Source organism: Silene latifolia, chromosome X (genome assembly GCF_048544455.1).
Source record: "Silene latifolia isolate original U9 population chromosome X, ASM4854445v1, whole genome shotgun sequence".
In the NCBI taxonomy this organism is placed as follows: Eukaryota; Viridiplantae; Streptophyta; class Magnoliopsida; order Caryophyllales; family Caryophyllaceae; genus Silene; species Silene latifolia.
The window spans coordinates 18,597,387-18,669,475 of NC_133537.1; the positions used below are offsets into that span (position 1 = coordinate 18,597,387).

At 39.9% G+C, this 72,089-nt stretch overlaps 3 protein-coding genes across 4 annotated transcripts; 2 read left to right on the forward strand and 1 right to left on the reverse strand.

Moving 5' to 3' along the window:
• Positions 1 to 28,977: 28,977 nt before the first annotated feature.
• Positions 28,978 to 34,184, forward strand: LOC141616979 (momilactone A synthase-like). The gene is made up of 2 exons (XM_074434147.1): positions 28,978 to 29,069; positions 33,401 to 34,184. The coding sequence occupies exons 1-2, from the start codon at positions 28,978 to 28,980 to the stop codon at positions 34,182 to 34,184; spliced, it is 876 nt and encodes a 291-aa protein (XP_074290248.1).
• Positions 34,185 to 38,603: 4,419 nt separating this feature from the next.
• On the forward strand, positions 38,604 to 40,463 carry LOC141623076 (borneol dehydrogenase, mitochondrial-like). The gene is made up of 2 exons (XM_074439118.1): positions 38,604 to 38,790; positions 39,442 to 40,463. The coding sequence occupies exons 1-2, from the start codon at positions 38,705 to 38,707 to the stop codon at positions 40,217 to 40,219; spliced, it is 864 nt and encodes a 287-aa protein (XP_074295219.1). The 5' UTR covers positions 38,604 to 38,704; the 3' UTR covers positions 40,220 to 40,463.
• LOC141623077 (uncharacterized protein At4g14100-like) lies at positions 39,262 to 41,329 on the reverse strand. 2 transcript variants are annotated; one of them, XM_074439120.1, is made up of 3 exons: positions 40,737 to 41,329; positions 40,430 to 40,637; positions 39,262 to 39,658 (listed from the first exon to the last, which is right to left on the reverse strand). In XM_074439120.1, the coding sequence occupies exons 1-2, from the start codon at positions 41,239 to 41,241 to the stop codon at positions 40,465 to 40,467; spliced, it is 678 nt and encodes a 225-aa protein (XP_074295221.1). In that variant the 5' UTR covers positions 41,242 to 41,329; the 3' UTR covers positions 39,262 to 39,658; positions 40,430 to 40,464. The 2 variants fall into 2 exon arrangements, with proteins under 2 accessions (XP_074295221.1, XP_074295220.1); XM_074439119.1 differs by having other exon boundaries at positions 39,262 to 40,637.
• Between the last annotated feature and the right edge of the window lie 30,760 nt (positions 41,330 to 72,089).

Below are 72,089 nucleotides of genomic sequence, written 5' to 3' on the forward strand. Positions count from 1 at the left end.
ACTCCTTTCTTAATTGAGACACTAGCAAAGAATTGAACCACCTCAACTGGGTAAACAAGACCCAAAAACTGACTAATGTGACTCCACACTTGAAAATCAAGAAAATTAACAAAGAAAGCAAGAGCGGGAACACTAACCAACCAAGATTTCGGATAGTACCTACCACCATGAATGGAATACCTCAAAACTCGATTAACTAGGATGCTTTCATCATGAGTAAGCCGAACACGATTTAACCCTTCCTTGGTCGCGGCTTTTGATACATCCCTAAGCAAGGTACGAGCAACACCATTCCGAACTATCACCTCGGGTTCCTCCACAGCTTCACTATCACCAACAACTACTTTATTTTTACCCTTGAAAAGACGACGTCTTTTGCCTTCGGACACCGATTCGTCCGGACTACGAAACAGGGGCGAATTTTGGTTTGGTTGTGGTGAAGGACAATTAATGGAATGAGGATCATGTGGTGGTAGAGGTGATGTTTGGTTAGGAAAGGGGCGGTTTTGGTGGTGACGGGTTGAGGATCGGTTATTTTTTGCATGAGATGAATTCATTATGATGGTGATTGTTGAAAAAGGAGGTGATGGTGATGGTTTGTGTAAAGGAGATGAATTGTGATGATGGTAAAAATTGAGAGAAGGAAAAGTATGCAAGTGGGGTTGGGTGGACGGTTAACACGCAAGGGGTAGATATAGGTGTAGGCTAGGGTTAACAAGTGGAGAGTAAATATGGTAAGTATATAATTAGGAGTATGAATTATGGTAGGTATAGGAATTTAAGGGATAGATTTGATAGGGAAAGGATAAGTATAAGAAATTTGTATTTGTATAGGAAATTTATTGTGTGAGCCGTGTACATGAATTTGCAAAAGGAAAGATTTTTTGTGATTTGAAAAAAAGAAGAATTGGTGTGTTATATTTATTGTAATAAGGAATTAGTTTGTATAACAATTAAATTCTAAATAACAAATAGAATCTTATGATAAAAGTATTCCTACAACGAAATTATTCATGCAACGCAATATACGGACACAGTCATACAATCTTAACTTAACTAGTCAGTCATAAAAAGATCGAACAAATATAGAAGCTTAGGTACCACTGATTAAACCAATTTCCAACCGTAAAGTCTCAAATCGTTCTCTAGCTAATGATTTTGTCAAAATGTCTGCCCATTGTTTTTCAGTACTACAAAATTCAAGTTTTATATTCCCCTTCTCAACATGGTCTCGTATAAAATGGTGTCTTATTTCAATATGTTTGGTACGTGAATGTTGTGCGGGGTTTTTAGAAATTATTATCGCACTAGTATTATCACATAAAATAGGTATACATCCTACGTCAACACCATAATCACGTAATTGTTGCTTAAGCCATAAAAGCTGAGTAACATACCAGTCCTGCGGCAATATATTCGGCTTCAGCAGTTGAGAGAGCGACCGAATTTTGTTTCTTCGAACCCCACGTAATGATACACGGTCCGACAAAGGTGGCGACACCCGACGTGCTTTTTCTGTCTAGAGAACATCCTGCGTAGTCGGCATCGGAATAACCGACTATATCAAAATTGCACTCCATTGGATACCATAGGTATAAGTTGGCCGTTTCAATCAAGTAACGTAAAATTCGTTTTACGGCCGTCATATGCGATTCTTTGGGAGACGATTGATATCTCGCACAAACGCATACGCTAAACATAATATCGGGTCTACTTGCGGTCAAATATAACAGTGACCCAATCATCCCACGGTAAGTAGTTTCATCAACTGATTTATCATTTTCATCCAATGTCAATTTCTTGTTCTCGACCATTGGAGTAGGCATAGCGTGTGAATTTTCCATTCCAAATTTCCGAATCAATTCTTTGACATATTTCTGTTGATGGATTTTAATGCCTTCATCAGTTTGTTGTATTTGCAGACCTAGGAAGAATTTCAATTCTCCCATCATACTCATTTCGAACTCGGAAGTCATTAGCTCAGAAAAATATTTGCATAGGCTTCGGTTGGTCGATCCAAAGATAATATCATCGACGTATATTTGAACAACCAAAAGGTCAGAACCCTCAGTTTTTAGAAATAGGGTTTTGTCGACGGATCCTCTACTGAATCCACTGTCAAGTAGAAACTTAGATAATCGATCGTACCAAGCCCTAGGTGCTTGCTTTAATCCGTATAGGGCTTTATCCAATTTGAACACGTGATCCTCAAATTTGATGTTCTTAAAACCAGGGGGTTGTTCAACGAAGACTTCCTCTTGTAAATAACCATTCAAGAATGCTGTCTTGACATCCATCTGGAAGAGTTTCATTCCCTTGTGTGCGGCGAATGCTATCAGAAGTCTAATAGCTTCAAGACGAGCAACAGGTGCGAAAGTTTCGTCATAATCTATTCCTTCTTGTTGATTATATCCTTGGACCACCAATTTTGCTTTTTTTGTGACAATGACTCCGACATCATCTAATTTGTTCCTGAAGATCCACCTAGTTCTAATGACTGAACGATCTTTTGGTCTAGGAACTAAATGCCAAACCTTGTTTCTTTCGAACTGTTGAAGCTCTTCTTGCATAGCTATAATCCAACTCGATTCGAGAGCTTCATTGATATTCTTTGGATCGATCATGGATAGAAAAGAGTAGAAGGAACAGAAGTTGTTTAAGGAACGTCTTGTTTGAACACCCTTCTTAATATTTCCAAGAATATTATCCATGGGGTGTGAATTCTTGTAATTCCATTTAGTTGTAGTACTTGGTTCTTCATCGTTATTTGAGCTTGACCCGACTTCATTTGGTTCGAAATTAGAGGAAGTTCCCCCTGAATCCAATCCGGGTGTTGTGTTTGAGTCGATTATAATCTCGGACTCTACACCTTGATTTGGATTCAATGTTATAGTACCATCATCTATAACATTGGTTTGGGAGTTCTTGTCTTGAGTCAATGTTATAGTATCATCAACTATAACTTTGCCTTTCTCCTCTTTATCTTTTGAGGAACGATTAATTTCATCATTCGTTCCCTCAATTTCTTTGTTCTCCAATTCCAATTCCGGGGGATCGTCTCTCGAAAGACGAAAGTCGGGTTCATCCAAGTCTTCTTCCTCATCCTGTAAAAGCTTATCGAACACGTTATCTTCATCAAAAATAACGTGGACACTTTCTTCAATACAAAGAGTTCTCTTATTGAAGACCTTGTAAGCCTTGCTATGATCTGAATATCCTATATAAATCGCCTCATCACTCCTAGGGTCGAATTTACTTAAACGGTTTTTACCGTTATTATGTACAAAACATTTACTCCCAAAACAGCGAAGATGGGAGATATTAGGTTTTCGACCTCTGAGGAGTTCATAGAGGGTTTTCTTAAGGATAGGTCGGATCATAGCACGATTATGGATGTAGCAAGAAGTACTAATGGCTTCAGCCCAAAAGTTACGAGGTAAACCACTACACAAGAGCATTGTACGTGCCATATCTTCTAAGGTTCTATTCATATGTTCAACGACACCGTTTTGTTGATGAGTTCTTGGTGTAGAAAAGTTCTGCCCTACACCATTAACTCTACAATATTCTATAAAAGTTTGGTTGTCAAATTCGGTGCCATGATCCGTACGGATAGATACGAGATTAGTCTTATATTTGTTTTGAACACGTTTCATAAGACAATCAAATTCTTCAAAAGTTTCATCTTTTGAGTGAAGAAAGATAGGCCATACATACCTTGAGTAGTCGTCTACAAGAACAAAGACGTACCTGGATCCTCCTCTACTCCTTACCTTCATAGGTCCACATAAATCCATGTGTACTAATTCCAAGGCTTGATTTGTGCTTACTACTCTTTTCGGTTTAAACGATGATCTAACTTGTTTGCACCTTGCATACGTGTCACACATCTTTTCTTGGTCGAACTTGATTTTAGGTAACCCTTCCACCAAGTCCCACTTCTTGAGTTTATTCAAGGTTAGTGAGCTAATTTGACCAAAGCGTTTATGCCAAAGACAAGGATCATCAAGTGTAACTTTCATGCACGAAAAGGAGTTAGTAGGCACAACATTTAAATCTACCATGTAAACATTCCTTTTTCTGTGGCCTTCAAGAATAACATTGCTAGTTCCTTCAATAATAATGCGACAACTATCAGTATGAAAAACTACTTTGTTACCTTTGTCACATAGTTGAGATATGCTTAGCAGGTTATGTTTTAGTCCATCCACGAGATAAACATCACTGATTGCGTGAGACTTAGAGATTCCGATTTTGCCAACTCCGATTACTTTACCCTTTTTATTGTCCCCGAACGTTACTTTTCCTCCGTTGAAGGGCTTGAGTGAAAGAAACAGATTCTTATCTCCGGTCATGTGTCTTGAACATCCACTATCAAGATACCATTGATTGTTTTCTTTCACTTCTTCCTGCATAAAAGATTAGATACAGTTTTTAGGTACCCAAGCTAAGTTGGGTCCCTTATGATTAGTTACTCTATAAACTAGATCCTTTCGAATCCAGACTTGTCTAATGACCGTTTTTCTAACCCTTGGTTTATTTGACTCGGGAGGAGTTCTAGGGTTAGGGTTTTCTCTAGGTCTTTCGTGACTATTTCCCTTGTAAGTAGGTTTACTAGGTTGAGATTGACAAGGGTTTTGTGAGGTGCTAGGTTTCTTAGAGTAGTCAAAGGCCATGTCATAGAACCAACGAAATTTATTGTTCCTTTCTTTGTTAGGTTCGTTAGTGGGGGTATCCTTATCCTCGTCAAATGTGTCAGCAGTTTTGACATGGTCGGCATTTTTCCGTAAATCTTGAGCCTTTTTGACACAATTGATTTGGATGTGACCCCTATGACCACAATAATTGCAAATCAAATATTCAGGAAGATCAGCATACTTCCTTTTTCTAAAATCAAAATCCGAAGGTGTTGATTTGCATTTAGAGTGATCTCTACGGCTGTAGCACTCATGTCCTAACCCCATCTTCATATTATTATCAGATTGTTCGGTTAGGAAGTTTAGGACTTTTGTGCTACCTTCCCATTTGTCATGGACCTTTCTAGCGTGTAGAAGAAGGTCTTTTAGGGTTTTAATTTCCTCTTGACATTTCGTGTGATCTACATCATTGTCCTTTTTAAAGTTGTCACGAAAGTCTTGGAATCGTTTGTTAAGGATAAACACAACATTGGTGTGTTGTTTCTTAACATTGATCATATCAGTTTTAGATTCCTTTAATTGCATTAAAAGAGAATCTATCTCTTTCTTCTGGTCTAAGATCACTTCTTCATTAGATGTGACCTTAGTTTCCAGAAGTTCCTTGACTTTTCTAAGTTCTAAGGTTATAGCTTCATTAGCTATAACTTTGGCTTGAAGGTGCTTGATGTTAAGCTTTAGGTCGGAAGTTATAGCTTCATTAGCTATAACTTTGGACTCTAATTCCTTCTTTTCAGCCATAGTAGAATCTAATGTTGTAGCTTTCTCAGCTATAACTTTAGATTTCAACTTCTTAGCTTTAGTCTTGAGAGTATGATTCTCTTCCGCGATTTCAAGAATCTGTTCCTTTAGATCTTTCAATTCCAAATCCTGTTCGTGACACTTATCAAGAGATTGTTCAAAGAAGTCAATTAAGGCACTTTTAGATAATTTCCTAACACGTTTTTTAAGTTCAAGATAACTTACCTCTTCATCGTCGTCTTCGTCTGATTCTCCGAGAAAGCAATAGTTTGAATGAGAAGTTGTGCTTTCATCATCACTGTCGGAGATTAGGTCAAGACTAACACTGCTGAGACACAGGTTTGCTACTTCGTCGTCTTCAGATTCCTCGTCATCTTCTGAGTCAAGGTCTCCCCAACACGAATCCATCATAACTTGCTTGAATTCTCTCTTTGTCTTCTCACGTTTCGTCTTGTCCTTTATCTTCTCCCATGTTGGACAATCTTTGATCATATGACCAGATTCTCCACACTTGAAGCAACCTCTATTTGCGAAAGACGATTTTGAGTCATTAACCTTTTTGTTGAATGACTTGTTGTTATAGGATGATTTTGTTTGTTTATTTCGAAATATCTTATTTTTAAAGCGTCGTGCAAACAAGACAGTTTCATCCTCTAGTTCAGAGTCAACTTCTTCGCTCTTTAAGGCCATACTCTTATTGCGACTTGGTTCAGCGTCATCTTTGTTAAGAGTAATTTCATGGGCCATGAGAGCACCAATGAGTTCTTGATAGAAAAGGGTTTCAAGATCTCGTGATTCCTCTATTGCAGTGACCTTAGCACGCCACTTCTTAGTAAGGCTCCTAAGAACCTTTCTAGCAATGTCCTCGGTACAGAATTTCCTACCTAGGTTTTTTAATTCATTTATTATACTTGAAAACCTTGCGGACATACTATCTAAGGACTCATTAGGCTCCATGATGAATAGCTCATATTTTTGCATAAGCAAATCAATTCGGTGCTTCCTAACAATGGAAGTACCTTCATAAGCTAATTCGAGCCCATCCCATATCTCCTTGGCCGTGGAACAAGAAGAAAACCGATCAAACTCGGTTGAAGTCATTCCATTTTGCAGAAGACTTATTGCTTTGGAGTTCTTTTCGGCCTTCTTGTAGTCGGCCTCGACATAGTCCTCTTCTTTCTTTTCATAGGTAGTGCCTTCCTCGGATGCCACAAGAATTTTGTGCGGTCCGTTTTGAATAATCCTCCAGCACTCCCAATCGTGTCCTTTCACATAGTGAGTCATCATGTTTTTCCACAATCCGTAATTCTTCCCATCAAAGACGGGACACTTGAGATAGTTGGAATCCATTTATCACGTGATAAGCAGCGGAATATAAAACGATAAGATAAATGAAAAACAAGATAGATCAGCCTCTTTGCGGTTAGGCAATCAAGAGCACGAGGCTCTGATACCAATTGAAGAGTCTATTGATCCAAAATAATCAAGAGGGGGAGGGGGGGGGGGGTTGAATCTATATAATACTATTAAAAGCCTAATCTAAAATGAATCATAAAGGCCACATAGACAAATCCATGTAGGCTTAAGAAAAGCCACGTATGAATTAAGACAGCCACATCTGCCCAAATATTGCCACGTCTGCCCACATAGTACCACCTCCATCATTTGACAATAATCTCATTTATCCCACCCTAATTATCAGGCCTATGCACCCCGTATTATTCCTACGATTTTCCTTCCCGCCGTTCGTATGGCCGTATACCAACTGCCAAATATCATTTCCACCAGTTTATCCTTCGCACTGTTGCCGAGATGACCAGTTCGGAGAACCCATGGGTGCCGCTGGATTAGGATTTTATTCAGACCATGATCTCCGTCTTCGGACGCCAGGTGCCTTCTGTGCGGAATTGGTGGCGGTTCCGGCTAATCGAAGGTGTGTTAAATTTATCCTGCCTTTTCAATCTCCCCTTCTCACGGTTACTAACTCCTGTATTGATGACACTTAATTATCGTCTGTGTGTCTCCCTAAATTGATTACTCCATACAATATGATTACATATAAACCTCCCGACTTCACACACAAAATCGTCATTCATCCCTCTCATCGCCGTCGAAATCAACAATCATCCTTTCTAGTATGCTTTACTCAATTATTTCGCATTTTGGTGAGCTCATTTGTTTTGCCTACTTCTTCTCTACCATTACATTTGCCGACTTATTATTCAATTTATAGCTATCGATTGTTTAATTGAAATATTTATAAATTGTGAACGATAATTTTATTTATTTCTGAATTTTGTGTGAAATTTGATTGGGAGATGATCTGGTTGATTTGGATTTCAGTTTTTAATTCGAAAACGGGTGTCATACTTCTGTGCAATAGTTTGATAAATTAACTGACATAATGCTTCTATTTATCGACTGATTGAAAAATTGAAAATTGTTTTGAGGATTGGTATTGCTACAATCTGGTGGGTGCAATAGTTTGAAAAAAATGAATGATACATAACCTTTTTAATGATAAACTTGATGATTATGATGTTTGTAGATATCAATTGGTCGATTTAAGTTAGTTCATGAATTTTGTCTGATAGAAAGTTGGTATTATGATGTCACTTTGTTGTTCAGAAGTTGGTGTGACAATTGTGTACAACAAATTTAATACAGGGAGTGATAAATATTTCAGGGACATATCTCAGTTGAGTCCGTTAGGATCTTGCTGTGGCCAAATATTACGATAAGCCGATTACTAAGCTTGACGATATTCCTTTGGGTCTTTATCAGTGTTTGCCAGATGGTTGGTTGTTGGGCTGTTTGGGATCTAGCCACTGTAGTTTAGGAACAACTTCTGCTTGGTTAGTTTAAGAGATTTGATGCTAGCTGAGAATGTTTGTGCAGCACAGTCCTTCGGTTTCAGAAATACCTCCCTATTCCATTTGGTACCAGAATCTATAAAGTGTAGGTATTGAAAATACCAATATATTTACGTTTCTTATTGTTTCTGCACCTTGAAGTATATACAATATTTGTCCTAAAGGTGTGATAAAATTTATTACCACGGCATATAGTCTACGGACTCCATGCTTTATGCGCGTATTTCCGATGCATTTTTTTCCACTTTGTACTTTGCATTACCAATATAGCACCATATGATGTTAGCTTTGCCGATCAAGTCTCCATCGTCATACATGTATTGAAGCCCAAAAGGTGTGCGGTCATATTTTTGCATCAGTATAGCATCTCAATAAATGGGCCCTTTGTTGTAAGAGGCATTTTCAAATAGTTACCAATACACGTGACATTATCATATTGACGTCGTTCTATGTTACACGGTCTAAACTTGCACAACTGAGCAGCCTATCAGACCACTTGGCAATAATCTGTTTACAAGCGTTCGGACAACAAGTGTAATTTTAGGCATATTTTCATTTATTTCTTAAATTATGGTCTATTTAACATGTCTACTGACCTCTTTCACCAATATTTTAACCGACAGTTTTGATATGGAACATGGTCAACGTAAAAGAGGCCGCCCACGTAAGGTGACAAGTTCCAACGACTCAAGTTTGGTCACCCGCAACATCTCACGACTGTTGGTGTCGAGGAGTGAAGACAACACAAGTGGTTCTCTTCTACCCTTTTTAAAAAATTGTTGTTAAACATACGAATTACAAACAGACAGTTCTTATTTACCATATTCCGGGACGCAGGGCCCACATTTGTTGGCATGGACACTGAACCAAATGACTCTCCGACAACGAGACAACGAGCCATTTTGCGGGTACCTCAACCCCTTCAGCATCCATGGAATTAGCAGACGACAACTCCCCAAACAATTTGGTTAATTTAAATAGCAACGAACATAAGAGAAACACAGACACCGGTGACATGGCATGCAGTCCCCACAAGAGAGGACGCCCACGGAAACCAACAAATGTAGACAACCTTGTTTGGCTGCTAGCGTGCCACAAGTGGTACAAGTGGTTACCAGTTCGGCAAACCCAAAAAACGGTAAGCTAACGTCATTCTATTTATGTTTTGTAATATCTGATTACACTAAACGTTTTAAAATTATTTGAATCTTTTAAAAAATGTGCAGTATACACATCTGATTCCATGCATGACCAATCTCCTGCCTTGACGATGATGAACCCGAATTCAAGTACGCCATACTTTATTGTTTGTTTACTCTTTTTTATCACCGTCAGGGTAAGTCGGACACTTGATTAACTTTGTTTTGTACTTTAGCTGCTTTCACCTAACAAGTATTGTTTTTGGTGGAAAAATTACATAGGCGGTGGTGGACGTGGAGTGAGTTATCGTCGAATAGGCCGACCACGCAAGGCTACAAATCCTGGAAACTCAATCATCAACCTTACCACTCCAAGACCAACGATGTTAGGTTGCGAAAAGAACACTCGAGGTATAATTTCCTTGAATGTACTTTATTGCCCAGTTGTAAACCCAACATTGGTCATAATTACTCCCACTTTCAAAAACCAAAAAAACATAAAACAGCCGCAAATGAAAGTATGGACAATACCGAGACAACGAGCAAACCACCTTCAAGTAAGTCTCAATATGCTTACCAATACATTTATCACTTTCTTCAACCAATGTCATCAGGTAACGAATTCCATATAATTATTTGCTTCATAAAAAACAGGCGCACAGTCCATTATCACTTTTTGGTTTGTTTACTCTATTTTCCCACCTCTAACTCAAGGCAGTCACTTGACTTACATTAGTACTTTAGCTACTTTTACCTAACAACAAAAATTTTTGCTGGTAAAATTATACCGAGATCGCAAGCAACCCACCTTCAAGTACACCTCACTTTGCTTATCATTAAATTTCACACTTTCTTCAAGCATTGAACTTCTACAATACCGCATGTTATTCTACTATTATAATTTCCTACTCCCTGTAATATTATATCCACTAATGAGTAATGAGTTTGTCTTAAGGAATTATTTTATTAAACAGCTAACGAAGTCCATAGTTTGTATATTAACATAGCCACCTTAACAGGGAAATATTTAGAAGCTTGGAGTTTTGGCAGCCCTACATAACAGTGCGGGTTTTGTGATGTCATTGTTTGGAAAGAAGAATCGGTCGGCGAGACCTCAAAGAACAGCCGACCCAAATTCAATATTTTTGCCAGAAAGGGAAAGTGAAACTCCCATTACTAAAAGAACCACCTGAACTATTGAAAGGATTATTAGACCCAACAGGGGGGAACACGCTCCAGTGAATTCAGGAGGCTCATCAGGTCATACAACACAATTTATGCATTCACATCAATGGGGGCAAAGTTGACAATGCTATTAATAAAGGTGGTGCGCCCTACTGTTTTAGACTCGGAGGACAAAACCATCATAATATTGGGTCTCTCCTACCACCTGAAGGAAAACAACCTCGGTTCATGCAAATATATTTTCATGACACTGAACAGAAGCTCCCAAAAAGGGTTAGATCGTTAAATGGAGAAGGGAAAAACAGCCTATCCTTAAATTATGGGGTTAAAACAGCGTACCTTTAAATTATGAGGTTAAAATGTTACCGTACGTTCCTGGTATATCTTCATGATACTGAGAAATCCAACCGGATATATGCCACTCAACAAATAGCTATAACCAAACACAAATTCTTACTCAAACATGAGCTCACAAAATGATTGACTAGCTATTTATGACTATCTAATCAATTTTTTTATGGTGGAACAGTGAAACGAAGTTTTGTGGGTTGAATGGACAAAGAGAGAGAGAATAACGGGGTTTCTTTGAAAAAAATGAAAGCCAAACTTGAAAAATCGCGAAAGTGGTAATTAAGCCGCTTAACTTTGTTCAATTGTGAAATTAAGCCTCATAGGTTTCATTTGGAGCAATTAAGCCCCTTAAGTTTCACCAAAGGTGAAATTCAACCCCATTTTCTTAAATTTTACCAAATTCTTATATTAAAATCACTTTTAATACAATTTATCAAATATATAATATTTTGTTTTATAATTTTAGAACTTTTATATTTATATTAAATTTTGAGAATTGTTTTTTTTTTTAATTTTATTGTATATAGACAATTTATTATATATGTATGAATACTATATAAATTATAAACAATTTACTAAATATGTATGTAAAAGTGTTCAACGATCAATAAATTATGTAGAAATTCACAAAGTTGCAATTAGTAATTTAATAAATTGTTTAATACTAATATAAAATATTTTTAATTAAAATTCTTGTGAAATTTTTTAAAATGGGGTTGAATTTCACTTTTGGTAAGACTTAAGGGGTTTGATTACTCCAAATGAAACTTATGGGGCCTAATTTCACAATTGAACAAAGTTAAGGGGCTTAATTATCACTTTCGCGCTTGAAAAATAAAGCAAAGGTTTAGCATCTTATTAAGTCAAACATGAAAAATAAAGGAAAGGTTTAGTAAATTATTTAAAAATCATTTTATTTCACAGAGAGAAACCTTTTAGCCCGAAAAACAATACCGAAACCCGACCAACAACAACCTGGCCTGACAAAACACGGGTAAAACCACAACGGACACGCCTAAAATGAATAAACCCGTGATTTCCACGGGTCACAAAACTAGTTGAGGATTTAAAACTTTTTAAAGCTTTTTCGATTGTGGGTATGTAATTGATTATTCAAAGTTTATTGATTAAACTTTAACTAATCAACTAATGAAAGTAAACAGAATAAACGAAACAAACGAAAGAACGAAGAGACACACGGTTTTTGAAGTGGTTCAGTTTCACAAGTCGAAACCTACGTCCACTATTCTCGATTAATAAATTTAGTACCTTTCTACGGATTACAAATTTACTAACTCAACTCGTACAACTAACTCTAGCTGTAACTCAATGAGTACCGTTAAATACTCGAGTGACTAACTTACGCTAATAAGAAAGCACTAATGATTCTAACAAAGGTTCACGTTAATGAACAAGTTGAGAATTCAACTAAGCACTATTATCTTATAACGATAAATGAAGAACGAGTATGCGAGTTTTATGACACACGACCTTTCAAAATAGCAAATCGGTTTTTCTGCTTAAAATACACGGTTTGCTTTGTAAAAATTAAAATCAATTTTTATGCTTAAGGTCTCTATTTTAGATGTTGTAAATAGCAAAGTATTTATAGGAGGAGAAAGAGTAGGCTACACGGTTTTGTCAAACCCTAATAGCTGAAATAATAAGATATAGAAACAAATCATATCTTCTTATTATCTCTTTCCTAAAAGCTCTCAAAAGATAATAAAGAATATTCAAAGAGATAGAATATAATCTTTCCAATTATTATCTTTACTATAAATTCTAAGATTATGATAAGATTTCCTAAAATAAGAATATCTTTAATCATAAATAAATATATTAAGTAAGATATATAAGATATGTAAAGATATTATTATAGAATAAAATCTTTACCTAATATACCCTAGGCAACACGAGAAACCACGGCCCACAAGCTCGTGAATCGTGCAAACCCTAGTCTTAACATATAATTAGAATTTAGGTTTTAAGAGAGGCTATATAGAAACCTTAATTAGTAGCAAAGTCCAACTCATAAGTTGATCCATCATGACTACCAATTAACGTTTACTATAAAACCGGACTCCTCACTAAACCGGGCATTAATATATAAATACTTTCATTAAAACATTTAAAATAAACTTTAAACAATTACAAAACAATTTTCGAAACAATTATAAGTCGTGTACAGAAACTCAGCATCTCAATGTTATAGTAGGAGAGCTATAACATTGAGCTCTTTTACTTGTAATGTTATAGCTACAAAGCCATAACTTTACCAATTCAAGAAACTCATTCTTAATTACCATTACGAGATAATCACCTATACTATTCTAATCTTCAAGAAGATCTTCGAGTACAGGCTACGTCATCATCCAAGCTTGATTAATCTTTAGACGGACTTCGTCTTCACACAATACTTGAATGGATCTCGAACCGTTTGATCTTGATTGAAGGCTTGAACGTTTCATGCAATTGTCATAATCTTCTATGTAGCTCGTAATAGGTTAATCCTAAAGCACTTAACAAACGATTACAAGCAATAAGTATATAGAAAGTAAATCACCTTGACATCATCAAAATATAAACATATAAGCTATATGGTCCCCATTTCCGGCATCTGCAGTTGAAGTTGCCTTCAAAAGTCCTGCTGCTGGCCCTTTGGCTTCAGTTCGAGGGGCTGAAGAGGGTCGTGAAAGTCTTCAATTTCTTAATTCAACTCAAGTGAACGATTTTAAAAGAAAGAAAATGAATTTTTTCATTTTCATTTTAAAAAAAGCGGAGATCTTGTGTTCCTGTCCGTATTCGATTTGTCGTCGGAGGTGGCTTTTTGGGTTTCGCTTGTGGACTTCTTTGACATTTTTTCTTGTCCGAGGTTGGTGTTGAAGGGTACTTTGAGTGAGGCTCCTGGTTGTTTCGGTGTGGGGCTGGGTTTGGTATTTAGGCTTTAATTTTTAGAGGAGTGGGAGTTGGGTGGGCTTGGGATGGGGTTCTAAACGGTGGTGATGGTCCGGGTCCGGTGCTGTGGTTTTCCGATAACACTTGTACGATTACTTTTGATTTATAATCATACATCTCTGGTTTTTCTAACTTTCAAAATAATCTACTCATAGAAGAGCATTTGTGTTTTTAATCACCTCTTAAAGGTGTTCTATCTTAGCTTTCCAAGTTGGGGTTGGTTTGTGAAAAGTTATGGGTACCATTTCTATTGATGTAATTTTTCTTAAGCACTTTGTTATTGCACATGGAAATGGTGAGTTTAAGGAGGAAGATTTATTACTTTTTAGCTCCTTCTTACCAAGGGAAGGAACCCATTTGGTTAAGGTTAAATTCCTTAAAGAGAGGAGGTAACGACTTCTTTAAACAAAATATGTTTGACTCTGCTGGCGGCTGCCATGAAATGGCATGTCGACTTTTATGTCTGGTTTTGGAATCTATGGAGGACTATGACGTTGAATCTGTCGTGCATTTAGCAATCTCTTTAAATTTGAATTTAGCGGCTTGCGCTAATAAGCTCCATGAGTATAAGGCGGCCATAAACTGTTGCTCCTGGAAGCGCAAATTGATCTAGAAACTGCGTCAATGCTTGAACCTAAGAATAAAGATATCTTTAGAGAACTGAATGTTGTTAAGAATCTACGGGCTATTAATCATAACGGTAAAAGAAGTATTGATGACCAGTTGCTATGTGAGGTGGATAGGGAAAGTAAAAGACTTATCGTTGATTTTGATAATACTGGAGACATTCCAGTACACGATAATGGTGGGTCTTCTTGTGGCTCTTGCGTTACTCCACCTTCTGACCCCATTGTCAAGGATTCTTGCATTTCTGATGATAACCTTCCTATAAATTTCGAAGAAAACGCTTCCCCTAATATTGATTTGGATCACAATCACAAAGTCTCTCACAATCACAAAGACTCTCAAATGGGTGATAATGAGCATATTCCTAATAACTCGGTTCTTGAGTTCTCAAGAAAGGGTGGAAGAAATTCACGACTAAGGATCTCTGGAAAAGCTTATAAAAAAATTCTTCAAGGTAATAAGGTGAGCTATTACAATAACGGTGTTGCTCTTTCACATACGCATTTTACTCTTTCACATATTTTTTCTCATAAATTTTCCATATTTTACCCCTCTCAAATTCTACGCCAAAACACACCCAAATTGTGTCTCTTTCCCTTCTTCAACATCTGATCAAATTACTTCTTGAATTTGCAATTATAGATCACCATTATCAATTCATCATACATATCCTATCAGTTATTGCCCACCCATAGAATATTTTTTCCCCAGAAAAAATTGGTTTGCAAAATACGTACTACCTCTCCATCATTAAAACCCTAAAAGCACTATTATTGAACATTTATGAATTATAATTAGATAATAGAATAAGTATGTGTAATCATCATTAATAATATGAATAAATTCTCTCTTTCTTTATATTGTAGTTTTGTTTAATAATTTAAGATTTTCAAGTTTATTATGGTAAGAGACTAGGCGGTGGTATTCGTTAATGTAGCATTACAGGTGATAACATACACGCTCTTTGACGGAAACGGGGTATTCACCAGCGAGACGGAGGTGGTGCCGTGGTGGAGTTTACTTGTTGTGCGCATGTGACAAGGATTGTGCGTGCGCGAAAGAAGGCGGTAGACATGCCTGTGACTGCAAGTGATAGCCGGAGTTGAGGGTGGCTGGGTAGAGGTGGTTTGGTAGGGTTTGCTGGTGGGGTTGGGTGTGAGATGTGGTAAGTCGTGGTGGTGGGTTATTGGTGATAGGTGTTTTTGTTCATGTATTGTAAGCAAAAGAGGAGGATGGAAAATTGATTTTGAAAATGAGAGGGGTAACAAAGTAAAATGCGTATGTGAAAGAGTGAAATGCGTATGTGAAAGAGACTTGTCAACTATGACAATTCGGATCCTTAATATTGAGGTCACCAAGGACTCAAGGAGGGAGGAATTACAAGAGATCATTATAAGATAAAGAACAGGAGGAGACGTTCAAAAAAGCGGAAACTCAAGTGGTGGTGAATGAAGAAGCGTCTTCTTCTTCAGGGGTCATCAATGGAATTCATGGTACTAGTTCGAGGGAGTCCTCTATTGGTGGCGTAAGTTCAAAGTCATCCTCTTTTTGTGACAACTTATCTCCTTCTGGGTTTCAAATCCTCCAAGGAAACCCTACGGTTGTTGCTCCAAATTCAGGCGTACATGTTCCTTTGGCGTATGACAAGGCCAACGCCTCTATTTGCTTTCAAGCCCATAAGGATTCAAATGAACATCATTTGTTCCTTTTTTCAGCTTGTCCTATGAAGCGTAAGATTTCTTCGTTTGGTAAACTGTCACGTACCTCGACTACACGCAGGTTTTGCAGGTACCCTTCTAATTGTCGAGTGAGTGAGAAAAAGTGAATTACTAACTCCAAGAAGAATCATAGCCAAGGGGATGAATCTCCGAGACACAATGTATCTACTTGCTTTACAAGTAGGTCTCGCTCCCGTAAATTTCTACGTCCTCAAGGCGTAAGTGTGTCTTGTTGTAGACACTCCCCCGAAGCTCAATTAGCAAAGAAGAGAAAAGAAGTTTTCGCTCATTTGGCAAGCTCAGATCGTCCCCTCAAGAAGCCTTTTCTGTTTTCTAACCCCATTCTTAGTTTAATTTCCTTTGCAGATAATGTAAAATAATGTCCGACTCGGAGAGTCGGGTAGGTGCTGTATAAGGAAACTTTCTTTTCTGTTGCCAAAAAAAAGGGTCTAAATGGCGTACGGATATTTCCTTGCTAATTACCTGTTACAGAAGTTCCGACTGAATGAGTATATGAGCATAGTACTTGTTATGTTGCAGATGACCTAAAGCAAAATCATGAGTATACAGCACTTGTTTACTACTTACCTTCTCTGCCATCATTAAAAAACAACAAATGTATGTTCAACCGCGTAGATACGGAGCTGGGAATATGATGACATTAGTTTACCACTTGATTTTTATTTTTATTTCTTTTATCCTTTCTTTTTTATTACTGCGTCGAGTTGTAGTATCTTTAGACTATATGTTTGCTTTCGATTGATTGGAGATGCCAACCTCATTATTATAAATAAATGTGGATTTTTCTCTTCTAAATGAAAGTTTCGAGAAAATTCTTAGCTAGACCTGGTGTAATAATTCATGGTAGGCTCTAGTTAATAAAAAATCTTCTTTCTTATTTTACCTAAATACTTCAGTTTTCTACTTTGCTATATATAGATGTGTGTTATATTCCAATTTTTAGAAGTTGGGGTATACGATGACATCGTACACACTCTTGCGCTTTGATATCACATTCTACACTCTTTTTTCAGTTGTTATATGTGGCGTAAAAGCGAACCATAAATGTAAGACATCTATTGCAATGTTTTCTACAATATTTATTGTATACACAAAAACTGAGCAACAAGCTCGACGTGTAGGCTTTAGAAATAGGATTGTCACATTAGAATTCCAGTTGGCTTTATTTATACGAGTATTTCAGGACACATTCGCTGACATCAAGTAGCAAAGATTAAGAGTCCTGTATACCATCTATCTTTGCGGTACAAGGGTGTGTTACAGTCATGGCAAGCTCAAGTGCTCAACTATGATGATGAGGTATATCCAACACTCCTCTCTGCATTCAATCTACTCCACATTTGGCCTTATAATACTCTACTGCAATTTCTTATTGATAGAATTATGAGAAAGGTTTGAATATCATTAGAATTGCATAATTAACAAAGTGTACAAGCCTAGGTATATATACTATTACAATGAGAATGAAAGGCTAACCTAGAACATTATAGTTGCCGTAATACAAGGCCAAAGAATAGGAAACAAGATCAAGCTAATATATTATACACTAATATATATGTTAACTATATACTAATAAGATAATTAGAAGATACTACGTAATATTCTCAATATGCCCCCGCAAGACGGACGGCGGAACGGAAAGTACGATCTTGGATAGTAAGACAAGAAGACGAGGGCGAGTATAGCAGTAGGAGGCAGTGAGTGTTGCGAGACCGATGAAGTGGGGTAGCCACAAAGGCACAAAGTTTGAGAGGGGTGGTCATGGCTGACCAATTTTGATAAGGTTGACCATGGGATACCAAAGTAGGGGTTTTGACTCTGGTAGCCAAGTGGGTGGTGGCGGAAAATTTGGTAGTGACCGAAAGGTTAGGTTTGATGCAATTCTCGGGTGATGCAGCGGAAGAGGGTTGGTTTGAAATTGCCATAAAAGTGAAGGTGTATATGAGATTATGAGATAAAGAAATCAGGAAACGTGGAGTTGGGTTGAAAAGAGATTGACTATATATATATTTTTTTAATATTAAGAAAATGCAAGGAGGTTTTGGTTGGTACGAGAATTTGGTGGTTTTTTTTTTTTTTTTTTTTTTTTTTTTTTTTTTGAGAAAGAAGAAAAAGGGAAAAATAGATAACAAGATTTGAGTGTTTGACCGAGCGAGTTGTGGCCATTTTTTTTTTTTTTTGGAGTGTCTAAGAGGACGATAAAGTTAAAAAGGTGGTCGTGTGAATGACTAAGTTTGTAGTAAAAGGGCGGACTTGTGAGTAGTGACCAAAATTATAAGGGGTGGCCAAATTGGCGACAAAGTTTTTGAGGGGTGGTCAAACGGTTGACCAAGTCGGTGATGCCAGGTAGCCGGAGGTGTCGTGTTGATCGTGTAGACAGTCGGAGGAGGAGGTGTCGAAATATGCTTAAGTTAGACGGTTTTTCGAAAAATAAAGTGTTTTGCGACGGTCTTTGCTGAGGTCGTTGGAGGGTCAAACGGTAACGAAAATCCGAGGTTTTGGACGTTTTGGAATCGTGAGATTACGAATTTTGTGAATATGGGAAGAGTCGGGGTCTTTGATAGTCTTAAATGGTGTGAAAAAGGGCGATAACAGGCCTGGTCAGAAACTCTGTTTTCGAGAAAACGGAAGCGATTTGATTCGTTTTGGCCAGGACTTTGGGTGCGATTTTCGAGGGTTTTAAGCTCGGGTGATAATGGGAGGTGTCGATGTGGGTTTTAGCAAGGTGGTCGAATGATGGTACCACGGTGGTTGTGAATGGTGACGATTGATGATGGGTCGTCTGTTTCGATTCCGTTTATGCGTTTGATGCAGGTGGGACTCGTGGTTGTGTGACTAAGGAGTATGGTCATTTTCGAGGTCGAGTGACGATGGTGGTGGTGAGACGGTCGATTTTGGTGATCACGGTGGTGAATTGTGGTGATGCGTGGAAGGTGTTTGCGGTGTTTCGAAAGCGACGGGTGTACGTTTGATGCAATTCTTGGGGGTAAGAGTGGTGGGTAGCGGAAGAGGATCAACTCTTAAGGCGTTAACCTTTATCAAGAGCACGAGGCTCTGATACCATGATAGAATTATGAGAAAGGTTTGAATATCATTAGAATTGCATAATTAACAAAGTGTACAAGCCTAGGTATATATACTATTACAATGAGAATGAAAGGCTAACCTAGAACATTATAGTTGCCGTAATACAAGGCCAAAGAATAGGAAACAAGATCAAGCTAATATATTATACACTAATATATATGTTAACTATATACTAATAAGATAATTAGAAGATACTACGTAATATTCTCAATACTTATATCTTCCGATTTTTTAGAACATGATTGATTGCATTGAGAAACTATGTTACTCCTAGTCGATTCAAAGGGGCGAAGGGTAGAACACGGGGTGTAATACCCGGTATTTTAATATGATATTATATTAGGCCGAGTTACCAGCTGGGTCGTGTAGTGTATTTGTGACTCGGGTAATTATGTGACTCGGGTTTTAATTAATCTAACTAGGCTAGGCCCGTATCGTCTTAATAGCACCTATCCTATATGTATAACCCATCTAACCAAACCCTAATCTCCCTATCACCATATTCATTTTAACCATAAGAAAAGAGAGAAAAGAGAGAAGATGGAGCCGTGTGTGAAGGGAGCCGCGTGAGAAATTGCGAGGCGATTTCTCAGCCTATTCTCATCCTATTTCGTAAGTAGACTATCCTATTACCTCTTTATTCAATTATTAGCATAATTATAGTAGTATTGGGATAATTTTCGTAACCCTAGAATTGGTTTGGGGGTTTTTGATTATAAATTGTATGAGATAAATGAATGGAATAGTTACAGCAATTTACAGATTCGTTGGTCTGTGTTATTTGAGTGTTTTACCTGTCTTAAATCCGTGGGATGCAAAAAGTTAAAGAAGAGACTCATATTTATTCCAAGCCTAGTTTATGCCTGTGAAAATTGGTAGTATTTCACCGTGTAGTTTTTCCTGAAGAAATTATTTGTGAACGTCTATCTAAAACGTCCGCAAATCAGTAGAGGCTGAAAGATTACTTCTAAAACATAATTTAGATATTGAATTGGTGCTGGGTCTTTTTCATATATTTAATTTAAAGAGTTTAGATGAGTTAGGCGTTGGTTTTACTTAAGAATCATTTGTCAAACTCGTTTTATGAATCAATACTTTTTATGCGACGGTTTCTGTCAGTTTTTGGAAATCAGTCTGAAAACCCTTGATAAGTTTGGAATTTGAGAAAAACACGTTAGATATAAATTGTAGCTAAGACTCATGGGGTTCCAATTCAATTGGCCTTGCATCAATTCGAATTTTCTGGAATTAGTTATTCATTTTATACCGAGTCCGCCATGAGCAGGAAAATCAGGAAAAGTCGTGTTTGTTCTTTAAATTGATATTCCTATTAAGTTATGATGAGTCTAGGTTATGTGCATGATTAATTGACTGGGTAGATGGTAATTATACATAATTATGTTATGTAGGTGATGGATAAGTGAAGGATCATAAGTGATTGCTTGTGTGTGCTTGGATTGCGAAAAGGTAGGGAAATACACTTGACTTATTATCGTTGATGTTGAATTGTGTTGACTTGTTTGTGTTTCGTATGACCAAACTGTGAACGTTGACTTGCTTCGTGGCTGTTGATTTACGTTATGATTCATATCTTTGGAAGGTGATTGACTGAATTGATCGTATTGAGTATGTTATCACAACATTTGGTAACCGGCATGATTTTATGATTGATCAGTTCAAAGATATATATATTGTGTTGCATTAATTTCTTTTGAGCATTCATATGCATTGGAGATGGAGGATGTTGTGGTGATGTGGTGTGGTGAAGATGATGTTGTGATAAGGCCCAGACGGGTTCTGCAGGACTTGCCCTGGTGTCCTCAGCTACGAGCTGGCAGATCGGCTACGGTCGATATATAGTCTACCGGGATCGGTATGGTGGGTGTTCGGGTTATGAGATATGAGTTGAGATGGAGATGGAGGTGACGGAGGAGCATGCATATCATATTTTGTTGTTTCATTGTATTCCCTACTCAACCTCGTGGTTGACCCTGTGTATTCGTGAACACATGTGACGATCCAAATATTGGGAGCGGGCTTGACAAAGGGTTTATGAGATAGGTGGGAGCTTGATGGGCGTGAGACACTGGATCAGAAGACTTAGTAGCTAGATCATCATTTAGAAGACTTTCACTTTCATTTATGTTAGTTCCTTGTAATTTGATGTAAAAGAGGTTTTGTAATAATTAAGTTAAAGTAATTATATATTTTGCCTTGGAGTTTAATTTGTTATTCACTACCTCGGGAAACCGAGATGGTAACAGTCCGGTTTATTAGGGAATGTCTTGCTAATGGCTCCTTCATAAATCGGGGTGTTACAAAGTGGTATCAGAGAGAACGATCCTCGGGCCTAAACCAATGAACCCAATGAACGTAGGATGTGTTTAAATAAAATGAACCCCTGGGAATAAACTGTTAGGAGCTCACAGTGCGGTTAAGAAGGCGCCCTTAATACGTGCTCTTTTGCCCTCTCAGTTTTGAATCAGGTAACCCGAGAGAAAATTGAGTGAATGGGGTAGTTAGAAGGAAAACCTTGGATATAATCGAGTTGATGTATACCTTGAGACCCATATATTCCAACCATTCTGCAGGACAACGTTACGGTAAGTATTTTGTATGAATGATGACGTGATCATATGATGTTGTGGAGATGAGAAATAAATTTTCGTGTTCAGATTGATAATCAATAAAGTGTTGGATTGTGGTAATCGTGAGCGTGAAAATAATTGCGAATTGATGAAATTTATCTGGATGGATGTGAATGACGTGTTGATAGTGCTATTATGTCTAGTGATATGCGGTTATGTGATCCCGAAGCCATGCTAGTATAGTATTGTGATAGTAATCAGAAACACTATTGAATTGCTTGTTTCTAGTCATAGCAATCGTGATTTAGATGTAAGGAGTAGATCGAGATGTGAAGGGATTTTATGGGATAAATGTTTACGTAAGTACAAAGTGTGAGATTTAAGTTGGGATGGGTTAGTATACATAGTATGTTCATAAGAGCTTGTAACATAGTAAAGAATGACCTAGTGATGAAACTCGTTTTGTTTGATTTTACTCTTTAATTGACCTTACTGCCATTTCTTTTCTGTTTATTGCCTATAGATGAAAATTTTATGAGAGATAGCCTCGTGAGTTAGTGTTCATTTGGCATTGGTTTCATGCTTATAGGATATACGGATTAGGAGTAATAAATATTTTAGTGGGCTGTGGTCAGGAAGTTCCTGTGCAGTGATGTTTCGACCAACGATTTTGTAAAAATCCTCATTTAAATTGTATTAATAATTTTTGCATAATTCCAACTCCATCGATCAGAAGATTCGCGTATGTTTTCAAATTGATAAGCCACGAAAATTCTTGATGTCTCTATATTAAATGGTAAGTTTTGCAAACTGACCCAAGTTTCGGACCAATTGCTGTCACATACTTGTTTGGACCAACTGAGTTGTAAAATCCTTTAAAAATTGAATTCTTGAGCTTTGGACCTCATTCTTTTTCTCACGAATTATTAACTCTCTGTATATTATAAAAAGTAATATAACTCAAGTTTTCGTTGAACGGTTATTTATTCGTGATTTTTTTGGAAGTTACAACGTGAATCATAACTTTTAAAATGTGAATGCTATGTTGAGTTTTCATGCAGTTGTTCGATTATTTCATGAGCCTTATTAATGTGAAATTATAGTGTCCTTATATGATGATAGTAGCACACATATTCATTGGTTATGTATCTTAACTAGTGATAAAAAAAAATTAAAGTTTAGTTTATAACATTGTTGGCATGATAGTATGAGTGAAATTGAATAGCTTAATTTGATTCTTAATCGAGGGTGAAATATTTTATACGAGTCCAGTTGTTTGCATATTTTATGCTTGGCATGTTATAATATCTCTGGTGTGTTCATCATATTTGTATAGTGGTCGGATATATATAAATATAAAAGCGTATTGTCATATCTTGGTAAAGTTGGTGGCGTTAAATGTTAACTTGATTGTTCTAATATACTCGCATGAATATTTATAATAATTATGTTTAAATGTTTACACATGGATGGTAGTAATGAGTATGTCTAAATGTTCACACATGTAGGATGTCATCCGAGTTCTAATGTCTTTTATGTGAGTCTGTGTGCCTATAGTTATACTTATTACTTTCATTGCATTAATTTATTTGATTGAACCTAAACTTATGATATGGTAATAAAATAGTGTTGTTGCTCCTTATTGGATATGTTCATAGTTGTATTGTCATGAAATGCTAAGGTGATTGTTGCAATTGTCACGATATTTGAAATATAGTTTGATATAGTTACGATATTTGAAATATATTCTCGAACCGTCGCTATGAATTATAATGAAATAACCCTTTGATGATTCACATGTTATGCGTATGTTTAAATGATAGTCGTTATAGTTACGTTTAATTGAGCCGCGAGTTGCCTATTTGTTCAAACCGTGCAAACCAGAGAACTTGTTCACCTTGCTAATCTTTTGTCATAGATAATGTTTTATAAGTTATATGATGGTATATGTACATGTTTAAGTTGTTTATGCGATATCTTTTATTTTCTTTGAAAATGAATTATCTTTGAGTTGATGGATACAATTGAATGGTATGGTTGCTAAAATGTTAAACATATGTGTGATATGGAAGTAATTTTGTTGTTATTGCGAATCATATAACCATTAATACTCAATTGTAATTTCAGTTGTTTGACTTCTACATTATTAAGTTAATTACTCATGACGCACAGTCGATGGTTCCGTAAGGAGTTTAACAGGGAATTTTATAATGTGCCTCCGATCTAAACTAATAATCTTCTTATATTGACTATATGGCTAGACTCTTGTCTAGTTCTTATGACGTGATAAATCGTTTTAAAATTTAACATGTGATTGAGTTGGTACTTATACTTTTGTGTGACCATGCAACCCGTGATAAATAGATCTGTAATAAAGAGGTAAAATTTTGATTGAACACAGTTAATTTGTAGTTACTTGCTTTACATCATGGTACGAATCGTATGCTTTGATGAGACGTCACCAGGGAATGTGTACTATCTAAAAGGTCTCCGATTAAATCTTTGTAGTCATGTTAGCCGTGAATATAATCGAGTAAAGAAGTGCAACTAAAATCCTGATGTTGAGGTAATAGTCGTTCATTAGTAAACATAGGACTGAAATGAATAAGATGAACCTGTAAATTACGAAATATGAGTCGACACCTAAGCTTGTATTGTTTGAAGGAATTGAGTTAAGTTTATCTGATTTTGAGTTAAATGGATTCTATGGACGGCTCTGTTATAAGATTTATGTTAAGAAAGTTATTCACCGTCCAGTATGAAAGTAAAAGTTTTGAAAATGAAGTTAAATTTTGTCGTGTGAGTATAAATTGAATGAGATTTCCGGCCGATTAATCTGGTTGTATGGTTTCATGATATTTGCTAGTCTGGGGAATGAAGCTAGAACGGAGTCACAAATAGTGGGTTAATTTAGTCATGTTGTTCGTTCATGTAGTGAATTAGTGGGTTGTGGTTAGTTACGAATGTCAAAACGGGAAATGTAATGTGGTGATTTAAGTGAGTTGTGTGTTAACATGGTATGTTGATATTAGCATGATATGTAATGAATATTTGTAAAATTGGTGTAGTTAAATACATTTAATCTTTTATGTCATGGTGTTGGGTGCAGTTTAAATATATTTAACATCAAGAATGAAATTTTATGTATGATAGTATTGTATGTTAACTTTCCAATATCGTTGTTTACTCGCTTGACTGACTCGACCAATAAGCTTGTAAAATTTGCCAATCAATGTGCATTCGTCATTCGTCATTCGACCAATATTTCTTGGAAAATATGCTATTTGACATGAACCATATGTGAGCACCTAAGCATCTTCATCTTTGTAACCTGAGTAGTAATGTATAAATTAGATTGACAAGCAGATCCTGTGAATGTTATTGCATGTATTGATTGATATGAAGAGTGTTTAGATTAATACTGAAATGTCTTAAGTTATTCAACGTGGCTTTTGCTCCGATCCGTGGCGATGTGCTGTAGCAGCAGTAACTGTAGCTTCCTTGAGAGAGCTTGTATATTGATTGTCTTTAGTAGGGATTAGTTAACTTGAACGTGAGTTGTGAATCTTTTATCCTCTTTCAGTTGTTAGCAGTAGTTTGAGAACTTTTGTTATAATAATGAAGGTTACGGGGACGTAACCATGTTTAAGGAGGGTAGGATTGTAAAATCTTTATACGTTCATGTGTGATTTCTCAGTTTGGCTATATTGGTTATGCGTTGTATGGGTTATATTGGAGTGTTACATGATGTGTTTCTGTTATGGTTAAACTTGGGGGACGAAGTTTATTTTAAGGAGGATGGAATGTAATACTGAGTTTAATATTCAATTTGGTGGGTGCCTTACATACTTTTGTATATGCGTTTCATAATTCGTTTGCGTTGGTTGGTAGAGAGGGTAAACTTCGAGACGAAGTTTCTTTTAAGGAGGGTAGACTGTAATACCCGGTATTTTAATATGATATTATATTAGGCCGAGTTACCAGCTGGGTCGTGTAGTGTATTTGTGACTCGGGTAATTATGTGACTCGGGTTTTAATTAATCTAACTAGGCTAGGCCCGTTTCGTCTTAATAGCACCTATCCTATATATATAACCCATCTAACCAAACCCTAATCTCCCTATCACCATATTCATTTTAACCATGAGAAAAGAGAGAAAAGAGAGAAGAGGGAGCCGTGTGTGAAGGGAGCCGCGTGAGGAATTGCGAGGCGATTTCTCAGTCTATTCTCATCCTATTTCGTAAGTAGACTATCCTATTACCTCTTTATTCAATTATTAGCATAATTATAGTAGTATTGGGATAATTTTCGTAACCCTAGAATTGGTTTGGGGGTTTTTGATTATAAATTGTATGAGATAAATGAATGGAATAGTTACAGCAATTTACAGATTCGTTGGTCTGTGTTATTTGAGTGTTTTACCTGTCTTAAATCCGTGGGATGCAAAAAGTTAAAGAAGAGACTCATATTTATTCCAAGCCTAGTTTATGCCTGTGAAAATTGGTAGCATTTCACCGTGTAGTTTTTCCTGAAGAAATTATTTGTGAACGTCTATCTAAAACGTCCGCAAATCAGTAGAGGCTGAAATATTACTTCTAAAACATAATTTAGATATTGAATTGGTGCTGGATCTTTTTCATATATTTAATTTAAAGAGTTTAGATGAGTTAGGCGTTGGTTTTACTTAAGAATCATTTGTCAAACTCGTTTTATGAATCAATACTTTTTATGCGACGGTTTCTGTCAGTTTTTGGAAATCAGTCTGAAAACCCTTGATAAGTTTGGAATTTGAGAAAAACACGTTAGATATAAATTGTAGCTAAGACTCATGGGGTTCCAATTCAATTGGCCTTGCATCAATTCGAATTTTCTGGAATTAGTTATTCATTTTATACCGAGTCCGCCATGAGCAGGAAAATCAGGAAAAGTCGTGTTTGTTCTTTAAATTGATATTCCTATTAAGTTATGATGAGTCTAGGTTATGTGCATGATTAATTGACTGAGTAGATGGTAATTATACATAATTATGTTATGTAGGTGATGGATAAGTGAAGGATCATAAGTGATTGCTTGTGTGTGCTTGGATTGCGAAAAGGTAGGGAAATACACTTGACTTATTATCGTTGATGTTGAATTGTGTTGACTTGTTTGTGTTTCGTATGACCAAACTGTGAACGTTGACTTGCTTCGTGGCTGTTGATTTACGTTATGATTCATATACTGGAAGGTGATTGACTGAATTGATCGTATTGAGTATGTTATCACAACATTTGGTAACCGGCATGATTTTATGATTGATCAGTTCAAAGATATATATATTGTGTTGCATTAATTTCTTTTGCGCATTCATATGCTTTGGAGATGGAGGATGTTGTGGTGATGTGGTGTGGTGAAGATGATGTTGTGATAAGGCCCGGGCGGGTTCTCGCAGACTTGCCCTGGTGTCCTCTCTACGGCGCGGATCGGCTACGGTCGATATATAGTCTACTGGGATCGGTATGGTCGGGTGTTCCGGGTTATGAGATATGAGTTGAGATGGAGATGGAGGTGACGGAGGAGCATGCATATCATATTTTGTTGTTTCATTGTATTCCCTACTCAACCTCGTGGTTGACCTGTGTATTCGTGAACACCTGTGACGATCCAAATATTGGGAGCGAGGCTTGCGGAGTTTATGAGATAGGCTGGGAGCTTGATGGGCGTGAGACACTGGATCAGAAGACTTAGTAGCTAGATCATCATTTAGAAGACTTTCACTTTCATTTATGTTAGTTCCTTGTAATTTGATGTAAAAGAGGTTTTGTAATAATTAAGTTAAAGTAATTATATATTTTGCCTTGGAGTTTAATTTGTTATTCACTACCTCGGGAAACCGAGATGGTAACAGTCCGGTTTATTAGGGAATGTCTTGCTAATGGCTCCTTCATAAATCGGGGTGTTACACGGGGCTGCATACCCAAATGCCAAGCTCGGTTATTTTATGAAAAATTGACAGATTTTTGGTCTAAAATAAATGTTTGGAGTGTCATAGCATACCCAAAGTTAGAGTTAGACACAAGTGCGAGAGCTCATATGAAGTGTCGAGTAGACACTGGTGCCGATCTAGCTAGAACCATTATAGTACATGGTCACTTTTAGTTTGGGTGTCATTTGTTTATATTTTATATCTCATACGAGTATATTTTAAGAGAGATTGGAAAATAGCCGCAAATGAAGAGTAGAAGAGTAGTAAGTTTTGTATGAAAGATAATTGTTCTAGTAAGCTACTGATTAGGATATTAAACAATTATTCCCCCGTCCTGGTCAATTGTTTGTCTTTGGTTTTGTAACAAAGACCAAGAAAAGAGGATTCAATTATTAGATGGCAAATGGACCAAATTGAGTGTAGATGATCAAATTGCCCATCAAAGACATTCATTCCTAAAATAAAAAAAAACAATTGACTGACATATTAAAAGATGAGTAGGGTTGAATATTGAGTAAGATTGTTATTCATTCGAATTGTGTGATACAGCCTACAACTTCTATCTATTTATACATACAAAGAGAATAATCAAATGCAAAGAATAAGGACTATTCTAGGGAGGCAATTATTCATTGCCTATATTTACATGATTTGCAACAGCTATATCGCTTGATTTGAGCACCGATATATTCCGTGTATTACCCCCCCTCAAGTTGGAGCGTGTAGAGTTGAGACGCCCAACTTGGAAAGAAGTTCTTCGAATGATGTCCGGCCGAGAGCTTTGGTAAAGATATCTGCGAGTTGACTCTTTGTGTGGATGTAAGTCGGGTGAATGAAGCCTTTAGTGTACTCATCGCGGATAAAATGGCAATCCACTTCAATATGTTTGGTACGTTCGTGAAAAACGGGATTGCGTGTAATGTGTAGAGCCGAGTCATTGTCACAATGTAGGTCGATAGGGGCTTTTTGAGTAATGCCAAGTGATGAAAGTAACCCGTTCAACCATTTTAATTCGCATACCGTGAAAGCCATGGCGCGGTATTCTGCTTCGGCGGAGGACAAGGATACTGTATTCTGTTTCTTGGTTTTCCAAGAAATAGGAGAGCTACCCAAGAAAACCAGGTAAGCGGATATGGACCGGCGTGTATTAGGACACGAGGCGTAGCTGGCATCGCAATATGCGTGCAAAGTTAATGGACTGTTGCTGCTGTATAAAATATCGAGGGCGTATTTCCTTTGCGAAATAAATAATCCGGTTTTATTTCGAGCAATTTCTAGACCCAAAAAATATTTAAGGGCTCCGAGGTCTTTCATATGAAAACACTTATTTAAATAGCTTTTAAATTCTCGAATTTTGGCCGAATTGTTCCCGCAAATAACAAGGTCATCAACGTAAATGAGTATGTGTACCTCAGTTTCAGCCTGTCGGAATGAGAACAGGGAATGATCATAAGCGTTTTGTCGGAAGCCGTATGTTTTTAAGGCGGATGCTAGTTTTGTGTACCAACACCTCGGAGCTTGTCGAAGGCCATATAGTGACTTTTGAAGTCTACATACTTTCCCGTCCGTGCGTGAATCGTAGCCCGGAGGTAGTTTCATGTATACCTCTTCGTGAAGTTCACCGTGTAAAAAAGCGTTGTGGACATCCATTTGTTGGAGATCCCAATTTTTGGAGGCGGCAACGACAAGTAGAGTACGGACAGTAACGAGTTTAATGGTGGGAGCAAATGTTTCATTATAGTCGATTCCTTCTACTTGTCTGTTTCCCATAACAACGAGCCGAGCCTTATGCCTTTCGATTGTTCCATCAGCGTTGTACTTAATTTTATATACCCATTTGGATGCAATAGCCTTCTTGTTCGGCGGAAGGGTTTCAAGTGTCCACGTCTTGTTCCTTTCGAGAGCTTCAATTTCGGACTTCATGGCATCCCTCCATTGAGCAACCTGCACGGCCTCTTTAAAACTCGTAGGCTCGTGATTTTTAGTCACGGCCGATAGAAAAGCACGATGTTTGTGTGAAAACTTATTATAAGTAACAACATGAGAGATGGGGTATTTCGTACCTTGAGATGGTGCTGATGCGGCGTGAGTGGAGGGACTGATCGGGGGCTGTTCGTATCCGGAAAGGCGAGAATTGGGAAACTTTGTGCGATGGCCTTTGCCCATGGTAGTGGGGACGTTGGTTGTTGTGGAGGGGGTGTCTGGGTTTTAAGTGGAGGCAGGGGTTTCGTGGGTTTCGTGGGTTTCGGGTGTATTTTGAGCAGCGGTGTTTGTGGTGTCGTGTGCGGAAGCGGAGGTTGGTTGTTCGGTTGTTGGTGATGAGGACTGGGTTGTGTCGGGGGGTTCGTGAGCATCGGGTGTTGGGGTTGGCTGGGGTTCGATGGTGGGCGTGTCTGTTGCTGGTGTTTGTGGGGAGCTGGAGTCGTTTGGGCTCTGTTCGGGGATGTCATGACTAACAGAGTCATTTGTGTCATTTAAAAACGAATAGGATGGTGTTGAAGTAGTTTTATTTGTTTGATTAAAATAAGGAAATTCATGCTCGATGAAAACGACGTCTCGGGAATTAAAATAGGTGCCGGTTTCAATATCGTATACTTTCCACCCCTTTTTGCCAAACGGATATCCTAGAAAAACACATTTTCGACTTCGAGATGCAAATTTGTCTCGAGACCGATTAATGTTTTTGGCATAACATAAGCACCCGAAGATGCGAATGTGATTAGTGGGAGGCGGTTTTTGAAAAAGAATTTCATACGGGGTTTTGCCTTTGTGAATCATTGATGGAGTCCGATTAATAAGATAGACGGCACCCAAAATAGTTTCGCCCCAAAAAATTATGGGTAAGTTAGCTTGAAAAAGAAGAGCTCGGGCCACATTTAAAATATGGCGGTGTTTTCGTTCCACACGACCATTTTGTTGGGGTGTGTCGACCATCGATGATTGATAAATAATGCCATTTTCGTTAAAAAAATTTTCAAGGCAAGAAAATTCCGTTCCGTTGTCACTCCGTACGGTTTTTATTTTTCTATTAAATTGTCGTTCCACAAGGGAGAAAAAATTTAGCAAAGTTTTACGTGTGTCACTTTTGTGTCGAAGGAGATATACCCAAGTGGAACGGGAAAAATCATCAACAATAGTTAAGAAAAAACGGGATCCACAAGAGGCGTTTTCGGAGTAAGGCCCCCATAAATCAAAATGAATTAAATCAAAAATATTAGATGCAATACTTAGGCTTGGAAAAAATGGTTCTCGTGTTTGTTTTGCACGAAGACAAATATTGCAATGTTTGCTATGAAAATTAGAGTTCAAATGTTTATTTAAAATAAAAGGCAAAAAACGGGAAATACTCGAAGCTGGATGACCCAAACGACGGTGCCAAAGTTCCATTGTATCCGGTGTTGAGACGGTGTTTATTTGTGCTACTGGAGTACGAACATCTTTGAGAAGGTATAGTCCCTCGCATTCCTCACCCGAACCAATCACCGTCTTCGAGGAACGGTCCTGTATGACGCAAAATTTAGAAGAAAATTGTATAGTTAACGATGTGTCAAGTAGAAGTTTGGAAACGGAGATTAAATGACAACGTAAATTGGCAACATATAAGACATCGTGTAAAGTAAGACGAGATGACAAATGGATATCACCACTTTGAGTGGCAATGGTAACCTCACCATTCGGCAGTCCTACGGACAGAGGAGAGATTGTTCGTAAATTCGAAAAAATAGATAAGCAACTAGACATATGGTTTGACGCACCCGTATCAATTATCCAATATAAGGGAGAGAATTTACCACTGATAGAGTCGGTTTTGAGAGTTCCTTGACGGTTCTGCCACATTGTATTTAGCTCCTCAAGTTCTTGAGGAGTCATGTTGTTGAGATCAATTTTGTCAAAGTTCGATACGGAAGCGGAAGCATTGACAGTACCTGCGAAAGAACCGTGTCCAGCAGTAGCAGCGCCCAGATTCGGCGCGGTTCCAGTATTCGGACCCTGTTTCGTTCCTGCGCCCGCCCCCTATTTCTTTAAGCGTTCCCAACGAGCCCGTCCCTCAACATCGGGGACGAACACTGCATTACTTAGGTCGGTATCATTCGGGTTGATGTAGATACGATCGCGGGGACGATCGCCTCACCATTCAGGGAAATTACCCGTCACACGATAGCATAGTTTGAAGAAATGACCAGTCTTTTTGCAAGCAATACAAAAGGGTCGGTTTTGGTCACGAGTGGAATTCGAATTCTGCTGAAAGGAATGATTTGAATCCCTTCCCCCAGTTGGTCGATTACTGTTATTAACCCGGGCAGCAAAAACCATTGTATCGGGTTTCGATTCAGGACGGGCAGAGGATAAAGTACGCATACCTTCGTCTTGTAAGAGACGGTTGTAAATTAAATCCAAATTAGGGAGGGGGCGAATAGCAAGAATTTGAGATCGAGGGTTATCAAAACGATCGTCGAGACCCATTAAAAATTCTCTAACCTTTTTCTTTTCTCGATGAGTATCAAGAAGACTTACCAGGTTGCACGCGCAGGGATCACACGAGCAAGTAGGAAGCGGATCAGATTCGAGAAGCTCATCCCATAGTTGAATCATGCGCCCATAGTAGTTCATCAAAGACTCTGTTGGGCCTTGGCGGCACGCCATAAGGTCAGCGTGTAATTTGTATACTCGGGCTTCATTCGTTTGGCAGAATCGATTTTTGATTTCGTCCCAGATCTGCTTGGCCTGAGGACGATAGGAGATTTGTTTTTGTAGTTTGGAGTCGATCGAGTTGTATAGCCATAGAGTCACCAGTGCGTTGGTAGACTGCCAGGCTTCGAATTTTGCATCGGTTGCTTTCGGTGGTGTTATAGTTCCAGTAATATAGCCTAGTTTCCCCTTCGCAAGAAGCGCTAGATGAAAGGATTGGGACCATTCATCGTAGTTGCTTCCATTGAAAGTGATGAGAGTGATTTTGGTTCCGGTATTCTCGAGTTGAACGGTATTAGATGAAGAAGAATCGGTAGAGGAATGAACGATCTGTGTATCAAGATCTGTCATCCTTAGGTTTTGTTGTTGTTTTTTTTTTTTTTTTGAAAAGAAGAAGACGGCTGTGTTAGAATGAACTCCCTGATACCATATTAAAAGATGAGTAGGGTTGAATATTGAGTAAGATTGTTATTCATTCGAATTGTGTGATACAGCCTACAACTTCTATCTATTTATACATACAAAGAGAATAATCAAATGCAAAGAATAAGGACTATTCTAGGGAGGCAATTATTCATTGCCTATATTTACATGATTTGCAACAGCTATATCGCTTGATTTGAGCACCGATATATTCCGTGTATTTGACACATCCTAAAATGGAATAGGCAAACAAATGAATGAGACGGAGAGAGTAGTTGATTTTTCATTGATATAGATTCTTTCACGATATCATATTAATATGGTTGGCATTTGATATGTAGGTTGAAGAACAAAGTGGCACTAATAACAGGAGGAGCACGCAGAATAGGCGCAGACACGGCGCGAACATTCATAAACCACGGTGCCAAACTCGTGATTGCTGACATCCAAGACGACTTGGCCCAATCCCTATGTAACGAACTGGGTCCACAGTCAGCCTCCTTCACCCACTGCGATGTCACCAACGAAGCCCACGTTAAAGACGCAATGGATTCCACGCTGGCTCAACGCGGCAAACTAGACATTATGGTAAACAATGCAGGCATCCTTAGGCAGTCGTCCATGTCCATAAACATAACTGAGGTTGACCCGACAGAGTTTGAGGAAACTCTTCGGGTCAACCTCATTGGTCACTTCTTAGGAACCAAGCATGTGGCCAAGGTTATAATCCCAAGCCGCAGTGGTTGCATTATTAACACAGCAAGTCTAACCTCGGTTATGGGCGGGCTTGCTTCTCATGCATATACAAGTTCGAAATACGGGGTGCTGGGGCTCACTAAGAACACTGCAGTTGAGCTAGGCAAGTATGGGATTCGGGTTAACTGTGTTTCACCGTACCTGGTTCCTACGCCTTTGGTTAAGAAATTCTTTGGGTTGGATGACGAGAATATCTCCAAGGTGTATTCTACGCTGAAGGGGGGCTATTGTATGCCGGAGGATGTGGCGGAAGCTATGGTGTTCTTGGGGAGTGATGAGTCTAAATTTGTTAGTGGACATAATCTTGTGGTGGATGGTGGCTTCTCTGTCACTAATGCTGGTTTCTGCATCTTTGAGGATACAGAGTAAATTTCACGTAGTAGGATTAACAGAGCAGACAAATGGGTTATACAAGTCGGGTAGGATTTGGGCCAGTTTTAATTTGATAGTTTTTTAGGTTTGAGTCGAGTTATTTTGAGGCTTGATTAATAATGTTCTCATTTGTTACGTAGATAAGCTTAGTTGAGTATGCAAGTTCATACTTCTAGTGATTTCAATTCAAGTAATTAAGTTATTTTGTGTTAATTCGAATCATTTCAAATTCAGTCAGTTAGGGTTTCACAAGCGAGACATCGTTCGGATAGATGTTTGTGAGCTCGGGCGTTAGGTCTTTTTGGGTTATTTTGTTTGTGACTAATTCGGTTCTCGGATCGTGTTAGACCCTACCTGTTAAAATGGTTCCCGGTGGTGTAAAAATCAAAGTGCCCCTAAACATTGAAATAGCACTCGTACTTATGCTCTTCCATAATACTTATGCTCTTCCATAATATTCCCTCCCATATACACCAAAGGTTACATTGACTAAAGAATACTCCCTCCTATATACACCAAAGGTTATATATAAGACAAAATATAATCATGTGAAATTTTGTTTGATTTATTGTCATGAATGCTATAAGAATATCAAATATTCATATTTTTAATAATGTGTAACTAAAGATATTCATGTTGCAAAACACACCTCAATAAGTGTGGTAAGGTTAATGTAACCTTTGGTGTAAATAGGAGAGAGTAATGATCATCCTGTTTTTCATGTTGTTTTAGACAATCAACAATTAGGAAATTGCTCCCTCTTCTCTCTAAGAGAAAACCCCCAAATTAAAACGTCTCTCTCTAAATTTCCCCCCTTTTCTCGAAAAGATAACCCCCAAATTAAAACTTTGTTACCACCCAGTGCCTATTCGGTCGCCGGAGAAGGGACCGTTTTCCGGCCTTTCTTCGGTGACCATGCTCACAAACTCTGATCTTAATTAATTTTACCCGTTTGTTCGTCTCTCCATCTAATTTGTGCGATTAATCGCTTTCCCTTTGACTATCTCTATCCCTGATTTACCTTTGGTGGTTTGATGGGTGGTTTGCCTTCCTCTTATTTCCTTATGTCGGGGTCAACTTTGGTCATCGGTAATCGTGCATGCAACAAGGGAGGTGCCCCCCCTTCCCCTCGCCCCCTTCCCTACCTCCTCCGGATGTGTGATATGGTCTCACCCCTTGTTGGGGTTTGTTGTTGTTATGTTTATGGGTCAGGTCTCATTCTGATTTGATATGGCGTTCCCCTTCCCCTCGCCCCTTCCCCCGCCTATCGGATCAGATGTCTTGCTGTCTCAGGTGTGAGTTTGTGTTGTTGAACTATCATTCTCTAGTTTGGTTTGCATGCATGTGTGTTATCGGTGATGTGTCGAGGTCTGTGCTTTCCGAGGGTGTTTCTTGTTTGGAAGGTCTTTCTTGCCTTCTTTGTTGTTGTTGGTGTCGGGGATCTTTTGATGGTCTTGGGGGGATGGTCAGATTTCATTGCTGGTCTTTAGTAGAGAGATGTTATGTGGGTTTTGTTGTTTCGTTTCAGATTGTGAGTAATTGAATAGGTAGTTCTCGGGTTTTCTTGGTGGTGTGGGGTGGTTTGGAGGTGGTGGTATTTTTCTTCATCTTATGTCGTCTCCTTTTATTTTAATGTTTTGCTTGTTTTTCAGAATAATCTCCTTGTATAGGAGACTTTGTTGTAGTTCTTGGGTTGGTTGCCATCTTTTTACGGACTTACTTCCTCTAATAAATGGTTTTGATGGTTTGATCCGTTGGATCAATGTTCTATGGGGTAGTTCCCTAAGGTGTAAGTTCCTGGCTCGGAGATTGGTTAAAGGGATCTCTCTAGTCCTTCTTATCAGGCTACTCGATCCCTTGGGTTGGTCTTTGGACTGTTGGGGTCGGTCACCACGGTGTAGGAGAATCTTCTCCACTGAAGACGAGCTTGTTCCGCTCGTTCTTCCCCCTTTTCTTTCTACGCTCTTGTGGCCTAATTGCACTTGGTCCGTCCCGTTGGCCTATTGGAATTGTTAATATTGCTAATGACATGGACGAGGTTGTTTGTGGTCAATCTATTCTTCGTAATCTTGCCCTCGTTACTTCAGTTTGTTTTGTTGTAATTTTAATTTTAGTTTATGTTTATACTAGTATTGGCGCCCGGCTTCGCCCGGGCTACCTCTACTTACCATTAATTTTTTTTTTCATTAAATAAAATTATTGCATAACCCATAAAATTATCATTAATATATTTTTCTATGACATGTCCTAAAATTACGATGAAATAAATTTTGAGACAAATTCACTACTCCCGCTATTAATATTTTACTCTTATTAGTGAAACAATAATAATAACATTTCACTACTTGCCCGTAATCATTGTTACTTTCACTACTTTTGCCGTAATTATTGTTATTGTTACTACTGTCGCATTAATATTGATAATTTCACTACTCCCGCCATAATTTATTGTTACTTTCACTATTACCGCATTAATATTGATTATTTCACTACTCCCGTTATTTCTACCACTTTCACTAATCTCGCTGATAATATTGTTACTTTTACTATTCAAATGAGTGATTACTATCAATGTTACTACAATTATTTTCTTTACTGACAAAATTACTTTTACTACTTAGGCATGCAATTTTAAGAGGATTATATATTTATATAAATATATTACATATATGCATTAAATCAAATCGAAAGAATTATGTAATATTATATATTATGGAATCTAACTTGAATTATTTATAACCTACGTATATTATATTTTGTATGTTAAATAATTAACATCTCTTTACATCTAATAAACTATAAAGTTTAATAAAATTGCATAAATTTTAAATTTAATATATAATTTTATGATGATAATAATTAATACCATAAGTGTGCATGTTTATACTAATTAATTATTTTATTTTAAGGAAATTGACCATCTTCTAGTGTTCGATAAATATTTAGGAAAATTACCAAGCATCTTCTTTCTTTTAGTCTCCTTCAAATTGACCATCTTAATTAATTAATTTATTTTAAGGAAATTGACCATCTTAATTAACTATTTTATTTTAAGGAAATTGACCATGTTTTAGTCTCTTACAGATGTTTAGGAAAATTATCAAACTTCTATATAATTTAATTTTAACCCAAACTATATAATATATGCATTGAGATCCCTTATTCGATTCCATCACACGGTGCTAGTGATTTAAAACTATATAGTATAATTAATTTGTATAATTTTCTTTAATTATATTAAAGTCCCTTGGTTTCTGGATTTAATATATAGTATTGATTTATGTAACCTTTAAGTTTCGCTTTGTTGCACTATAGATTTACTAGTTGGGCTTCTAGTGCAACTTAGTCAATTAGCTTGTTCTGTAACTTTTGGGTACTATAAGTTGCCCTTTTTCAATCTGACAAAAAAAAAAAAAAAATTAGGAAATTGCAAGTATCATACCTTACAATTACTGAAAACTATAAAGTTTTCTAACATGGGTCCTAGTATATTAAAAACTCAAATTGTGCAAATATTCTTTTGATTATATCATCACAAAAGCTTGATAACAATGACCATCTTTCTATATCTCTTGAGCTAATCCAGATAGGAAAATAAGATAGAGACACCCGGTGTTACTCACTTTTAGTAACATCGGGGACGTTTTAGTAAATTATCAACAATTTTCACTTTACCCCTTTATTTTTTGAATTTCAAATTGTTTTATTAGAAAAGGGTAATATGGGAAATATAATTTTTGTGATCAAATAATTAATGAAATTGATTGGAGGAAATTAGATTTAGCTAATTCGATCGTGGAAAGATCCTTGTCAATTTCATTTAATGGATGAAAAAATGAAAAATCTTGGAGAAATGATTTACAGGCTTCATTTCCGGCACAACGTAGTTCAATTTTTTATGCAAAAATACACCGATTTACGAAAAATTGTTCTACTAAACAAGGCCATGAGCAAAAGAGAGCCATCAATTAGCCAACCATGGTTGTACTTCCTGTAGAAGTTGAGGAATGAGGAGGGTATGTCCTCTATTGTTGGCATTGTGGCTGGAAAATAATGGAACTCCAGATTTAATTTAAGCCAAATTTCATTAATACCCTTGCTAATTTTGGCGCAATTGTGAAATATAAAATTTGTTTGGGTGGGAAGATTGAAAGGAAAGATTTGATTTTAATTTATATTATTATTTTAATAAGGGTGTTACTCAAACTCGGTAACACCGGGCGTCGCCCTATCACTCCCCATCAAGATAATATTTCCTCATTTGGATTCTTAATGTGTGCTCTTAGGCAACACGTTAGAACGAAATTACAAAATCAAACTAGAAAAAAAGCTCAACGTCCAACTACCCCAACCGTATCACTATAATTCATACAGAATCAGTATGAAACAAGACGTGTAGGCTTTAGAAATAGGATTGTCACTTGGCTTTATCTATATTTCAGGAATCAGGACACATCATTCACGGCAAGTAGTAACACTAAGAGTCCTCTATATATAAGACAGGCAATGGAACGTGAATGCATACATTTACAAGCTGTCTTTGCAGTACAAGGGTGTTACTCTGTTACAGACTTACAGTTATGGCAAGCTCAGCTATGATGAGGTATATCCAACACTCCTCCCTTCATTCAATCTATTTTATATGTGGCCTTATAATAGTCCGCTGCTATTTTTTTATATCTTCCCATTTTCTAGTTAGAACATGATTGATTACATTGAGGTTTGCATGAAAACTTATATGAAATTTCTGTGTATGTCGTCGATACACAACGGTACAGATTAGATGTCTACGAGTATTTTTTTGCGTGATTTAGAAGTCTTCTATACCCATTCTATGGACTATTTTTTTAGGGTATTTGTAACAAATCTGTGGGTAGACGCCTAGACGGGCGTAGACCCCGTCAAACTTTGATTTGCTGGAGATAGAAACTACTCGTAGTTTTATCAATTGAACTAATTGGATTAATTTTCCACTCCCTTATAATTTTCTATTTTGATCAAATAATGATTGGATTAGTTACGACACTAAATAAAAACGAAGTATACATAAACATGCGTTTTACACAAGAAACAAAAACGAAGTATACTTGTTATATTAATATTGTACATGTATTGGTGTTTATATATCACAAATTTTCATTGATGATTGTTCTAGTAAGCTATTGATTAGGATATTAAACAATTAGTTGATTTTTAACCATCAACTTGCATTTTTCATTGACATATATTCTTTCACGTTATGTTTGATTTGTAGGTTGAAGAACAAAGTGGCACTAATAACAGGAGGTGCAAGCGGAATAGGCGCACAGACGGCAAAAGCATTCATAAACCAGGGTGCAAAACTCATGATCGCCGACATCCAAGACGACTTGGCCCAATCCCTATGTAACGAACTGGGTCCGCAGTCAGCCTCCTTCACCCATTGTGACGTCACCAATGAAGCCCAAGTTAAACAGGCAGTGGACTCCACCCTGGCTCAACACGGGAAACTCGACATTATGGTAAACAATGCAGGCATCCTTAAGCAGTCCTCCACAAACATAACTGAGGTTGACCCTATAGAGTTTGAGGAAACTCTTCGGGTCAACCTCATTGGTCACTTCTTGGGAACCAAGCATGCGGCCAGGGTTATGATCCCTGGCCACAGTGGTTGCATTATTAACACAGCAAGCCTAACCTCGGTTGTGGGTGGGCTTGCTTCTCATGCATATACAAGTTCAAAATACGGGGTGCTGGGGCTCACTAAGAATACCGCGGTTGAGCTAGGCAAATATGGGATTCGGGTTAACTGTGTTTCACCGTACCTGGTTCCTACGCCTTTGGTTAAGAAATTCTTTGGGTTGGATGACGAGAATATCTCCAAGGTGTATTCTACGCTGAAGGGGGGCTATTGTAAGCCGGAGGATGTGGCGGAAGCTATGGTGTTCTTGGGGAGTGATGAGTCTAAATTTGTTAGTGGACATAATCTTGTGGTGGATGGTGGCTTCTCTATCGCTAATGCCGGTTTCTGTATTTTTCAGGATACAGAGTAAATTTCGCATGTAGATGAAATAAATCGGGTAAATGGGTTATCCGGGTCGTGTATGATATGGGTCAGCTTAGTTGAGTGTACAATTTCATGTCATTTCAATTCCGTTATTTGTGTCAATTCGGATAATTCTACTCTTCCATGATTATGATCATCCTGTTTTTTCTGGTTGTTTTATAAGAAATCAACAAGGACGAAATTGTAAGTATCATACCTTACAATGGATAATAACATAGTGACTATCTTTAATTAATGTAATCGATCGAGTGTTATTAAAGGGCTGCGTGAGAGTTCAGTCGCCACAAAAGCAGAATCTGTCGAAACTTTGACAGCCTTGCCAAAGCAGTAATCCGGAGCTTGCCATTGAGACGAATCAACCATTTCATCCACCTCCTCAAATGTCATCACATGAACATCTAAACCTACAATTTAACCCACCAAATTAATGCACAAAATAAATAACGTCACAGACACTTTAACAAGGAGGCGTAATGTCAGTACAATTAATTATTTATTCATACCCGTGTAAAACAGCCAGTGAATCGGTCTCTTGGTAACCACATCCTCATAATACCAAATAAACTCTTCTTTTTCCCATAGATTACACAAGAATCCGTCAATCTGAACCTGACCCAAGTAGTTAGCGCCTTCTAAAAAGTTGGGCCTTAAGATCCCGACCCCAAATTCATGGGGAATACATTCGATTATACGATCACTTCTAAGCGTGAAATAGAACGAAGTGCCGTTATTCCATGACACGGCGTGAACAAGCTTCCCTTGTTGGTGCTGCATAAGTTGGACATTAAGGCCGTTTTGCCAATCGTACCACAAGTTGTTTACTACCAGCATGTTCGTATCAGTGTAGTTCATTACAAGTAATGCGTGAAATTTCTCCGGCCAGTTCCTTGGAGTCGGCTCGTCTTTCGAGAATGCTAACTCAGTTACGCTACCGCTTGTAATCGTTGTAACAACAAGCATTATAATCAAGGGGATAACAATTGAGGTTTTATTTGCGAGGAAAGCCATGAAAAAAGTGAAGTGATTGAAGGATAACGGTGTTCCAAAAACATCTAGCTATCCATTTAACCTATCGTTCTACGTGCTCAAATGTATAAATCCCTTCAAAAAAAAAAAAAAAAACAAATTAACCTGAACCACACATACTTGAACCATTATCCATTCAAAATAAAATATCCCAAGCCGAGGGTTTGCAAGCTATCAGCCGTTACAATATACGGAATATGGAGTATAATACATATGGGATTAATATAAATAAATTATAAATATCAAATGATATTTTTATCTGCTGTCAATTAAATTTGACAAAAATAAAGTGATTTTCTAAGGCGAATATGTGTAAGAATATCTTGAAATTTTCACATTCAATTAGTTGAAATTAAAGGAGCATCGGTATACTTGTGCATAAGTCAAATTGAGCTCAAGCTGAGTTTAGCAAAACAGAATTCTATTGACATGTCGAGTGAGCACGACAATTAAGATTAAGATAGAATGGTTCATACCACAATTTTTCGTAGTATTTTCATCAAATTGATATTTTTAGGCATCATTAATAAAAAAAAAAAAAAAGTATCAATTTTATTAGTTGTTACAAATTTGAATTGAATGGGTACAAGGACAATAAAGGCCATACAAGAATTGAACATGTACACTACAAGTTTACAACTATACAGCTATACAACTACCAGCCTTGAACGGGCCAGCGACGATTGGGGTCAGGAAGCCAACTAGAACGACGAGACTTGACCGGTTTCTCGACAGCAATACGATCATCCACCTTGACAACATCATCATTCCCGACAATCTCATCTGAACCATTGGATGATTTCCTAAAAGAAAACACCTTGGAAATGAGTACCCAAGCCTTGTTCTTCTTCTTATTCTTTGTATTGAACAACTTCAAATTGACGGATGACTCGCCACGGAGTCTCACGGACTGGGAAAGGCGTTGATACCCGGTGAACCGGGCAGACTCGGTAGGGATTGAATCGGAGAATAGGATTGAAGAACTTCTGGACCTTGCAATTCTCATGGATGAACATCTCTTGGGCTTCAAATTGTCAACGCCAGAATAATAGTCTACGTCATCCATTTGTACTAGCTACTAATTTTTGTGTCTGACCAATTCTTATCAAACATTTACGTGCCTATATATATATATATATATATACACCAATACATGTACAATATTAATATACAAGTATAGTCTTTTTGTTTCTTGTGTGAAACGCATGTTTATGTATACTTCATTTGTATTTAGTGTCGTTACTACGAATACGATTCTTGACTAATCCAATCATTATTTTGATCAAATCAGAAAATTACAAGGGAGTGGACCAATTATTGTGCGTTCTCTTGCGCGTTTGACCTGGTGCACATTAGGGTTGGTCAAACGGACGGGTCGGGCCAAGCTGGCTTGGGGACTCGAAACCGACTGGGGTAGGAGGCAGGCCGCGGGGACCCAAGTGGCGGGCTTTTCGGCGAGCCTAAGGTGGGTCCGGGTTGAGGACGGTCATGCTTGACATGGGAGGGCGGAACTGGCCTAGGTATAGAACGCGGGCCGGGCTGGGAGTAGGTTGGGAACGAGCCCGGTTATAATGACCCGATGGGCAGATTGGGTCAGGCTAACCTGCACTTTTGACCCGCCCTAGTGCACATTAATTTTCTAGTGAAACAATATATATATTAACCCTCATTTATTCACATTTTTTAGAAAGAGTTATTGTACAATATTATACTCCCTCTTATTATCGAAAACTTCACATTGTTTTCTATACGAGAAAATACAAATGTATATTAGTAATGTTAACATTTTTGTATTTTTTTTGACACGTTTATAATGAATAAAATTTATATTCATCCGTACAAAAGAACACAAAAAAAGGGTTATTTCATAGAAATAATCCATTCTATGAGTGGCCTTTTTAAATTATTTCATCCTATCGGTAATTCCAAGTTAATCAATCATATACAACATACCTCTGAATAACACTCTAAGGCGGCGGATAACCTCAACAATAGGTCACCCTTATGTTTTAAGGGTTAAGACACCTTAATTTTTACCCTAATTCCAAAATAAAAAAACTCCATTTCATCTCTTCTCCCTCCTTTCATTACTCTTTCGTCGACGGTCCTGTCTCCCACCACCACTCCTCATGCGGTGCACTGACTCCCTCGGACCACCAGCGCAGCTCCTCACCTCCGCACGCGCCAATTCACCATAAACCTACAAGACCACCATTAAACCTCACCAACTCCACCCCTTATCTTCTTCGTTGCACAAAGCAGCAACCACCGTCGTCCACCATTAGGCAAGCAACCACGACGACAACCTCCTTTGAAACCCAAAAACCACAACCTCTTTTGAGATAGGGAGACGGTGACCGACGAGTATAACGACCGACGAGTACAGTAGGTGATTGTGTAATAATGGGGGATTAGTGATATAAGAATTTGAGGGTGAGGGAGATTTGGGAGTTAAATGAAGAGGGAGGAAAATGTGACCTTATACAACACGTAAAAAAATTGAGTTTGTTTTGGGAAGAAAGGAAGGATAAAATGGAATAAATTTGGATTGTTTAAAGGATAGAGTAATTTAAGCAGGTCACCTATGGATTATTCCTATGAAATAACCAAAAAAAAAAAACAAATATTTATTTTCTTAATGTCTGTGTCTTTCTCATATAAATACGACTATATGAGTGTGAAAACTTTTAAAGAGTAAGAAGGGAGGATCATAATCTTATACAGAACATTAATTTATACAAGTCATTTATTATAATCATTAAATGGTGTGTATAATTTATTTTTGAAATTTGAACCATTATATGTTGTACAACGATTTTATAGGAGATCAAAAGTATTTTATTTAATCATACACACTCTCTTATACAAATGATGGTTATAACTATTTTAATTAAATACTCACACGAAAAGCGACGGTGTTCCCGTCCGTTGACATAGGTTCAAAAAGAATGACATTCTTGTAGATTGATAAAAAATCATACACACTCTCTTATACAAATGATGGTTATAACTATTTTAATTAAATACTCACACGAAAAGCGACGGTGTTCCCGTTCGTTGACATAGGTTCAAAAAGAATGACATTCTTGTAGATTGATAAAAAATCAGACCTAATACATGAGGGGGCGTGTGAAAATGTCACATGTTGGTCTCCCACATTGGAGAAAGAGAGAAGTATAATATCCTTTATAAACCAAGGAGCTATCAACTATTCCACTATTACCAATCGGTTTTGAGATGCAACCTCCTTAGACTTATAAAGTAAATACCCTCTCCTTCTCGATGGGTTCACCATATGCGAATCTAATAGGATACCAAAGCCCATAAGTTTGAAAAGCGACGACGCTCTCGAGAGACAAAACAAGTTTGAACAAAATAGCATTTTTGTCGATTGATCGAAAAGGAGACTTTACACGCAAGGGGCATGTGAAGATTTCACATGTAAAGGTCAAACCAATTGATTTTGGGATAAAAATATTAGAATTGCATAATATAACATTGTGATAATCGTTATTGTATTCGTAATTCGTGAATGTACATCGTCACATATTGTTCCTTATATACTCGACTCATACATGTTATTTACGGAAGAGAATTGATATAAAGGTAACATGATATTTGCAACGGCTATATAATCTGCTAAATAAGGCAACGGAGATGTGTTTGCCACCAATAGAGCTTCGAGTGAACCGTTGGGCTTGGAGAGAACCGTTTCCTGTGTAATACCCCCCCCCCCCTCTCAAGTTGGCGCGTGGAGGTTCGAAATGCCCAACTTGGATAGAAGTTCGTCAAACGATATGCGACCAAGGGCTTTAGTAAAGATGTCGGATAACTGAGCCTTGGTGTGTACATAACTGGGGCGTATAGTACCATTAAGAATTTCGTCCCGAACAAAATGACAGTCAACTTCGATATATTTCGTTCGCTCATGAAATACCGGATTTCGAGCGATATATAAGGCGGATTGATTGTCACAAGAGAGATTAATGGGTGTCTCGTGTTTGATGTCGAGGAAATTGAGGAGTCCTTTGAGCCACTTGAGTTCACAGACGGTATAGGCGATGGCTCGATATTCGGACTCAGCTGATAATTTGGAGACGGTAGCTTGCTTTTTGGTTTTCCATGATATCGGGGAGGAGCCAAGAAAGACAATATAAGCGGAAAGAGATCGCCTGCTCGTTAGACAAGAGGCGTAATCAGCGTCACAGTAAGCTTGTAACTTTAAATCATCCTGAGCGCGAAGAAGGATGACTTGTCCCGGTTTGTTTTTGATGTATCAAACCACCTGTAAAGCAGCTTTCCAATGATCATGTCGCGGGGCGTGCATAAATTGTGCGAGAATGTGGACGGAATAGGTTAATTCCGGTTGAGTGATCGTTAGATAAACCAAGCGCCCAACTAGTCTTCGATAAGGTTGTGGGTCGGTGAGGAGAGGAGAAGTGGAGTTGGCGAGGTGATGGTTCGGCTCCATGGGAATTTTGGCAGGTTTAGTGCCAAGAAGTCCGGCTTCGGTAAGGATGTCAATTGCGTATTTCCATTCAGAATTAAATAGACCGGTATTATTGCGAGCAATTTCCAACCCCAGAAAGTATTTTAAAGGCCCGAGGTCCTTCATATGGAAGCACGTGCTGAGGTAGGTCTTGAAGCGATCAATCACGGATGTATTATTCCCACAAATGACAAGATCATCGACATAGACAAGGACGTGTACCTCAGTATTGGTTTCGTGAAGGGAGAAGAGGCTATGATCATATGGTCATTGTTTGAAGCCATAAGTTTGAAGGGCCGAAGCAAGTTTGGCGTACCAACATCGGGGTGCTTGGCGAATACAGTAAAGGGACTTTCGGAGGCGGCACACTTTCCCATCAGATGCAGCGTGGAATCCGGGTGGTGGCTTCATGTAAACTTCTTCGTCAAGATCGCCATGAAGGAACGCATTGTGTAAATCCATTTGATGTAGATCCCATTGTTTTGTGGCAGCAATGGCAAGGAGAGTTCAGAATGTGACCATCTTTACTGTAGGTGCAAAGGTTTCATTATAATCGACCCCTTCAATTTGTCGATTACCCATTACCACCAAGCGAGCTTTGTAGCGATCGATCGTGCCGTCGGCGTTGTATTTAATCTTGTATACCCATTTGGAACCGATCGCCTTTTTATGAGGCGGGAGGTCTTCGAGAGTCTAGATATTGTTTCGTTCAAGTGCGTCAATCTCGCTCTTCATGGCATCTTTCCATTGTTGGACCTGCATAGCTTCACGAAACGTGCTAGGCTCGTGATTTTTGGTCACAGCCGACAAGAAAATTTTATGGTTTGGCAAAAAACGATCGTAATTGATAAAATGAGAAATGGGATATTGAGTACCTGAAGATGATGACGAGACGGTGAGAACATGAGTCAAGGGGCGTCTTTTTGGTTGAACGAAATCTTTGAGGAGAGTGTTGGGTATTTCAGTTCGCTGTCTGATATGTGATTAGTTTACGCCATTTCACTTCCCGTTTCTCATGCTTTTTGCCCTCTTTAGCACCTTTTTAGCTCACTTTCACCCATGTTTTGCCCTTTATTCCATGTACCTCGATATTATGACTCCCCGTACTATTTTTTAGGGGATTAGCCTTGAAAAAGGGAAGACGGAATGAAAGCCGAGTGAAGGAGCTAGCTCGTGTAAGCTTGAGAAGAAAAGGGGTTGAAAAAGGCTGAGAAGTGTGCTCTGCCGGCAGACCGGCAGCCGGTCTTGCCACCGGCAGAACACCCCCCAAGACATTGCCAAGAGAAAAAGGAAGGGAGCTGAAGGCTGTGTTCTGCCGGTAGGCCGGTAGACGGTCCACCGGCAGAGCACATCAGCACAAGTTAAATTGGAATTAGAAGAGATTAAGCAATTGGCCTCGCTACCGGTAGCCTGACCGGCAGCCGGCCAACCGGTAGAGCACACTACCAAGAAGAAATTGAAGTACTGATGACCGTGTTCTGCCGGCAGGCCGGCAGCCGGTCCACCGGTAGAGCACACTCACCAGTTATTTTCCAAAATTTTCAATTCAATTTGCAATGACCTCGCTACCGGTAGGCTGACCGGTAGCCGGTCCACCGGTAGGACGCATCAGGCTGCGGGATTTGGGCTTTGTTTCTCTTCTTTTCTAAATCTAATGAAAGACTATAAATACCCCTTCCCTTAACCATTTGTACACACAACCCTAGATCTAATTTATTTCCATTTTCCAAGTTTCAAACTTTACTAATTACCTTGTTAATCTTTCCCTAATTGGAACAAGTTCTTCAATAATTATACCATTATTAGTGTAGAAATTGGGTTGTAAGAAGATTAAAGGCATCTCCTTTCTTATTTTCAATCCAAGTTCCTTCTTTGCTATTGAGTTGGTATAATTCCTCTTCTTAATTTCATTTGTTTACATTTTGTTTTTCTCTTAAGTTTAGTTTAATTGTTTATGTTAGAATTCCAATCTTTGTTGTTTAATTGTTGTTGTTCTCTCTCTTGTTCATCTTTTCTTTGTTCACCATTGTTGATTTCACCTAAAGATTGTGTTAGAAAAACATATTTAAATATCACATATTTTAGTTTAAAGTTTTAGTCATAAAAACTTAAGGATCTTATGCATGCAAACTTAATAAAAGGAGATGAGGAAAAACGATTTCTCACCATCTAATTTTCGGCCATTTTGGGCACAAATGAAGTCTCCTACCTCACTTGTTCTTGAGCTTTCCAAATGTTAGGATGATCCTCCAAAGACTTCAAGTATAGAAGCCACTCCTCTTGATTGCACCCAAGATTATCCCTTATCTCTACTAAATATATGTGCTAGATATTTGTTTAGTAGTTTACCTTAAAATTGATTACTAATACTCATATATTACACTAATAATATTAGTAATGTGATTGAACAATTTTAATCAAGATTTCTCAAGTTTTAGAGAAAAAAGAGAGAGTAAAGAGAAGAATGCATGTGGAAAAATGAGTAAATGGTAAGAGACAAAAATGAGAAAGATTCTCATCATAAAAGGAGGAGGGAGTGCCGTGAAAATGGAAGGCAACATGCCAAAATATGGCATCTCCTTTTTCTTTTCCTTATCTCCATAATGTAGGTGTGTAAGGCTACTAATAGTAGGTATGATTATATTAATCTTATCACATAAAATAATATTATGCACACTCCACTACAACGTCCATTTCGGTCCACTTACATAAAATGGACTACCATTTTATTTTGTCAATTTTGTCAATTGTCACACAATATGTCACATGTAGTATGATACATGTTATTAATTAATTTAATGCATATTTATCACATAAATATCATTTTACAAATTAATTAAATTACATACAACAAATTTACTAGTGATACTTGATCACATAAATAAAATGGGTCATTTAATTATAATTCACAACATCTTGTAATTATAAATAACCATTCATTCTTATATCTATTGTTTCACAAACAATAAACAATTTTAGTAATAAAATATTTCAATTACTAAAATAAATCTTATTTAATCCCATTATAATAAGATATTAATATACTCTCTCACAAATTGAATTGTTCAATTTTAAGGAATTGATTAAATTGTATCGTCATACAATTAATCAACTTTACAGATTAGGGCATCATCCTTTAGGTGTGACCTTAAGGGATCAACTGACCACCACCGTCCCACGACAGTAACGTCAAACTCTAGCAAGCCAATCGTTACCGATTAATGTTGATCAGTTGACTATAAAATGAATCATCCCTTACGTATTCTTAAAAAATGAGATTTAAACATGTGATCATCATGATTGACAATTGTGATCGCATTATTGTCGGGGACACTCCAACAATCTCCTACTTGTCCTCGACAAGTGTGCTTCACCAATTCTCTTGTCCTATTACTATCTCCCACTCAATGCAAAGTGTCTTTCGAGTCGTACTTGCAAGTGATCATATCGAGAGTGGTTTCCTCGATCTGGAGAATAACTGATTGACCAGAATTTTCTACTATAGAAACCTTCCGAGCGTGGCCACGAATTTCCAGTTCATTACTCCTCGAGTGGCCCTGAGATATTGTTTTAACCCTGACAAAGGGGTGGACAATTCCTATCGCACTATTCCCTTCAACTAGTCACAGCCATCATAACCCAAAATATGCCCATTTGACCCCATTTACGAAGGTCGTAGTAACATAAATCAAAGCTAATCTGAATCTGTGCCATCTTAGGCGAACAGTCTTTAGTCAAAAGAATCGACTCATTAGAATACTATAGTAGCTCTCGCCACGACCGAGCTATATAAATTTGCCAGAACTCTATAAGCGGTCACTGCCCGACAAAGTGTTCCTAACAGTCTGCCTATGTGATCGATTAGTCATCTCACATGACTCTATGGCACTTGAACTTGCCATCAATCGCATCACACTCTAGTCACTTCGAGACGTCACCTCATACAAGTGACTATGGGCAAATACCATGTTAATCCGGGTTCACTTTAACGGGGTTCAATATTGTCTCTACAACCCGTTTGGATGTAACAAAGTATAAAAGGAGTTTTTAGATTTAAAAACTCGAACGACAAATGTGATTATCACATATGAATAGTCAATACCTGATTACTACTTCATATTTTATAATCCAATTTAATCATGTATGTAGTTGTTCATCTCAATCCAATTGATATGACATGACTCATCATGTTAAGCCTATGAAAAGGCTTTGGTTAGTAGGTTTTATCAACTTCTTGTACCTAACTCAACCTTACTACATACTCGTTTTCCTTTGCAATGTATACATTTGCATTACAAAACTTTCTGAGTACGTGTCTAGATCCAATCTAGATATAGGCTTTCTTACCTTAAAATAGCTCCCACTGTTTTCACAGTGTGTGGGACTCATCCCTCTTGCACATCCCATGATTGCAAGTGTACTCAATTTTCGTTGTAAATATTTCTCATTGTTCTTTATTGCCTAGAACGATTCTAGAAAATCTATTTCTTAAATAATATAGCCACAATGGTATCTTAACCATCCTAATGTGTTTTGATTATGGTTTTGTCGGAAACCATGCGCAATCTCAATTGTCAATTGTCATTTGTGTAACACCCTTGCACAAAATTGCATCAAAAACACTTTGCTTTACATCCTTAATGCTTCTGCAAGCACTTAAAGGTAATCTTTATGGCTTACTTGGTAACTATTACTTAAATTCAATTTGAAACAATTTATCATACTCAAAGTATATGAAGTGTTATACATCATTTCCTATTTAATTGATACGGCAGCGGAAGTAAATGGAATCAATCAAATATGTTCAACTCGATTGAACTAGTCATGAATCTTATCAACACAAGACTCCTTATTTGACATTAATATCATGTAGATTTATCTCCATAAATCCGGATATTAAAGATGTACTATATTTCTCCAAAGTCTTAAATCATTCGCAATGATCAATATGTCATCCACATATAAAACTACTAAAATTTCCGTAACTCCCACTAAACTTCATGTATAAACACAACTTCTCGACTTATCGGGAAAATTTTTTATACCATGATCAAATCATTGATTCAAGCTCATTGATGTCCTACTCAAGACCATCTCTTAAGTTGCACATTATCTTAGGATTGCAAAAAACTCATAACATGCATCGAATACATTTCTTCTTTGAAGAAGTGGGTTTTTGGATTCACTTGCTATATATCTCATTATAATGAAATACAACCCTTAGACTTAAGCTTCTCAACTAGTGCAAAATCCTTTGCTACTAATCAAGCTTTAAAATCTCTCTTTATTAGTGCAAAACCCTTTGTCACTAATCAAGCCTTTTATTTCAGATTTTCATGGCTCTAAGCCTTGTATTGAGTTGTGACTTAAACACTCTCATGTAAGTCATATGTTCATTACTTTCCAGAAGTAATCAACTTGAATCAAACAATTTCTTTGTAAGTTACAAGCTCTTTACTTTCTAAAAGTAACACTAATTCATCATCTTCAACAAGTGATGACTTTAACCTCCTAGGTTTTGAACAAACAACATCTTACACAAAACGTCTCATGTAGCCAAGAAAGACCGGTTTCTTGCAACATAATATTCTTTGTGGCTCTTGAATTTGCGACATAACATTCTTTGTGGCTCTTGAATAATTTGTCCCACTCTGTCTTCTAGAAATAAACTTGTATTCTAGAAAGACAATTTCACGAGCCACAAACCCGTTGTACTCGTGATTATAGTAAGGAAAAATGAGCATTTGTTTCTTTTGAAAAACTTACAAACATGGTACCTTACCATTTCATATCTCATATGATTCGTTTTAGATTTAGTGGAAAAATAATTTAGACAAAATGATAAAATCCCCAAAAGGTTCAAGTAACTCAAAGTAACTTGATTGAAGTCCAAACCATATCGAATAGCGTTTGATTTCTTTATCCAACCACACATTATCTCATAATGCGTGCTAAGAGAGATTAATTTGTGATACTATATCACATTTCCTTTGCCTTATATCAAAGTCTTCACTTTGATAATCCCATCACGACTAAATCGTGATTCTTTGAACTCTTTGAACTTCTTCAAAGATTTCTCTATTTACCTTATTAAGTGAACACATTAGCGCCAACTTAAATCGTTGGTAAAAGAAAATGATCAACCTATTTTGGATCAATGATTTACAACCTCGATCTCCTTTTCAACCAAAAGGCACGAGACATCTTGCTTTGAATACAAGATACGCATATACCATAAGATCTAATGGTTTCAAGAGTACTCGATAACTCTTTGCGTTCATCATTCCAGAATCTAAGGTTTAATCATGGGTTACCAATTTGAGTCTTACATCATCTTCATGATATATCATTTTAGTTTGGTTTAGAATATAATCACCTTGATAATGGGCTAGCCATACATGAAATCATGGTGTATAGGGTTGATGGGGCATATTCTGCACCCGCTGACCAAGTCAACACATTGAGTAAGGTCAAAGATATCCACAGCAAGTCAACGACTTAGACAGCCTGACCGACACAGCCTGTCGGCCTGTCTGTTGTGGCTCGGCTAGGGCACCTTGTCCGCCGGGGCACATATCCACGAACTCATATCCAAGACCCCTCGGCGGTGAGTCAACAGGGCCCGCCGGCCTGCCATGGGTCCCTCGGCCGAGGGTAGATCAGTCTTTCCACCTGTTAGCCACTTGGCCACTTGGCCACTACGTGACAAAAGGTGAAAGTCTATAAATACTCCTCAACTATCATTGAGGAAAGGATACACAAATTAACCTAAGAATCACTATTCATCTGGTAATATCTTCCTTATCTCTCTACAATATACTCTTCACCAAGTAACAACAACTTATCTTTCTAAGTTTACTGACTTGAGCGTCGGAGTGAGTTCGCTCGGCCCAAAGCCGAGCCCTCAGTTTGTTCATTGTTTCAGGAGACCGCAAGGAGGATTCAACTAAAGACGTCATTCTACAAGCACGGGTGGTAACGTATAACTGCTCTGGAATTACACCCGGAACAATTGGCGTCGTCTGTGGGGAAAGATACTAGAAGCTAGTCACATTCATTCCCAAACAAAAAAAAAACCAAAACAAAAACCCACCCACAAAGCTAAGAAGATGTCGAAGCAACCAGAGAAGGTGTTGGTGGAAAACGAATTCTACCAAGACGACACATTCCACAACTCAGAAATCGGGCAGTCCCCCACCGGCCATGTCACTGATACGACGAACGGGACGCCAAAGGAACAAGATATACCGCTGCCCGCCGACCAGGTCACCGTCATAGGACATGTGGTTGATGCAAAGAAAGCCGAAACTACTCCCCGGACATAATTGCTAGTACGCCGGCTCACACTTTGTCACACCGACAAGAGCGGCGGAACCCGTCCAGGAGACCGGGGCCAGAATGTGACTCCAAGAGACATGAATGGAGCCTTTGGAAGAAGCCGGCCCGTCAAGACGCGGGGAGCCCGAGCGCTAGTGGTAGACCTTAGTCCTTCCCGCACTCGCGGGAGGATGGCGTCGCCGCAGCGCCGACGAGGCACCCCCCAGAGGAGTGAGGGAAGTCCGACTCACCCGAGTCGGAGAAGAAGCCCTTCCCGCCACGGGGAGAGGAGCCGGACTAGGGATGCGAGGAGCCGATCGCCGCGTGTCGTTCGACACGTGGTCGACGACCCCTCAAAGACCACGTCCTAGATACCCCCGGTGCCGACTAAGCTGAAGTTGCCACCTATAGCATACAAAGGAGAAGGCGACCCAACCGACCACGTCGAGGCTTACGAGTCTCACATGTCAGTATGGGAGCAACCCGATGAGGTTTGGTGCCGAATCTTCCCAACGACACTGCATGGGATGGCACAAAGTTGGTACAAGGGGCTACCCGACGGGTCGGTATACTGTTACGCCGACCTAAAGGACACGTTCCTAGCCCAGTATTCCTGCAACAAGAGGAGGGCCGTGGAGACCTCGGACCTCCTGACTATCAGACAGGAAGGAGGCGAATCTCTCCGAAGTTATGTGAAGAGGTTCGACGCCAAGGTTCAGCAGATTCGTGAGCTGAACAGCGAACTGGCAGCCTTCGCGCTGATGAAAGGCCTCCCGAGAGGAGACCTAAAGAATGAGCTCATCAAGTGCGGCGGCCAGAGACTAGACTCCGCCAGGAAAATGTCCGATCAAGCCATTAAGGTGGAGGACTACCACAAAACCTGGGTAGGCCCCAGCGAGGCCGAGCACTCAGAAAGAAAAAGCCGCCGGGAGGACAACCCGGATGAAGGACGCCGTGACGATAATAGGTCACGGTCTGACAGGTCCACCAGGAAACAGAACTCGGCGGACGCCGGGGGGAGTTCGGGAACGAACCGCCAGAAGCGGTACAATGATCACACTCCCCTGGCCGTGTCTGTCGCCGAGGTTTTCGCCCTGAGCAAGAGCGAGGGTCAGAAGTGGGAGAGGCCTCCCAGGCCGAGGAGTGACGGTGACACGAGCCGATCGTGAGTACCACGGCCACACCGGTCACCTTATCGACAATCGCCGCATCTCGAAGAATGCCATTGAAGAACTGATCCGGAAGGGGAGCCTCGGCAAGTATGTTGCCAAGGGCCAAAAGACTGATGCCGACGGTTCAGATAAGAAATCCGTCTTCGAACGGATGGGAGTGATCCATGTTGTCATCGGGGGCAACGAGAACGGCGGGTCCGCTCATGGGCACAAACGGCACCTGAACGAGCTGTATCAGGCCATCAACTTTGTGCCCAACACAGCGACTCCCGCTTCCAACATCCCCGATATAACTATTGGGAAGAAGGATTACGAGGGAATCATCGCCCCTCACAGCGACCCACTCGTAGTCCACTTGGACATAGCCAACCACTTGGTGAAGAGGTGCCTGATTGACACAGGCGCCTACACAAACATTATGTACAGCGAATGCTTTCTCAACCTCGGTCTGAAAGTTGAAGACTTGAGCCCCTGCACCAACCCGTTGTAGGAGCCTTTTTTCGGAGCGGCCTGGTACCCCTTGGGTCAATCAGTGTCGGTGAGGTTCGGCGAGGGAAGTGCGGCCAAAAACGTTATGTCTGAGTTCGTGGTCATTGACGGCACGTCCGCCTACAACGTTCTCATAGGCCGAGTCACCCTGAGCGAGGCCGATGCAGTAATGTCCATCCGGGCTCTGACATTGATGTATGTCTCGGACCGGGGGAAGCGCATAAGCTCGTTTCAAAGAACGAAAAGGACGAAGTGGTCAATGTCCAAGTGTCCGCCAGAGGGTGCAACATGCAATCCTTCAAAGTGGCGAAGAAGTCAGAGAAGGGGAAGAGCCCATCCTTGCAACAGGGGGGCGAGCGCATGAGTACCACCGTCGGCATGGTTGAAGGAGCGGAGACCGAAGACGTAGAGATTGACCCAGGCTGCACCGTAACTATCGGTGTTAACCTGGAGCCAAAATTCAGAGCCGCACTCCTAGATCTCGCCGAGAAAGAACAAAGACGTCTTCGCCTACTCGCGGCCGAGATGCCGGGCGTGAGCGGAAGTAATTGTTCACAAACTAAACGTACTCCCACCGCTCGCCCGTCAAGCAAAGGATGAGGAACTCCTCACCCGAGAAGGATGAGGCCATCAAAGCCGAGGTAGATAAATTTGGCGGAGGCTTCATCATGCCTTGTACCTACCCTGAGTGGTTAGCTAATGTTGTAATGGTGAGGAAATCATCGGGGGCATGGAGGATGTGCGTGGATTTTACCAATCTTAATAAAGCATGCCCCAAAGATTACTATCCCTTGCCTCGAATAGATAGTTTAATCGACGCGACGGCATGCTACACTATCTTGAGCCTGCCGGACGCCTTCTCGGGTATCATCAGGTGTTCATGGCCGAGGAAGACATGCCTAAATGCGCATTCATCACTGCTAACGGCACATACATGTACAAAATGATGCCGTTTGGTTTAAAGAACGCCGGTGCAACTTACACAAGACTGGTGGACAAAGTATTCCAAAATCAAAAAGGGCGAAACATTGAGGCTTACGTCGACGATGCTATTGTAAAAAGCAAGTCCGACAAATGAGCACTTAGCCGATTTACACGAGACATTTTGTTCACTAAGGAAGTACAAGATGAAGCTCAACCCAATGAAATGCAACTTCGGTGTCCGGGCAGGTAAGTTCCTCGGCGTACTTGTCAGTGCCAGGGGAATTGACGCAAATCCAGACAAAGTCCGGCGATCCTAGACTGCCGGAGCCGAGGAATCGAAAGGAGGTCATGATCGACCGGGAGGATGGCGGCTCTAGCCCGTTTCATCTCTCGGTCGGCCGACAAGAGCACCCCATTCTTCAAGGTGTTGAAGGGGAATAAAGACTTTACTGGGGAGGAGTAGAGCACGGACTTTCAAACAATCGAAAGCTCATCTTCAGACTCTCCCAACCCTGTCCAGGCCGATGCTGGGGGAAACACTATATCTGTACATAGCAGTTACCTCGGCCACGGTCAGTGCCGTGATCGTCAGAGAAGAGGACAAGCAACATCACCCAATCTACGCTGTTGCCCGCCGAGAGAAATTACCCGCTGATTGAAAAAGCAGCCTTTGTCGTCGTCGTCGCTGCAAGGAAACTGAAACCCTACTTCGACGCACATCCCGTGACGGTCCTAACCGACCAGCCGTTGGAGAAAGCATTGGAAAAATTTGAGCAATCCGCAGCTCATCAAATGGGCAAGAGAGCTATCCGGCTTCGGCATTCGAGACAAGCCGAGGCCCTCGATAAAGGGACAGATCGCGCATTTCCTGGCCGAATGCACATACCAAGAAGGGCAAAACCCCGGAGTATGGGAGGTATACACCGACGGGTCCTCCACGACGAACAGCTCAGGAGCCGGCATACTTATCATCAGCCCAAACGGGGACGAGTTCGAGTACGCCTTGAAATTTACCTTCTCGGCCTCAAACAACGAATCAGAATACGAGGCGGTGATAACCGGAGTCGAGCTAGCTAGGGCCGCAGGGGCGGAGCACATCATTTTGAAAACAGATTCACTTTTGGTGGCTAATCAAATCAGAGGAGAGTACGAGACTCGAGACGACGGAATGGTAAGATACCCGGAAAGGGTAAAAGCCGACACCTCAAAGTTAAAATCTTTTCGGATACAATGCATTCCTGTGTCCGAGAACAACCGAGCCGACGCTCTCTCAAAACTTGCCGGTTCAACCATCAAGAATGTCACCAACGTCTTTGGTGGACATCAGGAATGCCAAGAGCATTACTGAGGCCGTCGGCATGGTGGGTAACATAGAGACCGAGACAACGTGGATGACTCCGATAATGAAGTACAAATTGACAAGTGAACTACCGGGGGACCGCAGTCTCGCGCAGAAAATAAAGAGGATCGCAGCAAGGTACTTGGTGTTTGAAGGGGAATTGTACAGGAGGTCCGTGACGAGGCCACTCTTAAAGTGCGTCGGTCCAGCCGACGCGGAGAGCTAATACCGACAGAGATTCACGAAGGCATCTGCGGCCATCACATGGGGGCAAGAACACTAGCCCACAAAGCTCTCCGAGCCGGCTACTCGGCCCACTATGCTTGCGGATTCCGAGCCAAGACCAAAAATGCAACAATCGTCAAATGCATGCTCCGGTGATACATGCGCGTCCCGAGACTGCGGCCGGTACTTAATCCCCTTCCTTTCGCACGGTGGGGATGGATCTACTAGGGCCATTTCCAACGGCATCCGGCGGAAGAAAGTTCTTGATTGTCGCCGTTGATTACTTCACCAAATGGGTTGAAGCCGTAGCGAAGACTCGCAAAGACGACGACAGTAGTAAGAAAGGTAATCTGGGAAAATGTCATAACTCGTTTTGGGTTACCCCAAGTCATGGTATTCGACCACGGCCGAGAGTTTTGGAGTGACACAATAATGAGCTGGCTGGAAGAACTCGGTATCAAATTTGCATACTCCTCCGTCTGTCACCCACAGAGCAACGGACAGGCGGAGGCGGCCAATAAAACAATCCTCAATGGTTTGAAGAAGACAGTTGAAGACCTAAAGGGAAGATGGGCCGATGAACTACCCGGCGTCCTATGGTCCCTGCGAACCACGGAGAAAGAAGCAACGGGTTACAGCCCGTTCCACTTAGTCTACGGGTCCGAAGCAGTCCTGCCAATTGAAGCAACGGTGCCGACATTCAGAACGGCCACCTTTAACCCGGTTGAAAATGAGGAAGGCTTAAGAACCTCCCTAGACCTAGTTGAAGAAAGCCGAGATACAGCACGCCTCAACTTGGCGGTATACCAAAACCGAATGAGAAGAGCTTACAACCGAAGAGTCCACAAAAGGGACTTGAAAGTAGGGGATCTAGTCCTAAGAAAGTCGGCCGCCACCAACAAGGGAAACATTCATGGTAAACTAACGCCAACCGGGAGGGTCCCTACAAAGTGGTTGAAGAAATGAGGCCGGGTACATACCGGCCGACCGACATGGGGGTGTGCCTCGATGAGCCATTGGAACACCGACAATCTCGGAAATACTTTGTGTAGCGGCGGAGGTGTCCAAAACAATTGTTGGCACCCCAACGCATGTTTACATCTAATGAAGAATCACCCAATTTTTCCATCAAAGTGTTTATCCCCTCCGCGGTCATATCGAGGTAGACGCCCTGGCCCAAGCCGGGCAAATACCCCAAGAATCTTTGTCGCGCCAGTAACCCCTAGTCGCCTCGGCCCGCCGAAGGCCTGGCAGGGGACACAACGGTCGATACGCCAACTTACGCTGTCGCGTCGTAACCCCTAGTCGCCTCGGCCAACCGAAGGCCTGGCAGGGGACACAACGATCGATACGCTAACATACGCTGTCGCGTCGTAACCCCTAGTCGCCTCGGCCAACCGAAGGCCTGGCAGGGGACACAACGATCGATACGCTAACTTACGCTGTCGCGTCGTAACCCCTAGTCGCCTCGGCCAACCGAAGGCCTGGCAGGGGACACAACGATCGATGCGCTAACGTGCGCTGTCGCGCCGTAACCCCTAGTCGCCTCGGTCCGCCGATGGCCTGGCAGGGGACACAACGGTCGATACGCTAACATGTTCAAGAAAAAGACGTTAAACGTAGTTGAGATACGCATTCTAGCTGCCTCGGCTAAGCCGAAGGTAAAAATGAAAAAGCGCTCAATTAATAACGCAAGAAGACAAGAAAAGATCTCGGCCAAGCCAGGGGCAAAACAAGCAAACTTTCATTAATGACAACAGATTACAAACGAGAAGAACGCAGACGACGGCCGTCCCCATAGGGATAAGCCAAAACGCAACCTACCAAAGTTTTACATAAACAAGGAAAAGAAAAGCAAAAGATTACAGACATGATATTTGAAGCGCCAAAAGATGGCAGGGAGGAAAGGCTCAGTAGTTGGCCCCCGAACAGCTAAAGCTATCCGAGACGCCGGGTGAGTCTGGTGACGACCGCCCGTCTCCCTACGCTTGATGCCCGCCCACCATCGGCGGCGGCGTCAACTTCGGTGGCCGGCCCAGAGGAAAGCTTGTCATCTCCACATGCTTTCAGCCTTTCAGCCTCCTCTTCGGCCTCTTTCACCTTTGCATCATAGGCCGCCTTGGCCTCGGCTATCTAAGCTGCCTTCGCCGCCTCCTCTTTTTCCGCAACCGCTTTTTCCGCGGCATCTGCCATCTCGTCCAGAAGCTGTTCAAATTTCTCCCACGGGAAGGAGTCTTCAGGAATGAGCCTCTTGATTGCCTCCCTGGTCGCTTCCTCGGCCTGATCCTGGAATTGAGCGCACAGGTCAGGGAGGATCTTATCTTGAAGCACCTCAATATCTTTCTCCCTTTGGGCAAGAACAGCCCTAGTGTCCGCGAGTGCCGCCGACTGAGCCTCATACATCCCCCTCCATTCTTCCCTTTTGGCAACAACGGCGTCGTAGCCACCCTTATACCTGTCCCGCTCCTCCAGCAACTGGGCAGAGGTGGCATCAGCGGCCTCAACTTTGGCCTTCTCGGCCGAGTCGCTTCTCGGCCCTCCTCCGCACGCTTCCGAGCAGACTAGGAGGTCAAGCTTAGCCTTCCCGGCTTCTCCCTTTGCAGCGGAGAGATCAAGCTTAAGCCGTTGGATCGGTGGCCCGGCCCAGGCCATGGCCTGTTCTTGCTCCATAAGGTAGAGAGCCGCCGATTGAGTCCACTTCGCCGACCTCTTGGATATTCTTGTACCCTCCGCCACAAGCTCGGCGGGGGAACCTCTCGGAGTACGGAGTCAACGGTGACATTCCTATCACCCGCCTTCTCAGTCGCTTGCTTCTCCAATTGCCGCTCGAAGAACGGCGGCGCCGACGGCGGATCTACAAAAAATTTACACAATAAGCATCCATGTCAACATTCATTGACACATCGAGAGTCTGTCATCAGGAATGCACAACGAACCAGCTAAGTCTGAACCACAGGTTAGGTCCGTACCAGTCCGGGCCCTCTTAGACGGAGAACCGGGTGAATCTTTCTTTTCCCCGGCGACGGTAGAAGCTGGCAGTGGCTCTCTTCTCTTCTTCGGAGGAGGAGGGCCCTTCGCAACGGTCACCACTTCCTCGGAGACATCGATGACCTCCACATGTTCCTTCTGGGCCGTTGGGGTCGAAGAAGGAGTTGGGATTGATGCCGTGGCCAACCGGACGCGCTTCGGTCTCCTCTTCGCACGCCTCCGAGAACCCGTGCTTGAGCCGCCGGATCCAGCGCCTTCACCGCTTATCCATAAGTTCGTTGGGAGCCGCCCACGATCACGCGCGTCGCCCGAGGGTGCCGCTCAATGACGTTCCCGTCCTTATCAAGCCCTAACCTCTTCAAGGTCCTCTCAGACAGATCCTGCCCAAACCGGTCTGCAAGAAACCAGACAAGAGTTACATAAAAGTAGTAAAACAAAGCTCTAAAAACAGGAGCGTAACAGGCAAAGATGGGCCTCACACCGACCCTACTCACCCTGGTTGAGGGCTGGTATGAGGCCGACGCGGCAAGCGCAGCTCATCCTGAAGAATAATCCGAGTCGGGGCACCCATCCCTTCTCAAAGCATCAAACAAACCAGATCGCCCGCTCCTCGTCCGCGCCAAGAGGAACCATGCCGGCATCCATCTTGAGCTTACTCCGGGGAGACCCATTTTTCATGCTCCCTTTTACTCTCGCACCGTAAGTTGACTTGGTGCTTTGGAAGGACGGGGCAACGGATAGTCATCCGGCACTTCGACATACACCCACCGCCCTTCCGGTCCTTGCGGGGAAGAAAGCTTATTAACGAGAGAGGACGCCCGGCTCCATCTCGCACGCCGTACCACCCCACCTTACCGGAGTCGATGCCCGAAGATGATGAAGCGGCGGAATAAATTAATCGTAGGTACCTCCCCTTGAAAAGACAGAGCCACACGAAGCCAACTATCGTCCTAATGGCCAACGGATGCAGTTGAGCCACGGCGACGTTCATAGCTTTGATGATGGCCGTGACGTATTTATTCAAAGGAAACCGGAGGCCATACTCCCGGATGCCGATGTATACGCCGATATGACCGGAGGAGGGCAACAGACCGCCTGACCCTCCCCAGGGATAACAATTTTGTACCCCTCACCGAAGTAGAAATGACCCTCGAAAAGAGTTCCACCAGAACAACTGGCGAATTTATTGGTCCAGGCACGGTCAGGACCAGTCATGCACGCCTCGCCGTGATCCAGGATATGCGGCCTCTCTTCACCAGAAGGAATCCCTTCCTCACAGTCATCATCAACATCATCATCCTCCCAACCCTCCGGAGCTTTTGGATCGACTTCAGGAGACGGAGACCTAGGGCCCCCAAACCTTATCGGGATGGCGTTTAGTATCTCCTCCTCATCAAGACGCGACGGGGAACCCCCCGACGCAGGCTTACTAGGTCCAGCACCAGCAGAAGACATGTTACAACAAAACTTACGAGTTAAAAAGAGAATTTATTTGTTTACCTTGAAGAAAAATGCCACGCCGGAGTAATGATTCTGAAAGCTAGAGAGAGGTTTCGTCAAAAGGGCTAGAGAGAAGAAAATTTTGGAGAGAATGAAATTGGTGGCCAATTTCAGGGACTAAGTACCCTATTTATAGAGGAAAGCCCATGAAGAAGGACCAATCAGGGCACAGCCCATGAAACGTCAGCCAATCAACAAACAGACACGTGTCGGACATTCAACCACGGAATGTCAATCGTTGCAACAGTTGAATGTCAATCAATGCAACAGTGACCAAGCATCTTCAACACGCCCCTTCATATCTCTCTGCCTGTTCATCTTCCTCAACAAATTCCTAAGTATCCGTTTCTCCGCCGGCCACATGATCAACCAAGCCAGAAAGCACCGGCCAGGGGCAATCAAACAACCTAAGACTCTCCACCCCTGGTCTCAGCCAGCGTCATTGCCTTTTCCACATCGGATGTCCATTACACAATCATGTGGAGGGGGGATATGGTACGGCCTAAGCAGAGCCACGCCGAGGTAGAAGAAGCCGGGGCAGAAAATTTTGTCTTGCGCAGAATATACGCTCAACATACATCGGAGCACATACCACGGCATAGACTACGCTGGGGGCAAATTGATGGGGCATATTCTGCACCCGCTGACCAAGTCAACACATTGAGCAAAGTCAAAGATATCCACAGCAAGTCAACGACTTAGACAGCCTGACCGACACAGCCTGTCGGCCTGTCTCTTGTGCCTCGGCTAGGGCACCTTGTCCGCCGGGGCACATATCCACGAACTCATATCCAAGACCCCTCGGCGGTGAGTCAACAGGGCCCGCCGGCCTGCCATGGGTCCCTCGGCCGAGGGTAGATCAGTCTTTCCACCTGTTAGCCACTTGGCCACTTGGCCACTACGTGACAAAAGGTGAAAGTCTATAAATACTCCTCAACTATCATTGAGGAAAGGATACACAAATTAACCTAAGAATCACTATTCATCTGGTAATATCTTCCTTATCTCTCTACAATATACTCTTCACCAAGTAACAACAACTTATCTTTCTAAGTTTACTGACTTGAGCGTCGGAGTGAGTTCGCTCGGCCCAAAGCCGAGCCCTCAGTTTGTTCATTGTTTCAGGAGACCGCAAGGAGGATTCAACTAAAGACGTCATTCTACAAGCACGGGTGGTAACGTATAACTGCTCTGGAATTACACCCGGAACAAGGGTCACAAAAGTGAAACCTCTTTTGTATCTTAACAAGTTAATATTCTTATTTAGAGTTTATGCACCTAATAGTCACAATTAAGTACAACTCTAAACCCAAAAACTAGATTGAGTACACAATGACTCTATCTCTCAACATCATTGTTGCTGGTCGTCATATTCTAATCATCCTATGTATCAAATACAATGATGAAAACCACCACCGGTTTCTAATATTGACGAAGTAGTACTAGCAAAATTTATGTCAATCAAATAAACATTTAAAGAAGAAGGTCCCATTAGATATCCCACAACTAACTTGTTGATTCTTCAATAATTTGGGGTAGTTTCCTTTCTAGCGTCCAACAATTAAGACAATGGAAACTTTTTCGGTCGGGATTGATATGTTTAGTACTGTTATTCTCAATAACTTTACTTTTAACATTACCTTGTATCAATTTCATTCTAATTTTAATTCTTTGAACTTCGTCCTTTTCTTAACGGTTTAAGAGAATGCTTCCACTCATTTCAATGAGTCTTTGCTTATAGAAGCAAGATTGAATTTCATGAAGACTACTCTTCAATTCATTTGTTTAGTCTTAAAACTTTCATTGAAGTGGTTGCGGTATTTTGGCCAATTTTGATTTCAAACAAATCTAGTTACCAAAATGATGTAACGTTTCAAAGTACTTAACTCAATTAAGCATATGAGAAACAATTCATTGTAAGTAGATATGTTAGTCAAGAATCAAAAACCCTTTTGATCACGAATAACTTTTATCTATACTCTTCACAAGAGATCCTTACAATGGCTAATACGAGGTTTTTAGAAGAAAAATTTAAATTTTGTCTTTAGTTACGATGTTTTAATGGAGATTTGAATAAAAAATCGAAATGATATCGTATATGAATTGTGGTAAAGAAATAGAACAATATGATAACGGAATAGTGAAAAACTTAACATTTATCGTTTTATTAATACTTGTAAATAACAAGTAAAGCATTTACACAGTGACCTCTACCCAACTTATGATAAATGATTCCAAGATCCAAATTCATATTAACTTGGGCATCGGTAAAGCCGAATACAACCCTCATCAATATAACTCGGTGGATTAACTCTTTAATCGATTCTACTTTTAGAACTCTTGGTCGATAAAATTACATTAATATTTATCATTAGCCCGAAACACATCCGGCAACCGTCGAGAATACTTTCGTTGAGTTCAACCCAAATTTCAAATAAATGTGTCCATGATCCAAATTTACATCAACTTGGGCATCGGTAAAGCCGAATACAACCCTTATCTTTATAAATTTGGTGGATAGACATTTATCACCCACTTCCCCTATGTAACAAGGTTTGTACCCCGGTAGGGCCGAGTGCACTCCCTCATGAAATAGGTTTTCATGGTTTCTACTTTTTGGTAAGGCTAAGTCTCAATTGTTTATTTTAGCGAGGTCATGTCAATTTATTATCTATCACGTTTTAAGTGAACTAAAGCGGTGAACTACGATAATTGTATTTGACACGGTCGATATACTCGATTTAATGATAATGCATGTTTTAGTTATGGCGATTTAGCGATGCATGCAACATATAAATAAAATGTAAAGCATAAATAAAATCCTAGTATGACCTTCCTAAATTAGTAAATCTAATAAACCATCACAAAATCGGAAACCAACTTCTTTGGTCCCTTGAACTTCGGTCTTGGCACGCACTTCAAGGCAGCACTTTTTTTGATGGATCGCCTTCTCGAGTGGCACCGTCTTCAAGGAACTCCGGAATAATAAAATTGCAAAATGAATTACAAAATTTCCTATTATACATTTGTAATTAAAATAAAAATAAATCTATTAAATTACAAAATGGTGATACGAGATCACAATAATTACAACCGAATCGATATTCCCATACATTTCGGGTAATATCAATTAAAACTAAGGCCATACTAAGTAAAATTACATAATTCAAAAATTACATAAAATTAAGATATGACAATCATAAATAAAATGCAGCATTATAATATGTATGAACATGCTAGATATTATGCTAAATCGCCTTTAAAGAGCCAATATCCTATATTAATCGGTTTTTACGGATTTGCGTGATTTAACCTTTTAAAATCACAATAATTACATAAATTCATATTTATGTACAAGTTAATTACCCTAACCATCTTAGGACTCAAAATTAGTCTCCACTAACATTTGACAATAATTAAACTTGATTTCTTAATATTGTTCATAAATGGACCCAAAAATACAAAATTTATGTTATAAACCTCAAATTAAATCATAAAAATTTCAAATAATTTCAAAATTTGAAATTTAAACTCATGAACATTCTGGGAAAATACCATGACACTCATAATGTTCAATACTTAGGTTAAAAATTTTGAAAATTTATCGAGAAAAACAATGTTGCGGTTTATCGGTTTTAACAATTATGACCATAAAATATGAGAAAAATTATATTCTTCAACTTTTCACTTTTAGATCTGAAATATATGATAAAATGCAACATGTGACGTTTTTCCTTAGTCATGAAGTATGTTTTAGCATTATTACTATTTTTAGTCACTATTTATGTGATTTTTCATCAAAAATTCATAAATCATGCATAAAGACTTCATTATAGCCAAATATTTTACACACATCTTGTAAAATTGCATATGACAACATACTAAATTTTCATGACCAGATTCGAAATATAACTCATATTAACCTATTTACCCATTTAAATACGATTTTATCTTAAAAAATCCATATTTCGAGCAAAACAACTCATTTTAACATGAAAATTTACAGACCATCAGTAGATAATATATGTGAAAACATATCTAAAAACTACTGAAAAATACAAAGTTTAGCTATTTTTCGTCCAAAAATGACATTTTTATCATAAAAATCACATTTTAATGCCAATATTATATAAAATGAACAATAAAATCCATAAATAAACCAAAATGTTCTAAAAATCACTTAGGACCAGAAACTTTTAACATGCAAAATTATTTCGTGATTTATCTTCATAAATCCTAAATTTCAAGTTTTATTCGTTAATCGTATTATCTCGGAAAAACGATCCCGATCTTGCATGCAACAACCATAATGCTCTGATACCACTTGTTAGAAAAACATATTTTAAATATCACATATTTTAGTTTAAAGTTTTAGTCATAAAAACTTAAGGATCTTATGCATGCAAACTTAATAAAAGGAGATGAGGAAAAACGATTTCTCACCATCTAATTTTCGGCCATTTTGGGCATAAATGAAGTCTCCTACCTCACTTGTTCTTGAGCTTTCCAAATGTTAGGATGATCCTCCAAAGACTTCAAGTATAGAAGCCACTCCTCTTGATTGCACCCAAGATTATCCCTTATCTCTACTAAATAATATGTGCTAGATATTTGTTTAGTAGTTTACCTTAAAATTGATTACTAATACTCATATATTACACTAATAATATTAGTAATGTGATTGAACAATTTTAATCAAGATTTCTCAAGTTTTAGAGAAAAAAGAGAGAGTAAAGAGAAGAATGCATGTGGAAAAATGAGTGAATGGTAAGAGACAAAAATGAGAAAGATTCTCATCATAAAAGGAGGAGGGAGTGCCGTGAAAATGGAAGGCAACATGCCAAAATATGGCATCTCCTTTTTCTTTTCCTTATCTCCATAATGTAGGTGTGTAAGGCTACTAATAGTAGGTATGATTATATTAATCTTATCACATAAAATAATATTATGCACACTCCACTACAACGTCCATTTCGGTCCACTTACATAAAATGGACTACCATTTTATTTTGTCAATTTTGTCAATTGTCACACAATATGTCACATGTAGTATGATACATGTTATTAATTAATTTAATGCATATTTATCACATAAATATCATTTTACAAATTAATTAAATTACATACAACAAATTTACTAGTGATACTTGATCACATAAATAAAATGGGTCATTTAATTATAATTCACAACATCTTGTAATTATAAATAACCATTCATTCTTATCTCTATTGTTTCACAAACAATAAACAATTTTAGTAATAAAATATTTCAATTACTAAAATAAATCTTATTTAATCCCATTATAATAAGATATTAATATACTCTCTCACAAATTGAATTGTTCAATTTTAAGGAATTGATTAAATTGTATCGTCATACAATTAATCAACTTTACAGATTAGGGCATCATCCTTTAGGTGTGACCTTAAGGGATCAACTGACCACCACCGTCCCACGACAGTAACGTCAAACTCTAGCAAGCCAATCGTTACCGATTAATGTTGATCAGTTGACTATAAAATGAATCATCCCTTACGTATTCTTAAAAAATGAGATTTAAACATGTGATCATCATGATCGACAATTGTGATCGCATTATTGTCGGGGACACTCCAACAGATTGAGTCTTTGATTTTCTTGTGTTGAAGATTGAATCTTTGACCCTCCAAACTCCCTCTAACTCCCTCAAATCTCAACCAATCTTCAATCAAACTTCACCAAATCCCCATAATCTTCAATATGGCGGGAAGGAGAACACGAGCTGATGTTGCACGGGCCCAAGCGGAGCTTATTGAGCGCGCCGCCAACGATACCAACCCGGACCCGGATTATCCATCGGTGTAATTTGCCACTTAGACTCAAAATGGTAAGTTTATCCTCTTTAAGAATCGTCCCCTTACCTCTACAAAGTTTTTACATCATCCGTCTTTATCGGCCCTCGGGTTAGCTAGAGAGACGGAAGCTCTTTTCACCGGAGTAGGAATGAGGGGGATGTACCACATGTATGAATATACTTACCCTCGACTTACATGGGAATTTTTGAGTAGCTTGAGAATTAGCAAACACTGTCAGACAAATTTGGTGGCTACCCTAAGTTTCCGTCTAATGAACCGGGACCACATAATTTCTTTGAACCGGTTGGCTAATATGTTTGGGTTAGAAAATGCCATATCACATAACCCTCCCGCTACATTTCATTATTCCCGAGTTTGGAAGGCCATTTCCGGTCTAGAGGATGCCGTTGGGGTGAAAAGGACCGCAATTAATTGCCACAACCCCGTCATTCGGGTTTGGCATAGATTTATGGGATGCACTGTTCTTGCGGTGGATGAGCCATGGGTATTTAGGACTAATGAATTAGAAATTTTGGGGTCCTATTTGTTTACAAAACCCACCGCCTTCAAGATTAATGTGGCTCACCACCTTGCGATTCATTTGTCAAAAATTGCCAATTCTCCGGGGCAAAAAGTCCCGATCCATGTGGGTGGCATCATCACCCACATTGCTCGATCATTGGACTATCCGGCGGACCTTTCCACCATGAATTGGGTGCCCGGGGATACATATTTGACCAAACATTATTTGACCACCAAGCTTGAGTGGCTTAAGGTTAACCCCCTTGACGGACGTGAGTATTGGCAAATCAATTACCGGAATTCAATCCCGCTCCCCAATGTCACCGCAATCAAAATTGAATAAGACAAAGATGACTACCTTCTCCCGCTTGAAGCGGAAGTATCCACCGATCAACCTCCCCTAACCCTCCACGTGTTTATTCGAGGGATAGTCGAGCGGCCACTCCTTCAACACTCCGATACACTATGCCGCAAACCCACCAACCCCCACCATGACAATTCCAACCCGGTGAGAGGTCCTCCTCGGGTCAACCTTCCTACCCTGCCTTACCACCTTCCCTTACCGAGTGGATGAAGAGGATGGACATTGCTACGACTAAGGCCGCAAGTGAGAGAGATGTGTTGGGGCGGAAGTTGGACCGCATCTACTATGACCAATCCACCAGTTCCTACCCGATCTACGATGATTTTTGTAGACGGGAATACGTCCCCTTTGATGCCCCGCACCCTTCCTACTTTACATGGCCCGGCGGGAACTATTCTAGTGCGGACGGGAAGATCATTCACGGGGGTCTTAACCTCCAACCGGACTACTTCTCCGCCCATATCTTCCCTCCTAGGCCCGAGCAACAACCGGAGGGGCATAATGCCCATTGGGTGGGGGGAATCCGCCCTTACTTTGCTAGTGACGTGGGTGCTTCGGGTTTCGGTGGCACTTTTGTGAGGTATTCCTCTACGGGAGGTGACGGTGGTGTGATGATGATGAGTGGAGAATTCACGGGAGGTCTCTTGGGTACCGGCGGAAGTGGAGGTGACCACACCTTCAACCCCGACGATTTGATTCAAGACTCCGAATATGGAGCCGGAGAGAATGATGATGATATGGACTCCGAGTCTTGAGGGCCGAGTTGGTGGCCCAACCTATTCCCGATTCAATCCAAAAGACAAGTATGTCTCCCTCAAATCCAAACTCTCATTCATATTTAAATTCCGCATGCATTTAGTGTACTTGTATCATATGTTGATTAGTCATGTTAGATGCATTCATATACTTTGCATTAGATTTCATTTCTTGTACAAATCGTCACATGTAGCTTACATTCATATAATTTAGTATGTGGGTCATAGGAGGTGGCGTTTTAAAGAGCATTTCGTAAGGGGTCTTGCCTTTTAGAAGTTTGAAGGGAGTTCGATTGATTAGGTAGACAGGGGCTAAGATACTCTCTCCCCAAAAATATATAGGTAAGCTAGCTTGAAATAAGAGAGCACGCGCCACATTAAGTATGTGACAGTGTTTTCTTTTGACTCTACCATTTTATTGTGGCGTGTCAACCATGGATGTTTGAAAAAGGATACCGTTTTCTTGAAAACATTGCTTTAAATTTGTAAACCCGGTGTCGTAGTCACTACGCAAAATTTTGATTTTCTTATGAAACTGTCTTTCAACTAACGCAAAAAAATTTAATAAAGTTTGTCGCGTGTCGCTTTTTTTTTCATAATAGGTAAACCCATGTTGAGCGGGAAAAATCATCGACCATTGTTAAAAAATATTGTGAGCCACAAGAGGCATTTTCGGAATATCGTCCCCACAAATCAAAATGAATTAAATCGAAAATATCGGTGGCAGTGTTCGTGCTTAAAGGAAAAACAGTACGAGTTTGTTTTGCACGAAGGCAAATGTCACAAGTATTGCTATGAAAAGAAGATTTAAGTTTAGAATTAAATGACGGAATAAAATGCGTAATAGAGGTGGATGGGTGCCCCAACCTTCGGTGCCATAGTTCCACTTGATCATGAGCTGTCACGGAACACGCACGTCCATCTAGGGACCGCACCTCACCCAATAAATAGAGCCCCTCGCTTTGTTCACCGGTCCCAATCACCGTCTTCGAGGAACGGTCCTGAATGAGACAAAAGTTTTGAGAGAATTGGATATTTAGGGAGGGGTCGAGTAAAAGACTAGAAACATATAACAAATTGCAATTTAAATTGGGTGCATATAACACATTTCGTAAAATCAATCGACTAGACAAATGAATGTCACCACTTTGTGTGGCCATGGTTACATCACTTGTAGGTAAACCAACACATAAAGGAGCAATATTATGTAAGTTGGTAAAGTGGTCGAGACAACCCGACATGTGGTGCAAGGCACCTGTATCAATAATCCAAGAGGAGGAAGGGGAATAAGACATACCGCTAAGACGTTCGGTGGATGAGGAAGCCTGTCGTGACTGCCACATTTAAGCCAACTCCGCAAGTTGTTGCGGGTTTAATTTGTTGAGATCGAGCTGTTCCATGGGGGACTTAGATGAAGCAGGCTGCGTGGTAGAGGAGCCACCACTTGGAGCACCTGCCGTGGCCATGTGAAGACGGGGATTGCCTGCTGAATTGGCGGTTTTTAGCTTATTCCAACGGGCATGACCAACAGTGTCGGGAACAAACACGACTTTTCTTAAATCAGTATCGTTGGGATCAACGTATATGCGATCCCTAGGTCGCTCCCCCCACCAGTCCGGATATTCCCCAGTGACCCGAAAGCATTGTTGAAATGGGTGGCTGGGTCGTTTGCAAGCGAGACAAGTTTTAGCACCGGAGGGAGGAGGTCGATCAGGTTTATTGTCACGGCCCCCACCATGTCGAGGATTATTTGTGACCCGAGCAGCATAAGCCATTGTGTCGGGTTGAGAAACCGGTTTGTGTATGGTAAGATTACGAACCCCCTCTTCTTGAAGTAGACGGTTATAAATAAAATTGAGAGCGGGGATTGGGTTCGTACCTAGGAGTTGGGATCGAACATTGTCAAAACGATTATCGAGACCGATTAAAAAATCACGTACCAGTTTTCGTTCTCGATGTGCCATCATTATTGTAGTCCAATCACAAGGGCACGCAGAGCAAGAGCACGATGGGAGGGCATCGAGTTATATCATCTCCTCCCAAATTTTTGAGAGTCGATCGTAATAAGAGACAAGAGATTCGGTTAGATTTTGTCGACAAGCTATTAATTCGGCCTGTAATTGGTAAATACGGGCTTCATTATTCTGACAATATCGATTTTTAATATCTAGCCATATGTAATACAAAGTTCTCATGTGTCTTGGGGTACTCTATCGAGTGGGGCTTACTTTGTCGTGTAAGTTTGGTTTTACGCAAAACAGTAGTCTGCCTGATGGGTACTCGATCGAGTAAGTGTGACACTCGATTGAGTAAGGGTCACTCGATCGAGTAAGTGACTTACTCGATCGAGTAAGTCGGTTAACGGGTGATTTACGATGGGTTTGTTAATAATGCGGATTGATATATATTGTTTCGTCAGTTTTTCTTTAAAACACTTTTCATAACCTAAATCACACAAAGAGAAGATTAAAGTTACGTTGCTTCATCCTCATCGCATTATTAGCAAATCCCGGAGCTAGGAGTGTCGGTTTTCGTCGTTCTTTACATATTCGTGATCCTTGCGTCGAGGGTAAGTCTTACATATCATTTTTATATCGTTTGGTTTATGTTGGTTAAACCCTAATTGGGTGATTTGGGGATTTTGGTGGTTGTGTGGTTATGGTAGTAATAATATGTATGTATGTAAAGGAGGAGGGTTCGTTGAGGAGAGATTCTGAGTCAGCTGCTTGATCGTCTGATTTCGTGTTGCTTTCCAGGTAGGGTTTCCCTACTCAGTATTAGTTACATAATGTGTGATGATGGTTGTTGTGATTAAAGGTTGATTGTGTTGTTAAATTGTTAGACGGTTGTTGATTTCATATTGTTGATTGGTTTGTATCTGTCTGTGATCTTCGGGGCGCGTCCCTGGCTG

Bases quoted from the DNA above. Each gene is read 5' to 3' on its own strand.
- LOC141616979 (XM_074434147.1), top strand. From the start codon at position 28,978: ATGGCGCGGTATTCTGCTTCGGCGGAGGACAAGGATACTGTATTCTGT. The intron at 29,070-33,400 runs GTAAGCGGATAT...TTTGATATGTAG, and splicing joins GAGCTACCCAAGAAAACCAG to GTTGAAGAACAAAGTGGCAC.
- LOC141623076 (XM_074439118.1), top strand. From the start codon at position 38,705: ATGCATACATTTACAAGCTGTCTTTGCAGTACAAGGGTGTTACTCTGT. The intron at 38,791-39,441 runs GTATATCCAACA...TTTGATTTGTAG, and splicing joins GCAAGCTCAGCTATGATGAG to GTTGAAGAACAAAGTGGCAC.
- LOC141623077 (XM_074439120.1), bottom strand. From the start codon at position 41,241: ATGGCTTTCCTCGCAAATAAAACCTCAATTGTTATCCCCTTGATTATA. The intron at 40,638-40,736 runs GTATGAATAAAT...GTTAAATTGTAG, and splicing joins TCACTGGCTGTTTTACACGG to GTTTAGATGTTCATGTGATG.